Here is a 72,089-nt window from a genome sequence, read left to right as displayed (position 1 = left end):
TCATAAAGGATGTTTTTGGATCTTTTTGTAGGAGGGCAGCACCAATGGCTTCTTCTCCCACACTAGGGTTTACAAAGAATGTTTCTTCCCAACAAGGTTGGAGGATTACAGGGAGTGACCCTAACATTTTTTTAATCTCTCTAAAATGCCCATCACTTTCTTCACTCCAAACAAGCGTCTCTTGACGAGTCAGCTGTTGTAGAGGAAATATCACTTGGGAGAGTAAGTGTATGAATCTACTCAAATATCTTAGCTTTTGCAAGAAAGAGATTAATTGTTTGATGGAAGTTGGGGAAGGTAGATTTAGCAATGTTTCTATCTTTTCAGGATCTACCTCGATTCCATCAATGGACACTACATGCCCTAATAGTGTAACCTTGCTTTCCCCAATGTGACATTTGTCCTTGTTTAGTTGTCCACCCAGCTTAGCTAAACGAGTAAATCCTTCATCAATCTTGCCGAGATGCATACTTTTGGAGCTGTAAATACAAAAGTCATCTATGAAAACCCTTATGGACTTACCAAAGTAAGGTTGGAAGACCATGTTCATGAATCGTTGAAAGGTGGTTGGAGCGTTGGTGAGACCAAAAGGCATGACTCGAAATGCAAAACATCCCCATGGTGTGATGAAAGTAGTCTTTTTCTGGTCCTCCTCTGCAATGTGTATTTGAAAGTAGCCAGAGTAGCCATCACACACTGTGTATCTCTCATGGCCTGCTACTTCATTTAGAATCTCATCTTGAAATGGGAGAGGGAAGTGGTCCCTCTTTGTTGCAGCATTTAGTGGCTTGTAATCCACGCACACTCGCCATTTACCATTCTTCTTTGGCCTCACCACTACTGGGGAGACCCATTCTGAATCTTCTACTGGGTATATGAATCCTGCTTCTAAGAGTCTCTTCACCTCAGACAACAGTGCATTTTGTTGCACAAATCCTAATCTTCTTAGTTTTTGCACTACTGGCTTGCTCCCTTCTTTTAGATGGATATGATGCTTCACTGAAGTGACACCTGTAATGTGAGTGTAATCAGAAATAAACAATGATGCATGCTTCTTGAGAACATTTACATAACCCTCCTTTTCTTCTTCCTTTATATCCTTGGATAACATCCCCTCTAGGCTGGCATCCCACACATTCTCCATTTGGATCCTTGGGTTGTCTTCTGATGAGGTAGTTTCCTTTATGGTGACGCCCATGACTTCGAGAGTGCTATCACTCTCTTCACTTGAACTCTCTTCCTCGTCCATAGATGAGGAGCATCCACTTGAGCTCCACTCATCAGCTGACGTCTCTAGTTCAAGGTTCTCTTGTCGCCCATTCTTTAGGTTATAAACCACCTTCCGACTATGGCCACCCATGCGAGGCCTCAACTCCAAGTCTCCTGTTGCCCAATCTTGCCTAGCCCCTATACCCATGAGCCAAGGTCTTCCTAAAATAAGGGGGTATCCTTCTCCCTTTACTGGCATCACATAAGCATCAACCTCTGTAGTGATTCCAAAAACAGAAACTCTCAAAGCTTTCACTACACCCACACAAGTGACAGAGACATTATTGGCCATTTTTGCCCTAAAGTTTGATGATTCCATTACCTCTAAACCCAATTGATGCATTAGCTTTTCTGTCATGACACAAACCTCTGCTCCACTATCAATGTAAGTTTTTGGAATCCGTTGTCCCTTGATTTGAGCCTCCACCAAAGGCACTATATCTTTGAGACCATATGCTTTGATTACACTTACTAGCTTCCTTCGCTTTGCCCTCGTACTCACCATTTTTGACCATTGTCGTCGAAGCTTTGGGGAGATATGAAGTAGTTGTGGCCAAGTAATCTTTGGTCCTTGAGAACTCACATCAGCTGTCAAGTCATAAGGTTGTGTCCGAGATCCCATAGGGAAATCAGAAATGTCAATTTGAGACCTAGAACGGGTCTTTCTCTTCTTGGCTTCATCTTTAGTTGCCCGAGATGTACTTGCTTCATTGCTTGCATCCTTGCTTGTTTCTTTACCTACTTCTTCTTGGACACGCACACGTTTGATAGGCATTGTAGCCACTTCATCTATCTTCATCTTCCCTTTAGCTATTTCTTCCTGGTTGCTTCTGCCCTTGAGGACCTCCTCCATCCTTATGATGCTCACATTTGGTTGAGTAGCAGGGGCTTGAGCTTGAGCACGAGGTGGCTGCAAAATTTGAGGTTGCGGTTGCTCTTGTGCTTGAGCTCTAGCACGGGGTGGACTTACTTGTTGTCGAGGACCTCTGACAGGGTAGTCATATCTTCTGGGATGAGGGAAATTATACATGCCGTGGCCATTTTCCCCACAATTGTAACACAACATTTCCCTTGCTTCACGTCGCATTGGTGGCCGATTCCCACCATTTCCCTCAATAGGCCTTCTTGCACCCTGCACAAGATTTACTCTCAACCCCTCTAGCTGGTTTGTGAGATTGTTTATTTGTTGGAGCATATCTTCTTGTTGAACTCTATTGAGGTCTGGTGCATTAGGCACATTTGGAAGTATGTGAGAAGCTTCCATAGTTGTGATATTGCCTCCCAAATCTAGTCGGCCAGCTTGGGCTTGATAGAGAATCTTTCTATTCTTTTCCCTAGCAATTCTTAAGGCATCTTCAAAAGCATTTGGAAATTTGCTCTTTACCTTCTCCCTTAGCAAGGGGTACAAACCTGAGATAAATCGATCCTTTTGGAGGCAATTGGGAGCTCGCTCACCAGGGTTTAGTGAGTCTGACCATTGCCCCCAAAGTTTCAGAAAACCTTCCTCATAGGTTGCATAACCATGAGGGTCAACTTGATGAAGGGACAGAAGCCGTTGCCATAGTTCTTTTGCCGAATTGGCTCGTTGAAATCTTCGTAGGAAAGCCACCTTCAATCCCTCCCAATCAATTCTTTGGGTTGGATCTAGAGCCTGGAACCATACCCTAGCTTCTACTTTGAGCACCAAAGGAAAAGCTCTCAATTTCAATGCTTCGTCATCCCTCCCAGAGACAAGGAAAGCCATCTCCAAGTTATCCAAAAAATCCCCAGCATTTTCCCCACTACGCCCAAAAAAATTTGGGAAAGCCATCATAAAAGTGGGTTGCCTTCCTCTCAATACAACACAAAGATGAAAACGTCTAGGCCCAAATCATATCTTATTAAGGTTAGAATAAATGGATTGATAGATGCATTAATCTCAGCTAGACGACGAGGGCCTAGTAAGTCCCTTATGATGTTTTGGAACCTAAGATTTGTGCTAGCTATTATATGCACAGTTTGTCTAGCAAGAGGTTGGAAAGGTCCATATAAATCCCTATGATTCATGGAGTATGCTTAAAGCATGATGAAGATGTGAACATCAAAAGATACATTATACTCCAAAATAGGAAATATTATAGGGTCAGGGGACAACAATATCTCTCTCAACCTCTCAGCTCCAAAATAGAAGACCAATCTTTGTTGGAAAAAAATCTTTCTATCAATACGCACATTCACCCTAATATTCTGAACTGATTGAAAGTTGTAGAAAATGGGATTATTCATTGGTGCATTAAATACAAAATTCCATGAAGCACTTCATTGAAGTTGAGCTCTCTTGGATCCCACCATTTGAGAGATGCGAAGAATTTGCTCACCAGTGATTAGCCTAGCTTTGGTGTGACCATCTTCAGCTTTGTAGAGTTCATAGGGTTCGATGGCTACCCTCTCAACCACCTTGAGCCTTCTTGCTAGTAGTAGTTGGAGTGCATCACCATATGTAGCCTCTTGCCAATACCGCACCCCATTGATGTGTAGCTCCCCCTCCGAAAACTTGTTAATTCCCGAGTTTGAGAGTGCTTTCACCACCTGAAGTCGAGGCTTCAAAGGAAGTGTCTTCACACTAGCCACAAAGCACTCAACACAATTTTTTGACCTAGGGACTTGATGACTACAAGATTTTCCTTGAAGCAAAGAAGGGTGTGTGTAGTTAACTCTCTTTACCCGCATACGTGCCGTTTAACGATAAAGACGCTTCTTTTCTCGAGCTTCTTGGGGAGACCATAGTGGAAGTCTCGGAGAATTTGATGGATCTTCCTTTATAGAATTGATAGAGCGCTGCTTGAGAACTCCTCAGTGGGGGCACCAGTTTATGACGAAGGAAATTTGGAATGGCGGCCTCTACACCAAAACAAACTCCATTGCGCCACAAGGGAAATGAGATGAGGGCACCACCTAGTCTTGGAAGCGTGGACTAGGACCGCTACACAAAGAGAGAGAGAGAGAGAGAGAGAGAGAGAGAGAGAGAGAGAGAGAGAGAGAGAGAGAGAGAGAGATCACTATGAATGAAGCATTAACCGTAGTGTGTGTACAAGGAATGGATGACTTCAAACACTCCCCACACAAATAGCATATAGATTACCAAACAATCACTCAAGGATTAGCCAAGATCACATCAAGCACTCTCACACGCATATAAAACAATTCTCTTAATTAACATAAGTAAGAGGAGGAGAGGTTACTAGCATGAAACAATTTGCACTCTAGGATGTGCAAGAATAGAGTGAATGAATGAGCTTATGGGCTCATGGTGAGTGATACAAAGGCTCAATGGGGTTGAGGGAGGCTTGAAATTACAAAGGGGAAGGCCTCTTTATATAGGAAAGAGAGTGATTAGGAGTGAGGTTAAGATCCAAGTGTAATTTGTACAAATGAAGCTTGATTAGGGACATTCAACCAATGAAGAAGCTCCTTCCAAGTGATTTGTTGACCAATTAGCTCCATCATCACTTGTGTTGTCTTCACTCCTTCCTCCATAGCTTGAGTCCAAGAGCTTCCTTATTTTAAAATGTAAAGAATCTACATAAAATCAATACATATCTAGTAATAATAGAAAGGGGCTGAATGAGGACTTATGAATTACAACAAGATTAAGCATGACTTGAGAGGTGATTAGAAGAGGAATTTTGATGGGTTTTTGAGCTTGAGAAAGAGGAGGAAGGAGAGGAGGGTGAGAAGACTAATGGCTGATTTTTAGACAACGGTCTCAATGTGGAAAAGGAAGGGTGTGTGTGTGTAAAGGTAGAGGGGGTGGTCTCCACCACAGTTGAAAAAACTGGCGTCCACCATTTTGGCCATATCTCCTAGACCGTAGATACAAAAATTATAAAACAAATATGGCCAGAATCTGCAGCTCATCAGCTACAACTTTGATGAGACAACTTTTCTTGGATCGGAGTGGAAGTATTTTTTAAAAATTCAGCAAAATCATGTGTCTGGTTTCTTCCTTTACCAAGTCTTCCACTTGGGTCCCATTTGTTTGCATCATCATATGGCTCCAAATCCATGATGATATGAGCCACTCATGACTCTTGAATCATGGGTACATGGCTCCACAACCACATCATATCTTTTCTTTTCACATTTACATATTTTTCCTTCCCCTTACCACTAGGTTCTCCCTCCACCTTTCACCTCCGGTGAACTAGCCAAGAAAAAATTCCTATCAAATCTTTTTTTTTTAAATTTTTCCAAGAGGTTGTTCTCAGTCTTTCTTTTATTGTAAACCTCTAGAAGCAAGGAAAACCAAAAAAATATAATAAACAAAAATTTGTGATAAGCTCAGATCAATGGTAAAAGGTGAACCACTTGCTCAACCTAAAGCTTCAGTCAAACGTATAGAGCCACAAGGTCCATCACTTGTCCAACCTAATTCCCATCATAAGCATAGAGAGATGCAAGGTCCATAGTCTAATTTGCATATGTAAAATTAATATAAGGTCCACCACCTATCTAAGATAAGTCCTAGTGAGGCATACAAAACCACAAGGTTCACTACATGTCAAAGATAAGTTTCATCAAAGCAAAGAGAGCCACAAGGTCCACAATCTAAGCTACCCATGGGAAATTGATGTAAGGTCCACCGCTTGTCCAAGCTAAGCTTCATCAAAGCATATAGTGCCAGAATGTCCACAATTTAAGCTATGCATGGAAAATTGATGCAAGGTCCACCACTTAACCAAACTAGGCTCTATTGAAGCATTGCGAGCCACTCCATTGAAGAATAGATAGCCAAAATGTCCACCACTTGTTCAGAATAATCTCCATTGAAGCATAGAGGGACACAATCTCCACAATTTAAGGTAAGCGTAGAGAAATGATTTAGCATGCATCACTTGTTCAATCTTAAGCTTCATGCAAGCATAGAGAGCCTAAAGGTCCACCACTTTTCCAACCTAATCTCCATTGTAGCATAAATACCTACAAGGACCATAATCTAATCTAACCACACAGAACTGATGCAAGGTCCACAGATTTTCCAAGCTAAGACTCACTGAAGCATAGAGAACCACAGGGTCCACCACTTATCCAAGATAATCTCCATTGAATCATAGAGGGCCACAAAGTCCACAATTCAAGCTATGCATTTAGAATTGCTGCAAGGTCCACCACTTGTCGATGATAAGCTTCCTCCATTTAAGCATAGAGACCTACTATTGAAGAATAGAGAGCCAGAAGGTCCATCATTTGTCCAAGCTAAACTCAATTGAAGCATAGAGGGCCACAAAGTCCACATTATAAACTAATCATGGAGATGCAAGGTCTACCACTTGTTGAAACTTCATCTTCATTTCAGCATATAGAGCCACAAGGTCCACCACTTGTCTGATTTAATTTCCATTGTAGCATATAGAGATGCAAGGTCCATAGTCTAAGTTGCATATGGAAAATCAATGTAATGTCCACCACCTACCCAAGCTAAGGCCCGTTGAGCCATAGAGAACCACAAGGTCCACCACTTGTCCAAGCTAATTTTCATCAAATAAAAGAGAGTCACAAGGTCCACAGTCTATGCTACGCATGGGAAATTGATATAAGGTCCACCACTTGTCCAAGCTAAGCTTCATCAAAGAATATAGAGTGAGAATTTTCGTAATCTAGGCTATGCATGAAAAATTGATGCAAGGTCCACTAGTTCTCTAAGCTAAACTTCATTGAAGCATTGAGAGCCACTCCATTGAAGAATAGAGGCCTAGAATGCCCACTACTTGTTCAAGATAATCTCAATTGAAGCATAGAGGGACACAAGGTCCACAATTTAAGCTAAGAATGAAGAAATGATGGAAGGTCTATCACTTGTTTAAGCTTAAGCTTCATTCAAGCATAGATAGCCACAAGGTTCACCACTTGTCCAATCTAATCTCCATTGTAGAATAAATATCTACAAGGTCCATAATCTAATATATGCATGGAGAACCGATGCAAGGTCCACCACTTGTCCAACCCTAAGCTCTATTTAATCATAGAGATTCACAAGGGCCACCAATTTTCTAAGCTAAACTTGTTTCTAGCATAGTGGCCCACTCTATTGAAGAATTTAGAGCCAGAAGGTCAATCACGTGTTCAAGGTAGTCTCCACTGAAGCATAGAGAGCCACAAAGTCCACATTCTAAGCTAAGAATAGAGAAACAATGCAAGGTCCACCATTTGTTCAAACTTAAGCTTCATTCAAGCATATAGAGTCTCAAGGTCCACAACTCAAATTCCATTGTAGCATAGAGAGTCCACAATTTAATTTAGGTATGGAAATTTTATGCAAGACCCACCACTTATCCAAGTTAAGATCCATCAATGCATAGAGAGACACAAGGTCCAAAATCTACGCCGTGCATGGAAAATTGATGTAAGGTCCATGAATTATTCAAGCTAAGCTTAATCAAAGAATATAGAGCTAGAAGGTCCACAACCTAAGCTATGCACAAAAAATTGATGCAAGGTCCACCACTTCTCCAAGCTAAGCTCCATTGAAGCATTGACAAACACTCCATTGAAGAATAGAGAGCCATAATGACCACCACTTGTTCAAGATAATCTCCATTGAAGCATAGAGGGCCATAAGGTCCACGATTTAAGCTAAGCAAGGAGAAATGATGCAAGGTCCACCACGTGTTCAATCTTAAACTTCATTCAATCATAGAGAGGGTCCCACCCAAATCTCCATTGTAGCATAGAGATTACAAGGTCCACAATGTAAGCTATGCATAGAGAATTGATGCAAAGTCCACCAGTTGTTCAAACATAATCTCTATTGAAGCATAGAGATCCACAAGGTCTACCACTTGTCCAAGCCTAAGCTAGACTATTGAAGGATAGAGATCCACAAGGTCCACTACTTGTCCAAGTTAATCTTCATTACATCATATAGAGCCACAAGGTCCAACCAAAGCACACAGAGCTAGAATGTCCACAATAGAGTACCAACTATCAAGGAATTTCTAGTCATTCTAAAAGGTTTGTAGGAAGAGGAATGTGGTGCTCATTTTTCCTAAGAGCTAACTGTGAAGAAGATTTTTCTTGCGGGGTATGTTTGGCCAAGTTTGCATGTGGATGTGCAACATTGGTGTAGAAGTTGTCACAGCTATCAAGTAAATGGGAATAGAAGATTCGTACATGGTGCAAGTTAAACCGTGCTTGCAAATGGACCTTTTGAAAAGTGGAGCAAAGGTACATGGTCCAAGGCAAACCGTGCTCGCAAATGGACCTTTTCAAAAGTGGAGCATTGATGCTATGGCTCCTCTGCCTAGAACCAAAAATGGTAAACTCTACATTCAAGTGGCTGTAGATTACATGATTAGGTGGGTAGAGGCTTAAAGTGTGACAAGGGTATTTAAAATGGAAAAACAGTGAGCAGGTTTTTCTACACTAATATTTGTTACATATTTGGTACAGCTCTAGAGATTGTTTCTCATAATGTTTTAGGGTTCAAGAAGGGTTTTCTCACAAAATTTTGTGAAGAGGTTCACATTCTACATCATCATAGCACACCCTACTACCCACAATCAAATGATTTGGTGGAGAAGGCTAACGGTTTCATTGCAGGCATCATTAGAAATATGGTGCAAAACAAGACAAAGTTGTGGGATGACGTTTTGGATGGTTCCTTGTGAGCAAAGCCACAGAGTTCATGAAATTTCACTTGGTCTATGGTCAAGAGGCTTTGCAGCCTATCAAGCTCAACATTCCAAAAATGCGGCTCCACAGTAGAGGGATTGGACGAGATCAAGATGCATGGGTGGATCGACTTCTTACTTTAGCTGAGCTTCAGTGGAACAGATAAGTAGCATATGAGTGGAACAAGAGGAAGCTATGCAAGCAAAGGAAAAGATTCTTAAGAAGGTTATCAAGGAAGGTCTGTTGGTGTTAAGGTATGAGAAGCGACTTGACAATAGGTTTGATTCTAGATTCAACATGAGATGGCAAGGTTCTTATGTGGACAAAAAATCTTCTAATTCAAGTTACTATCAGTTCATGGATTTAGATGGCAAGGAGCATCCTAAGAAGGTGAATGGGTATCGACTAAAGCCCTACTTGAGTCACACTCTACCAAAGGATCTGCAAGAGAATCAAGAAGAAGCTATATCATCATGTAAGTCTTGTAGTTTGGCTTGTGTCAGTAGTTCAAGACAAAGTGAAGAAGAACTACAAAATCAAGACTTGTTTGAGGCACAACAAGTCGCAAATAGCTTGGAACCAGTCTCATTGGAAAAGATGCCTTTTGACAGTACATGAATGTACCATCACCTTGGGGAAGGGTTAATGATAACCATTTTTTGGTGAGCTACCTCACCCTATCAAAATCACTCAAACCTATGGCTATCTTCACCCTTTCATTGTACATAGGTGTGTGTGAGTTAGGGGACTTTTCCCATATCTCCTTAAAACCCTCAACTCACTAGTCATTGGGCCAGTTAAACCCAAAAAAAGAAAAAAAATATGTATGATGGCCCATTTGTGTGTGAATATTTCATAGTATACAGGGCCTAAATATAGGATTTTTTCAATAATGCATTCTAACTCACCAATAATGCACCCTAACTCACATGAAACTTACCATATCTTCCAAAATAGTATACCCCACCCCCCTTTCTCTCTCCTATCATGTCCCATGACCCAAATACCCCCCTCTCTCTCTAAAGGACGCCATGTATCTTGTCTTGTAGCTAAATAACCTCCCCCACACTCACACACACTCAGTTTCACTGAAAAAGGTGCCCACAGACCCATCCCCACCCGGTGGTTATCTGATTTTTCTTGTGTTCACACACATCTGCACACATATTCACCTCTGAACACACTCCCCTCTCTCCCCTCTTGTAATTATTTTATTCTCCATGTCACCTCTCACTTTTTTTCATCAACCCATCTCTCTCGCTTAGTCTCTCTCTCATGAGATTGCTGTTCTGGCACATATACACACAGCCAGACAAGTGGGGTCCACAGTCATATGGCCTATGTAGATAATGATTTCTTCATTTCTAAATTCTAGAATTTCTCCCCCCTCCTCCCCTATATAAAGAGGGGTCACCATCACACTAAACATACACACAACATCACCAAAGAGTACACTATGCACTGTGTGTGCCTAGTGCACACACGCACACCCACACCATCACCATCACCGCAATCACCATGCTCGTCTTGAGCATGTCTTTAAGCATCTCATGAAGCTAGAAGCTAGATCATGGTACAATGCACTTCCACAAGCAACCAAGGATGACTGGGAACCCTTAAAAACCACTTTAAAGAGGCGCTTTAGGGGAGGTACCACTTCAGAAAAGTTGTGGGACAAGTTGAAAGACTTGAACCAGGAGGGCCTTTTAGAATATCCCACCTATGAGTCCAAATTTGTGGATTTGTGGGAACGGTGGGTTGAGTCACTGGCAAGGGGAGAAGCTGCACCCGATTTCCTAAAAAAAGATCGGTTCACGTATGGCTTATGGCCGCTTCTCAAGGAGAAGGTGAAAGGTAGATTCCCGGCTACGTACGAGTTAGCCGTTGAGATTGCTCGCCTTAAGGACAAGAAGCTGCGAAGGAAAGCCAAAGAAACCAAGTCAACAGAAATAGCAACATCACGTCGACCAGCAACTACGACAACCACCATTCCACCACCACCACCGGCTCTTGGGGTAAGAGATGACCAACAAGATATGTTGGCCCATATTACTTACCAACTGCAGAATTTGTCTGTCCACTTAATACAGCAAGGGAGGAGTCAAGAAAGAGATCAAGACCCTGGAAGAGCGATGACAAAACAGGGAGTATCATTGCTACAACTGCGGAGAAGACGGTCACGGTATGTACTACTGTCCCAAACCACGACAAAAATATAATAGAGGAGGTAGGAGGAACCAATTGTCACCCCCTAGAGAAAGAACACCCCCACCCCGAGCACCAGCCCCACCAACACAAATTCTACGTCCACCCTAGACACCACTACAAGCATCCATCCCACCTCTTCCACAAGCCCCACCACCTGATCGCCCTGTAAACATCATAAGGCTAGAAGAGAAAGGAAAAGCCGTAGTAGTGGATCCACCCAGAGAAAAGGAAAGGGACAAGGGTAAGGAGAAGGTAACCTTTTTAGAACCACTTGAAGCCGTGACTGTGAAAAGAGCTAGGAGGGAGAAAGCTACACAATCAGATGATGAGAGAAGCATGAGAGGAGAAACTAGCAAGAGGCCATCCAGGCCACGACGGAAATTGGGCATCACCGACTTCCAGCTAGGGGAAAGTTCTAATCCCTATGATCTAACATTGGATGTGGCAGAGCAAGGACCGAATATTACATGGCCACAACTGCTACATCTTGTACCTAATGTAAGGCGACAATGGTCTAAAATGGTAAGCACAAGACGCTCCAAAAAAAAGGCAGCCGGAGCAATTTCGGGATGCAACGTGGATGACATCCTTCCAAATGTCGACGTAAAGATAAAAGGAAAGAGGGTTGGAAACACCTACATTGATGGAGGTGCACAAATCTGTGTAATGAGAGAAGCTATGATGCTTCGATTAGGGCTCGAGGTTGACAGGCCTTCTCCATGCAAGGCAAAGATGGCAAACAACGCAAAAGTAAAGTGTGTGGGTTGGTAACTGCCGTGAAAATAAAATCTTTCAACACTGAGGTAGAGGTAGATGTTTTTGTAATGCCTACTAAGGGAGAGGGCTATCCACTAATTTTGGGAAGTCCATGGTTGATGGCCATGAAGGCAAAACAGGACTGGGGTACTGGCCTTCTACGCATGACCGGTAAGAAAGGGGAGACAATCTACTATGACATGAGGATTGGCAAGCAGAAGCAAATGAATCTGGAAACATCGGCAGATGAAACCACTAGCAAATCTTCCAGTTCTAAGGAGGAGACCACATCCACAGAAGAAAGTGATAGTTCCATTGATGTGATGGGTATCATTATGTAGTATCCACAAAGGGTAAGCACAACTGGTGATCCATCACCAAAAGGGCAACCCAATGAAGAGGAGAGCAAATCACCTGGCCTAGGAGGAAGTAGGTTGAAGGGTATGTTGTCTATGGAATTAACACTTGAGGAGAAAGATAGTTTTTTGCAAATGTTGATGGGATTTCCTAACCTGTTCATTGAAAACTATGAAAGAATCACAGGCATTACAGTGGTGGAACATCATATTAAGCTGAAGGAAGGGGTAAAACCAGTTCTGCAAAGCTAGGACAACTGGGGGTCATACAAGAAAAGGCACTCTTGGCCGAGGTAAGGAAACTGCTGGAGGCGGGATTCATCTATCCTGTAGAAAACTCAGAATGGGTGTCACCCGTAGTGGTGATGCCTAAAAAGAATGGTAAGTGGAGGGTCTGTGTTGACTACAAACCACTAAATGCAGCTACAAAGAGAGACCACTTTCCTCTCCCTTTCTTGGATGAAATTCTGAATGAAGTAGCGGGTTTTGAATGCTATACCGTCTGTGATGGTTATTCTGGATACTTTCAAATACGCATAGCCTTGGAAGATCAGCTAAAAACCACTTTTATCACGCTATGGGGTTGTTTTGCATACAGGGTTATGCCATTTGGTCTCACAAATGCACCTACCACATTCCAAAGATATGTCACATATGTTTTTCAACCGTTCTTTGGAACATCCATAAGAGTGTTCATTGATGATTTTTGTATATATAGCTTCCGTATTTCACATATAGAAAAGGTAACTGAAGGTTTGGCCAGGTTGCAGAGCCTAGGCGGGCAATTAAATGTGGATAAATGCCACATTGGGGAGAGTAAAGTCATTCTACTAGGCCATGAAATTTCAGCAAAAGGTATCAACGCCGACCCAAGTAAGGTGTCCGCACTCATAGCCCTACCTTCACCAACGACCGCACGTCAGCTGGTCTCTTTTCTACAGAAGGTGAGGTACTTAAGTAGAATCATACATCTACTATCACAACTTGTTCTACCACTGCAACAACTCACTCAAAGATCAACTTTCACTTGGGACGAGGAAAGCGAACATCACTACAACAAGGTAAAGGAGGTCTTAGCCACTCTGCCAACTATCTCACCACCTAAGTGGGATGAACAATTCTATGTCACCTCAAGTGTTGGTGATGACTCATTGGGGGTTGTGCTACTCCAAAAGGATACGACGACATCTTTCATGAGGCCAATCTACTTCTCTATTCGAATGATGACAGCAGGAGAGAAAGGTTTCACCCATGTGGAACACTTAGTCCTAGATCTTAGATTTGCAACTACAAAGTTTAGGTCATATTTGCTGCCTAAGCAATTTTTGATTCTAACCACGGATGAAATATTTCCCTATGTTGTACAACACATGGATATGTCTGCTAGAATTACTAAATGGCTAGTTCGTCTGTAAGAGTTTGACTACACGGTACAAGTAGAAATCACGACAAGGGCAAGTTTGGGGGGACTCATGACCTACCAAGTCTTTGAAAGGAATGAGAAGCAATCTAAGGAAGGAGAAGTCCGATTACCTCCAGTACCACCGATGGTAGAAGGAGCATACTCTCTCTACTTTGATGGAGCCTACAAGCGAGCGTCCGACAAAGCAGCTGCAGGCATAGTGGTCTTTGATGACAAAGGGACAAAGGTATTTTCGTTGGGCCAATTGTTAGATTCACATTCTAACAATGAAGCTGAGTATGCAGCACTAACCAAGGGTCTACAATGGTGCGTCTCACAAGGTGGACAATGCCTTAATGTATTTGGGGATGCTCTACTTCTGGTAAGGCAAGTAAATGGAGCATGGACATGCAAGAATCCTAGTTTAAGGACTCACTTAAGTGGTGTAAAAACCTTGTTGGGTAAGTTTGAAGAGGTTCAAATACACCATATCCCAAGGGCTCAAAACCAAGAAGCAGATGCCCTAGCAAGTGAAAGACTACAGGAAGTGGTGGTTGGAGCAATAAAACTAAAGCTCCCTCTATTTCAAGGCAGTGACGCCTTGCCTGGCATCATGCATTTTTTGGAAACAGGGGAATGCCCATCAGATTTAACAAAGGGACAGAAGCAATGGCTGATGCGGTGAGTAGCGTTAAATGGTAACCTTGCATTTGAACTACATTTCTACTCAAATGTATATATTTTTTATCAAAGTTTTAACCTAGTGTTCATTCTCTCTTTCCGTAATAGCCTTTTTCCATACAAACACGTCCTTACCCTTCTTAGATCTTTATGCATTTACATCATATTTCTCTCTTCATGCTAAATGTAAATAGTAAACTTAATTCTACTCTCCTAGTTTTTCTACTGCATATTCTTTTAACTAATTACCTTTACTAATTTAAATAGCTATCTACATCCCATAATTTGTAAATAAATAATTTATGGGCACTTATCTTACCCATCTTCTCTCACAGGTAGGGTTAACCTTGTAGGCCTTCCCTTCCCCACCACTATGTAACCCAACTCTTGGATCATTTACTTGTGTTGGTCAACAAATATTAAATATAATGTATATCCCCAATAAATAAAACTTTATTGGAGCCTACCTCATTTGTTTAAGGTGGATTCTCTTTTGAAAAAAGCATGCTACACCTTGGATGCATCCTAAAGGGCCCCCTACAAGGAGACTTGGTTCAAAAGGTGTTTTGGATGCATCTTGAACGCCTTAGCTCGTGTGTATACTTGAGGAACACTCCAAAATCAGCTTAAACACTTTGAGAAGGTCAACTTTGCCTTTTACAGCACCCAATTCTGAGTTACAGGCTGAAAGTTATGGTGAAAACAAGGTGCTGCGGACACTGTTACTGCAGGTCAAAGTTACAATCAGGTAAACCACAAAGGTGAAACTTTTTCTTGACTTCTCCAACATTCTAAAATACCAATGGGGAGTTAAAAACCACTTGCATGTGGAGGGGTCGGCTCAAGATGCTTCCAGAGACACAACAAACAGGATGGGGACACTCTGCAGGAGCCACTAGAGGGACATCATGGTGGGGCCCACATACATTATCAACCCTTATGGAGCCTCCACGACTTAAAAGGCTATTTTTAATGAAAAAATAAGTCCCTTATTTGCATAATTGAAGGAATGGTCAAAAGGGAACCTAACTATGGTTAATTACCTACCCTAGTCAAGTTTAACCTAGCCCAAGGTCTTGTACAGCTATAAAAAGGCCCTTTGGCAAGAACAAAATTACACACACCTACTCCATTGCTGCAAATAAGCTCCTCTAAGGTTAGGGAAGCCCTAATCTCTCTCTTCTCTCGTCTCCCTATCCATTTCCTAAGCTCACTATCATAAGCGGCACCATAGAGAGAGCATCAATATGCTATTGCTACCATTCTCTTGCAAACATTTCTCTTATCATACTTATCCCTAAATAAGGATTTTAGATTCTATATGAGAGCAAGGATATCAAGTTCAATGATCTATCTCATGGTTTGATCAACAAATTGTTGCAATTGGGGTGTCGTCGTCACACTTTTGCTCTAAACGCATGTAAAATTGGTAAGCCTATCTTGGCAGCTTCTCATATTTTGTGCTCATTGGGTTTCTTGTTTGTTGAGAAAGTTTTTTGTGCACTATGGTGTCTATTTTCTTGGATTCTCTCCTTATGTTGTGTGTAAGTAAGTCTTGGGGCTGCATAGATGGAGAAGAGCTCTCTATGCATGCCGCCTTATGTGTGTAAGTAGTCTCTTCTTTTGGGAAAGGAAAGGAGTTGTCAAGTATTTGTGCATTATGGTGTTTTGAGTTTTGAGGTTTTGTGCTTGCTTTTCTTAGAAGTATATGAGAACTAATATTGTGAAGGTCAATCTTTGCGTGTGAGTTTGTGCAGTGTTCAAAGGGATTGCTTAAGGAGTGTGTGTTGAATGGTTGAAGGGCATTTTGTGTTGAAGCACATAAGGAAGGTGTGAGTGTGTGTATGTGTGTGTGTGTGTGTGTGTGTGTGTTGTATATGGTTTGTTTTGGTTTCCTTCTTTCTCCATAAAAGAGGGTGGTGCCCCTAAGAAATATGCGTGTGTAGGGTCTCATGGAGTGGTTGTCTGGTGGGAGCTTTGAGTTGAGCGCCATCTCAAAAAATCCGCTCTCAACGGAAGGCCACAAGGTATCGACTCATCAATGATGATTTGTATTGTAAGGGTAAGGAGCAAATACTCAGGAAGGTCCCTCTCTCTCAGGAAATCACGGGAGTAATTGCTAGCTGTCACGACGGGGTTTGTGGTGGTCACTTTGCCCTAGACATAACAAGTAGGAAAATCTTGCAGGCAGGCTTCATATGGCCTAGCCTCAACCATGATGTATACCACTGGTGCAAAACGTGTAAGTTGTGTCAAAAGGCCGGCACTAGGTCACATATGTTGTAGGTTTGGCACACCTTTAGAGATCATATCTGGTAGAGGGCCAAGTTTTAGAGCAGACTTGGTAGGAGAATTAATGCAGAAACTGGGCATTACAAGGAGGCACTCTTCACCATATTACCCTCAATCTAATGGCCTAGTTGAAAAGGTTAATGGAATGGTTTCTAAAATTATTACCAAGCAGGTAAAAAATCATCCCGGAGACTGGGATAAGTATCTACTACCAGCTTTATGGGCCTACAGAACTTCATTTCGTACATTGTCACATTGTCACATGAACCGACCTGGAGCTGCTTCTCCTTTTACACCCATAGCTCGACAATCTGTGCACATCATAATTGCTACAAAATTTAGATTTCAAGCAACCATTAGGAGAATGTTTGGACCCACTCGCCTTAATGAAATTAATGCCTCAATCAACCCTTTTATTTTGCCTATGATAAATTATGAACTAACACTTGATGTATATATTTTCATTTTGATGTGATCACTCATCGTAGTCAAAACTTTGTGGTACACAAACCTCATTGTATTGTAAAAATGTCAAGCACTTTTCCTACCTTTCATTCTAAAAATGGTGAGGATGCACAAGAATTTCTGGATAATTTGGAGATGGCACACCTCATCTTTGGGAGAGATCAAGAAGAGGTAAAGCTGCGTGCTTTTCCACTCGTTCTCAAAGGGGAGGCTAAGGCATGGTACGAGGCCTTGCAACCTCAAAACAAAACCAATTGGGAGAGGCTACGTGGAATTTTTCTTGCCAAATTTGGGCAAGGAGATACTCCAGAGGGTCTTTGGAATTGTCTACTTCAACATAAACAGGTATTCCTTGAAGACTACCCATCTTATGAGGCCGTTTTCCTTAACCTATGGGATAGATGGGAGGCTACCTTACAAAATCAAGGTGGTGCACCAAACTTTCTAAAAAAAGATAGGTTCATGGCTGGCTTGTATCCAATTTTGAAGACCAAGGCAGAGTTAAAATTCCCATCAACATTTGAGGAAGCACGTGAGGTGGCCATGGTCAATTCAAGAAGTTAAATTTTCAAGCACATAGAACAAGGGACCTAAATGAAGTCATTGAGAGGGATTCTTCACCAAGCATGGGAGCACAAGTTAGGGGCTCTCTTGCCCAAACTTCACAAATAGGGGAAGGATCGCAACAAGAGATCTTGCAAAGATTAACTCAACAACTAGAGAGTCTCACCTTGAATCTAGTGCAGGGCCTACCCCAACAACGACAACCAAGAGAAGGGAATCGCAATCAACGACGTCAAGAACAAGAGTTGAGATGCTGGAATTGCAACGAAGTTGGTCATGGCATGTATAATTGCCCTCACCCTCGAAGGCTTCCAGGGGACAAATACCCTCCTAGACCCCCTCCGCTCATGGTGCAGCAAGAGCATGCTCAAGCCCCGCAAATTCTTCGTCGACCACCACCACCTCCAGTAGCAAACATCCCTCCTGTCCCACCAGTGGAGGAAGAGAGGGGAGTAAATGTCATAAAGCTGGAAGAGGAGATAGAGGTGAGACCTATACATTTTGATGTTATGCCATCAAAAAAGCGCACAAGAGCACACAACAAGGATGAAGACACAAGGAATGAAGAGTCAGAACCTGCAAGGAAGGAGAGGAAGAAAAAGTCAAATAAGGAGGAAGGAGGCAAGAAGCAGAGGTCAAGGCGAAGGGATATCGGCATCAACGATTTTCCATTAGGAAAGAATATGGAACCCTACAATATCGTAGAAGATTTGGAAACTCAAAAGCCCAATATTTCTTGGCCTCAACTCCTACATCTATCACCCAAGGTGAGAAAGCACTGGTCCAAACTTGTAAGCACAAGACTCCCAAGAAAGAAAGAAAAGGTGACAGTAAAGGCATTGACTTCAAAGCCACAACAAGATGTGGAACCTATTGTAGATGCTTATGTAAGGGATAGGAAGGTATCCAATGTGTATGTTGATGGTGGAGCACAAATGTGTGTGATCACGGAAAGAGCCATGAATAGACTAGGGCTTGAAATCACTCAATCCTCTAATTGTCAAGCTAGGCTGGCCAACAATGCAAGTGTGAAGTGCCTAGGGATCATCGAGAATGTAAAAGTTTCTGTATGTAATATAAATGCACGTTGTGAGCGGGATGAAAACACACACAACGCCTCTATAACGACCCGACACACTCTTGGGAAGATACACACACACACTATGGGGCACCACTCGGCTTAGACAACACACCTGGCCGAGATAGGGAACACACCTCTGGAGTGAGAGGAGAGAGACTATCCACTTGCCCACTCCACACAGACACACACACACACACACACACCCAAAAAACTCAGCTCAAAAGAGGAGAATTTCTGATGTTTAGATACAATTGAGCTTGGGCCAACACCAATGGGGCAAACAACTCACACAATATGGGTAAAAGATACCAGATACAATCACAAACTGGAGCAGAAACTTTGCCCATAGGAGAAACTTACACAGAAAAACAGCAGGAAAAGAATGAGGAATTTGGCAAAATGGACAGCGCCATCGCGTCTAGAACGGCCCAAAACCCCAGTCTACAATGTCAAAGTGCTCAAATCCGACCTCGGATGAGCAGTTTACGACCAAAACAGGCTCCAAAAAAAAAAAAAAACCTGCGGCTGTTCCACTTCTCTTCTCCACGTTTTTTCTGGTCTTCTCTCTTTTTTTCAGTTCCCACACTTAGCTTTTTTAGTTGGGCACCCTTAGCCTTTTAGATGACCTCAAACGGACCCCGAACAGGCCAAAAACTGACCTCGCAGTGCACAGTTGTCACCTTTTTGCATCATTCGCACACCTGGCACTCAGCTTTTTTTCAATAATGCATCGCGCCACCACGTGAAGTGGCCCCAAAAAGTGGTCCTAATGATGACCTTTCTGCATAACTCTCACAAGAAAACACCCACGTTGTGTCCGTCCTCATCCGTGTGCAAATATTGACCTCGTTCGCCCTCCTGACGCCACTAGATGCCATCTGACGCACCTGCCGACCTCATGTCGTCGGCCCGCGGATAGCTTCCTCGAGAAGTTTTACGCGCTACCAACTCCTCCTTATTGTAGAAAAAACACACTAGTACTGATAATAGTGAAAATCACTGCACTATGTACATGATGTCCTACCTGTACACATGTGGGCCCCACGTAACCACCTGGCTCTGAAAAATGAGCAATTCTTTATTTCATGCACCATGCATGTATATGTACATATGCGCAATCCCTTGCTCCAAAAAACTCCTGGCATAATTTGCCCACCCCCTAGCTTGCTAGAGCATTCATGCTCAGCAGCAGCACTAGTAGATGCTCATTCCACCTGGATCAAAAGGCCAAAGGCATATCGCATGATTGACAAGAAGCATCATAACACCACACCTACATTTGTCAACAATCAACCAAAATGCACCATAGGCATATACAACTAACACATCCGCCCTGTCTGGAGTTCCAAAAGCATAAATATTGCCTGCCACATTCAACCCAACCGATAGAGACAACTTAAGTGACTCATCACCTGGCATCTAGGCTTCACCAGCCATAGCAACAACCTGCAAATCATGCACCCAAGTAGCTAAAAGAATTGTGTGAAGGTAAAGTTGTTGATATCCAAAGCACAAAAGTATCCCCACAGCACACATATCCCTAGCATAGGCATCCACATAGCTGAGATTGGACTTATATATGCCAAACCCCTTCTCATCATCATAAGCATACCCATCATCACACGTAACTTTATCCACATCATAATCATGGCTAGCACCACTATCTATAGCTTCTAGCATGGGTTCATCAGTCTCCAAGAATACAGATCCCTGCTCTAAACCACAATCATGCTCACAAATCGGTTCAATCACTGCACATCCATCAAAATATGGCTTCAAAACAGGCTCCACATCCCACAAATCCACAAAATGGATCTCAACCTTGCCCTCTTCCCTAATTCCCAAGGAACTAGTATCCAAAGATACGTGCTCATCATCAATAACCTCAACCTCACACTCACACCCAGAATCACAAGGTACACAAGTAGCCAATGCATCCTCTTCAAGAATTTTCAATCTTGTATCCAAAGCATTACTCACCTCTTTAGGCTCTTCCATAAACCTGTCAACCTGCAAGACCTGTTTACGCTTCACAATAGACCTTGGGAAGAAACGAGAAACATCATAGGATAGGCTACTTTTCACCTGCTTAGTCTTAACTTCATCTTCCATGTCAAATCCATTTTGCACATGCATACATGTACTGATACCATGTTCCTCAAGACGCTTAAACTTCCATTCCTTGTGCTTTGCAATGCATACTGCATCTTCAAAAGACGCGGGCATCTTCAACTCAACCTCGAACCGCAACCAAGGTGACAAACCATCAACAAAAGAACTTTTCTTCAATGAATAAGGGGGGGTCTCATCCTTAAGAGCAACACACAAACGAGTCCATAAATCTATAAAACTTTGTACATAGGCATCAACACCTTGACAAGAACCTTGCTTAAGAGCATTCAGTTCATTCCATACTGCATTTGCATCTTCCACAACCTGGAAATGCTCTAAAAAAGCTTCTATAAACTTGTCAAGACTCAAACCATAAGAAGAAGCCACTGCTTCTTTAGCTTCCAAATCCATGAACCAAACACGGGCCTCATCTTTCAAAAGCAATCCAAATAGCCTCAAAATCTTGTCCTCATCACACATTTTGTTGCTTATGCATGCCACCTCGACTTGCTCCAGAAAGTCTTCCGCATCTTCACCACTTCTTCCATGAAATTCCGGATAAGAGAAAGCCATGGATACCCAAGTTTCAATGCTTTGAGAACCTCTTTGAACACACGTGCAAGAACCCAAAACTTTTCACTACTCAATCCCCAGAAACTTCAATGGAGCTCAACTTTAGATAAGGACAAACACATGCACATCAAATGAGTTTTCATAGTTGATCATCGGAATTACAACAGGCAAAGGACATTCCAAGATCTCTCGTAATCTTCTTGGCCCAAACATAAAGACTATGCGCTGCTGGAAAAAAATCTGCCTGGACACATGAATATTTATCTGGATTCTTTGAGTTAAATGAAAAGGAGTGAATTGAGGGCCATTTTGATCATCCATTAAAGTCAACCATGCAGCTCCCAAGAAAGCACACTTGTCTTATCCTCTGATTTTGCCAAAATTTCGGCAGCATAACAGCATAAATGGCTCAAAAGACCAAAAAACCAGCCATCACAACTCGGAAAAATTTTGGCAGAGTTTCCCCAGAAGTAGAGCAGTGAGAACCCAAAATCTAGACCGTATATGTATGCATAAACTGCCAACAATACAACCCGAGCATCAAGTAGGACTCACTAGTACATAGACTATGGCGAGGTCACAAAAAGGGTGCTCCAGCTACCTGTATCACCGAAAGGATCTCCACATTTGAGAATCCCCCAGCTCAATAAAAACCTCACGCTATCGACCCTCACACGAAGGCTAATGCAAATCGCGTATAGTCAAGTCTCAGAAATGACTATCTTCCAGACAAAGTCTCAGAAATGGCTGGGACTGCCAAATACAACCAAGTATGGCTCCACAAATGCGTACAATGGCAGTTTCCACAAGTAACGTACAATCCACCAGACAATGCGCTCACACAGGCGCCAAATGATGCATACCCACAACAACTGCAAGTGACACCACTGCTATAGTATATCACTGTACTCCAGCTACATGTACCTGTGTGAATCACTTGTACCTGTACCTGTCACTGTAACTTGTAACCTGTAACATGTAATCTGCAACGTGCAACCTGTAATCCTGAATCTCGAAGCTCGAAGCTCGAAGCAGAAGGTACTCGAAGAAGATCCTCAGTGGGGGCGCCAAAAGAATGTGAGCGGGATGAAAACACACACAAAGCCTCTATAACAACCCAACACACACTCTTGGGAAGATACACACACACACACTATGGGGCACCACTCGGCTTAGACAACACACCTGGCCGAGACAGGGAACACACCTCTAGAGTGAGAGGAGAGAGACTATCCACTTGCCCACTCCACACACACACACACACACACACACACACACACACCCAAAAAACTCAGCTCAAAAGAGAAGAATTTCTGATGTTTAGATACAATTGAGCTTGTGCCAACACCAATGGGGCAAACAACTCACACAATATGGGTAAAAGATACCAGATACAATCACAAACTGGAGCAGAAACTTCGCCCATAGGAGAAACTTACACAGAAAAACAACAGGAAAAGAGTGGGGAATTTGGCAAAATGGACAGCGCCATCGCGTTCGGAACGGCCCAAAACCCCAGTCTACAATGTCAAAGTGCTCAAATCCGACCTCGGATGAGCAGTTTACGGCCAAAACAGGCTCCAAAAAAAAAAACAAAACCTGCGGCTGTTCCCCTTCTCTTCTCCACGTTTTTTCTGGTCTTCTCTCTTTTTTTCAGTTCCCACACTTAGCTTTCTTAGTTGGGCACCCTTAGCCTTTTAGATGACCTCAAACGGACCCTGAACAGGCCAAAAACTGACCTCGCAGTGCATAGTTGTCACCTTTTTGCATCATTCGCACACCTGGCACTCAGCTTTTTTCCAATAATGCATCGCGCCACCACGTGAAGTGGCCCCAAAAAGTGGTCCTAATGATGACCTTTCTGCATAACTCTCACAAGAAAACACCCACGTTGTGTCCGTCCTCATCCGTGTGCAAATATTGACCTCGTTCGCCCTCCTGACGCCACTAGATGCCATCTGACGCACCTCCTAACCTCATGTCGTCGGCCCGCGGATACATTCCTCAAGAAGGTTTACGCGCTACCAACTCCTCCTTATTGTAGAAAAAACACACTAGTACTGATAATAGTGAAAATCGCTGCACTATGTACATGATGTCCTACCTGTACACATGTGGGCCCCACGTAACCACCTCGCTCTGAAAAATGAGCAATTCTTTATTTCATGCACCATGCATGTATATGTACATATGCACAATCCCTTGCTCCAAAAAACTCCTGACAACGTGTGGACATGTATGTTATGCCAGCCAAGGGGGAGGGCTATCCCATCATCGTAGGGGGGCCTTGGCTCATTGCTGTGAATGCAAATCAAAATGGGGACGAGGACAATTGATTCTCAAAAAGGGGCAACATGTAGTATATGATTAGCATGAAGGAAAGCAGCTCAACATCAACTATGAGACCACAGCTGATGAAGAAAGTGAAGAGAGTTTTGGCTCAAGCGACGAGGAAGGTTCAACCACTACATCCAATAGCGAAGAAGAATCATCTTTGGAGGTAATGGGAATCATCTTCAACACATCAAAAACTCCATCAATAGAGGTTGACCCAACAAAGGAGCAAACAAAGGATGACAAAGGTGACCACAAGCACTTTGAAGACTTGGAGAGGATGCTTGCAAAAGATCTTACCCCTGAGGAGAAGCAGTCCTACATCGATATGCTCAAGAGTAGCCAAAGACTTCATTGCCAAAAAGTTGAGGAGGGGCTTAGGAGGCTTCATCAATTTGGGGGACAGCTTAACCCTGAGAAGTGTCACATTGCAAAGTCACAAGTGGTATTGCTAGGTCATGTGGTTTCTTTGCAAGGAATTCAAGTGGATCCATCAAAAGTAAATGCTCTCTTGTCACTACAACCACCAACGACTACCAAGGAGCTCATGACTTTCAACCACAAAGTAAGGTACATGTCTCGTTTCATTCACCTTCTAGCGGAAGCTATTGCACCTTTGCACAAGCTAGCAAACAAACCCACATTTGAATGGAGAGAGGAACACGAATTATGCTTTACTAAAGTAAAGGGTATTCTAAACTCTCTTCCAACAATAATGCCACCAAATCCAAAGGATACATATTACATCACGCCAAGTGTAGGAATGGAGGCCATCGGTGTAGTTCTCATGCAAAAAGACCCAAAAACATGCTACATGAGGCCAGTATACTTTGCAAGCAAAGTCATGACCGCTGCAGAGAAGGGCTACACCGATATGGAGAAGGTGGTATTCACAATTATGTTTGCGGTAAGAAAGTTCCGATCATATCTCTTACCTGCACCATTTGTCATTCTCACCATGGAAAACAATTTACCATATGTTGTGCAACACATGAGCCTCTCATCTAGGATAGCCAAATGGGTTCTAGAACTTCAAGAGTTTGAATACACTTTTCTTGTGGAAGATAGCACAAGGGCAGGTCTTGCATACATTCTCACATACAAAGTGAGAGAAAGGAAAGAGTCACCAAAGGCAGGAGACAAAGCTACACCACAAAATAATAAGGAGGAGATGGACAATGCACACATTTTGTGCTTTGATGGAGCTTACCGACGACAACACGATCAGGCAGCAGGGGGGGTTCTTATTCTAAGTCCACAAAGGGAAGTTCTTGTTAAGAAAGGTATCACCTTGGAAAATGTTCATTCTAATAATGAGGCTGAGTATGTCACCTTAAAGTTGGGGCTTGAAGAATGCAGAAAACTTGGCATCGAAAGACTTATAATAGAAGGTGATTCCTTACTAGTTATTAGGCAAATCCAAGGGATATGGAAGTGCAAGAACCCTACTTTATGGAGTGGCTTAGACAGGTGAAGGCTTTGATAAAGAACTTTGAAGCTACACAGGTACAGCATGTTGTGAGAACCCTCAACAAGGAAGCAGATTATCTCGCCAATGAGAAACTTCAGATCATGGTGGGAGGTGTGAAGCTCTACGAACCAAAGTACCAAGGCCAAGAGGAATTGAAGGACGTCATATTTTTCCTCCAAACTGGTGAGTGCCCTAAACACTTGGATAAAGTGCAAAGGCATAGGTTGGTAAAAAAGGCAACTCCTTACCAACTCATAGGAGATGATCTGTATCATAAAGGGAAAGATTTGGTGCTAAGAAGGGTGCCCTCTGTTCAAGAAATAGAGAGAATCCTCTTTACATGCCATGATGATGTCTGTGGGGGTCATTTTTCTCATGATATTACAAACAGGAAGATTTTGCAAGCAGGGTTTGTTTGGCCAAGTCTACACCGTGATGTCCAGCATTGGTGTAAGTCATGCAAAGGTTGTCAGATTGCTGGAGATCGACGACTCACTTACGAACCTCGAGTTCCAATAATTTCGTATGGTCCTTTTGAGAAGTGGGGTGTGGATGCAATAATCCCCTTACCTCGCACATCTACCGGGAAGGTCTTCATCATTGTGGGAGTAGATTACATGACACGATGGGCGGAGGCAGCAAGTACAACACGAATTACAGCCGAGGAGGTATCAAAATTTATCTTTGATCACATATGCAGTAGATTCGGCACACCATTAGAGATTTTGTCAGATCGTGGTCCAGGGTTTAGAGCAGAGCTCCTAGATAATCTTTTGGCAAAGTTAAAAGTCAAACATTTGCATTCTACACCTTACTACCCTCAGTGCAATGGGTTGGTTGAAAAGGTGAATGGAATGATATGTAAGATCATTTCTAAGTAGGTTGCAGATCGACCAAACGACTGGGATCATCATTTGACCGCAGCTCTATGGGCATACAGAACATCTTTCAAGGTATCCACTCAATTCACTCCTTTTCATTTGGTATATGGACAGGAGGCACTCCTTCCTATTGAGGTGGAGATTTCAAGCCTACGCATTCTCTCACGGGGAGCAAAGAGGCCAAAAGAAGCTTTGCAGGAAAGAATTTTAGATCTTCAACGACTTGAGCTTGATAGAGAAGAGTCCATCGACTATTACATTGCCCAAGCCACAAGCCAAAGGGACAAAATTAATAAGAAGCTCAAGGGGAAAGGATTGAAGGAAGGTATGTTGGTTCTTCGCTATGATAACCGACTTGATACTCGACTTGACAAAAATATTTTGCAAAGATGGGAGGGACCTTTCATGATAAAAACAAAGTTTGGGAATGGTAGTTACAGATTAGCAGATTTATCAGGAAAACTCCACAAGACCAGAGTCAATGGATGGAGATTAAAGCCCTACTTTCAACGTATCAATCCGTTGATAGGAAGTCATCTACCTACATCGTCTAAGCTCCAAATTGGCATGGCTCCTTTCGGCTTGGCAAATGCTCCACCTATTTTTAAAGCTTTGATGTGCAAAGAAGAACCAGCCTTGGAATCTCAACATACCCAAGGCAACCCTCCCATCTCCGATCTATGGGATTGAGGTAATGAAAAGCAAGTCTAATGGAGTCAAAGAGTGTATATCACTCCTCCTGTTTTTAGAAAAAAAAAAAAAGAAAAAAAAAAAAAAAAAAGGAAAAAACTCTTTTGTTTCATGTAGGAGCATGAATGATCCTACATGAAGGGGGAGGGCTAATATGAGTAGCGTTAAATGGTAACCTTGCATTTGAACTACATTTCTACTCAAATGTATATATTTTTTATCAAAGTTTTAACCTAGTGTTCATTCTCTCTTTCCGTAATAGCTTTTTTCCATACAAACACGTCCTTACCCTTCTTAGATCTTTATGCATTTACATCATATTTCTCTCTTCATGCTAAATGTAAATAGTAAACGTAATTCTACTCTCCTAGTTTTTTTACTGCATATTATTTTAACTAATTACCTTTACTAATTTAAATAGCTATCTACATCCCATAATTTGTAAATAAATAATTTATGGGCACTTATCTTACCCATCTTCTCTCACGGGTAGGGTTAAACTTGTAGGCATTCCCTTCCCCACCACTATGTGACCCAACTCTTGGATCATTTACTTGTGTTGGTCAACAAATCTTAAATATAATGTATATCCCCAATAAATCAAACTTTATTGGAGCCTACCTCATTTGTTTAAGGTGGATTCTCTTTTGAAAAAAACATGCTACACCTTGGATGCATGCTAAAGGGCCCCCTACAAGGAGACTTGGTTCAAAAGGTGTTTTGGATGCATCTTGAACGCCTTAGCTCGTGGGTATACTTGACGAACACTCCAAAATCAGCTTAAACACTTTGAGAAGGTCAACTTTGCCTTTTACAGCACCCAATTCTGAGTTACAGGCAGAAAGTTATGGTGAAAACAAGGTGCTGCGGACACTGTTACTGCAGGTCAAAGTTACAATCAGGTAAACCACAAAGGTGAAAATTTTTCTTGACTTCTCCAACATTCTAAAATACCAATGGGGAGTTAAAAACCACTTGCATGTGGAGGGGTCGGCTCAAGATGCTTCCAGAGACACAACAAACAGGATGGGGACACTCTGTAGGAGCCACTGGAGGGACATCATGGTGGGGCCCACATACATTATCAAACCTTATGGAGCCTCCACGACTTAAAAGGCTATTTTTAATGAAAAAATAAGTCCCTTATTTGCATAATTGAAGGAATGGTCAAAAGGGAACCTAACTATGGTTAATTACCTACCCTAGTCAAGTTTAACCTAACCCAAGGTCTTGTACAGCTATAAAAAGGCCCTTTGGCAAGCACAAAAATACACACACCTACTCCATTGCTGAAAATAAGCTCCTCTAAGGTTAGGGAAGCCCTAATCTCTCTCTCCTCTTGTCTCCCTATCCATTTCCTAAGCTCGCTATCATAAGCGGCACCATAGAGAGAGCATCAATATCCTATTGCTACCATTCTCTTGCAAACATTTCTCTTATCATACTCATCCCTAAATAAGGATTGTAGATTCTATATGAGAGCAAGGATATCAAGTTCAATGATCTATCTCATGGTTTGATCAACAAATTGTTGCAATTGGGATGTCGTCGTCACACTTTTGCTCTAAACGCATGTAAAATTGGTAAGCCTATCTTGGCAGCTTCTCATATTTTGTGCTCATTGGGTTGCTTGTTTGTTGAGAAAGTTTTTTGTGCACTATGGTGTCTATTTGCTTGGCTTCTCTCCTTATGTTGTGTGTAAGTAAGTCTTGGGGCTGCATAGATGGAGAAGAGCTCTCTATGCATGCCGCCTTATGTATGTAAGTAGTCTCTTCTTTTGGGAAAGGAAAGGAGTTGTCAAGTATTTGTGCATTATGGTGTTTTGAGTTTTGAGGTTTTGTGCTTGATTTTCTTAGAATTATATGAGCACTAATATGGTGAAGGTCAATCTTTGCATGTGAGTTTGTGCAGTGTTCAAAGGGATTGCTTAAGGAGTGTGTGTTGAATGGTTGAAGGGCATTTTGTGTTGAAGCACATAAGGAAGGTGTGAGTGTGTGTGTGTGTGTGTGTGTGTGTGTTGTATATGGTTTGTTTTGGTTTCCTTCTTTCTCCATAAAAGAGGGTGGTGCCCCTAAGAAATATGCGTGTGTAGGGTCTCATGGAGTGGTTGTCTGGTGGGAGCCTTGAGTTGAGCCCCATCTCAAAAAATCCGCTCTCAGCGGAAGGCCACAAGGTATCGACTCATCAATGATGATTTGTATTGTAAGGGTAAGGACCAAATACTCAGGAAGGTCCCTCTCTCTAAGGAAATCACGGGAGTAATTGCTAGCTGTCACGACGGGGTTTGTGATGGTCACTTTGCCCTAGACATAACAAGTAGGAAAATCTTGCAGGCAGGCTTCATATGGCCTAGCCTCAACCATGATGTATACCACTGGTGCAAAACGTGTAAGTTGTGTCAAAAGGCCGGCACTAGGTCACTTATGCCTGAACCACAGACACCTATTCTCTCATATGTCCCATTTAAAAAATGGGGTATCGATGCCATTGGGCCATTACCTAGGGCCAACTCAGGAAAATTCTACATTATCATGGGGGTCGACTACATGACTAGATGGGTAGAGGCTACAACCACCACTAGAATCACAGCAGTAGAGGTAGCTAAATTTATCTACGAGCACATATGTTGTAGGTTTGGCACACCTTTAGAGATCATATCTGATAGAGGGCCAGGTTTCAGAGCAGACTTGGTAGGAGAATTAATGCAGAAACTGGGCATTACAAGGAGGCACTCTTCACCATATTACCCTCAATCTAATGGCCTAGTTGAAAAGGTTAATGGAATGGTTTCTAAAATTATTACCAAGCAGGTAAACAATCATCCCGGAGACTGGGATAAGTATCTACTACCAGCTTTATGGGCCTACAGAACTTCATTTTGTACATCCTTGGGATTCACACCGTATCATCTAGTATTTGGTAAGGAAGCAATCTTGCCCATTGAAGTGCAACTACAAAGTCTCAGAGTAATGGCAAGCCAACTTCAACAACCCAACATGCATTTGATCGAGAGATCACATCATCAACTTGGAAAGACTGCAGCTGGACAGAGAAGAAGCAATAAATTATTATGCAGTACAAGCAGAGCATAGACGGCTTAGCTTTAATGAGCATCTCCAAAAAAAAGAATTGAAGAAAGGAATGTTGGTGCTCCGCTATGACAATCGCCTCGACACGCGCAAGGATAAGAAACTCCTGCTCCGATGGGAAGGCCCTTTCATCATCAAGAAAAAGTATGCCAATGGAAGCTACCAGCTTATCGAGGCTGATGGAAAACTTCATAAAACCAGGGTAAATGGTTGGCGACTTAAACCTTATTTTCTTCGATTTGATCAAGCTCCACCAATTGACATTCGAGATGAGGACACACCATCAGCCACTACCTCCGACGATAATGATCAAACAGATGAGCTAGAGACATGAATGCCTCTAGCCAAAAGGGGAGGGCTAATGATGGGGGCTTTTCACAAGCCAAGCTCCCATACCCCTCTTCTCTCGTCCCCACCCCATGAAAACCCCCTCTTAGGGAGGGAGTGATAAAAGGCATTGGAAAAAAGTAAGAAAAAAATAAAGTATGATTATGTAAATATATGAGAAACGTAAAATAGGCCACCTCATGCCCGCGGGGCAGCCCATCCCCACCTTGCCTCCTTTTTCTTCACTGTTGCCCCACCGTGTATCCCTTTTCCTCTCCTCCACTCAAAAGGTCAACCCCTCTCTCTTCCCCTTGTCCTTTCTCATTTCTCTCTCCCCTCAAGCTACCCCACCTCTCACCAATAATGCATTCTAACTCACCAATAACGCACCCTAACTCACATGCAACTTACCCTATCTTTCGAAATAGTATACCCCACCCCCCTTTCTCTCTCCTATCATATCCCATGACCCAAATACCCCCCTCTCTCTCTAAAGGGCGCCATGTCTCTTGTCTTGTAGCTAAATAACCTCCCCCACACTCACACACACTCAGTTTCACTGAAAAAGGTGCCCACAGACCCATCCCCACCCGGTGGTTACCTGATTTTTCTTGTGTTCACACACATCTGCACACAGATTCACCTCTGAACACACTCCCCTCTCTCCCCTCCTGTAATTACTTTATTCTCCATGTCACCTCTCACTTTTTTTCATCAACCCATCTCTCTCTTTTAGTCTCTCTCTCATGAGACTGCTGTTCTGGCACATATACACACAGCCAGACAAGTGGGGCCCACAGTCACATGGCCTATGTAGATAATGATTTCTTCATTTCTAAATTCTAGAACTTCTCCCCCTCCTCCCCTATATAAAGAGGGGTCACCATCACACTAAACATACACACAACATCACCAAAGAGTACACTATGCACTGTGTGTGCCTAGTGCACACACATACACCCACACCATCACCATCACCGCAATCACCATGCTCGTCTTGAGCATGACCTCTACACCCTTGGGCTATGGAAGATGAAGGGCAACTAAATGAAGGATGATGGCCATAACCCTCGTGCGAGTCTTCGCCATCAACTCCCACCTATCCGCCATGTGCTCTACCCCTCTCTCCCTTCTCATTCCCCTACGTCCCTATGCTCCCCATTTCATCGCCTTATTCTCTAAATAAAGCTTGAGGTTTTGTGAGTATGTTTTCTTGCAATGTTTTGCCCATGTGAGGTGTGCGGAATCGCCATCTAGTCTTGTGTTTGGAGTGAGCTTGTGTATGTGTGAAGGGTGTGCGATTCGCCATCCTTTTGTGGTGCCTAAGTACGAAGCCGCTATACCCCCTCCCACTCTCTCTCTCTCTCTCTCTCTCTCTCTCTCTCTCTCACATGATCTCATTCCCTTTCCTCTTCATCATTACTCCCAAGCATCCATCTCTCTTGGATGAAAACTTTGTTATGGTGGTGTGTTGTTTGCGTCCTAGCCGCTGAAGCTAGGTGGTGCCCCTTGTTTGCTTTACCATGACAGGCTCGAGGCACGCCATTCGGTCCCCGGTGTTTTAGAGGCCGTCGGGGTTCGGGGTTCTATTTTCTCCCATCAATGCCAAGCTTAATCGGATTGTTCCCAGTGCCTTTCGATCAAGGACAATCCATGCTTCATCTGCCCTCGTTGTGGGATTCTTTGCAAGACCGCCTAGGGGCAAATAGAGGTCTTTCTGGTAGAGATAGTTTTCAATCTGCATCTTCCAATGTTGGTAGTTTTTTCCGTTGAGCTTCTCAATCTTGAGCTTCCCTTCCGCTGCCATAACTCCCACTCAATTCAAGGAATTCTTTTACTTGAGATAATTTAGCTACGAACAAACCTTTCTCTAATACTAGTTGTTAGGAAATATGACGTAGCTAAGTAGATATTTGAGTAGACTACTTAATGTAGAGAGATATATTTCATACACAAGAGATTATAGAGTAGAGAGAGAGAGAGAGAGAGAGAGATTACACACAATATACGTTGTTCACCCAATGTGGGCTACGTCCACGGGAAAGCAACCACTCAATGGCTTTAGTACTTCAAAACAAGAAGTAGTTTACAAAGGGATTATACCGTTAATAGATCTCCCGCCTTGCTTCACTCTCACCAGCTCACACTCACCTTGTTACATCAACTTTACACTATGAAATGTGTGAAGAAATGTCCCTCTTTTATAGGCCAAAAGGGCTGCCCTCTTTCATGAGAGGTAGCCATGTGTAGCCGCCGTTGTAAGTCCAAATCAGACCCTCCAATTTGCCCATGTGTGGCCGCCCTTGAGAAGACAAGTCCACGGCCACCGGCCATTAGATTCGGCCACCGGACACTCGTTGTTGACTTCCGACCACCGGCCACCGGCCAACTGACCGATTGTTTTTCGACCACTTTCCGGCCGTCGTCCGGCTATAATATTCCGGCAAAAGAAAATTTAGTTTCCCCTAAATTTTGGTCGTGAAAATTTTGGTTTCCGTCAAGTGATTTTGATTTCCGGGGAGTGATTTTCCTTCACGCACGATGGCTTCTCCTCATAATGGGGGCCTTACAAATGTGCGTTTTTAACATAGAAAATTACAAGGGGTAAATCAGGCTCCATACTTAAGAATCTCCGTTTTGGAGACTGATCTCCAAAGCAAACCTGTGACTGCTTTCCATCCTGGTTGCGTGCTAGCAGTACACAAGTAAAGTGTACTGACCTTTTCTCCCTTGGCAATCACCAAAGATCCCTTTGAGATCTTCCACTGTTTGTTTCCGAATGCAATGTTGTGACCTTCATCGTCCAATTGTCCTGTAGAGATCAAATTTTTGCAAAGAGAAGGAACATGTCTAACATCTTTTAGCTTTCATTCATTTCCGTTAGTAGTTTTGACAGAAACTGTACCTTTGCCGACAATCTCACAAGCTTCATCATCTCCCAAGTATACGTACCCAAAATTACCTTTGGTGTAATCTTGGAAATGTTGCTTGTGTGGTGTCGCATGGAATGAAGCCCCAGAATCTACTCTCCAGGAATTAGACACATTCTCTATTGAGAGAATTAGAGCATCTTGCTCTACTTTACCTGCCAGATTGGCCTCCGATGTTGGCTTGTTGTCTTGAGAATCTGTCTCCTTCTTGTTCTTGGACCAGTAATCCTTCTTGACATGGCCCTTCTTGCCGCAATTCCAACATTCAAGAACTGACTTTGTGCGTGACTTGCTCCGCCTTGAGCAATCACGACCCTTTTGGTTTTTGAACCTCTCCTTAGGCCTTCCTCTTGTTTTCACTTATAGTGCAACACTTAATGATTCTCCCGTGCATCTCCTTCACATTTCCTTGCTTAGGAGAACACCCAAAACATCATCAAACTTAAGAGTATTTGTGCCAAAGATAGAATTACTTACAGCCATCACAAGGTTGTCCCAACTATCCGGTAGAGATGATAGTATAAGGAGAGCTAGCACTTTGTCATTGAAATTGATTTTCATCGATTGAAGTTGACTTATGTTTGTGTTAAATTCATCTAGGTGTTCTGTAACTGAACCATTCTCTAGCATCTTTAGATTGAACAAGCGCTTCATGAGAAATACCTTAATGGATGCCCATGGTTTCTCATAGAAGTCATCAAAATCAAGTCCTTCGTGGTCTTCATCTTCGAAACGTTGAACGCCACCGTTGACGCCAAGATTAATCGGATTGTTCCAAGTGCCTTTTAATCAAGTACAATCCATGCTTCATCTGCCATCGTTGCGGGCTTCTTTGCAAGACCGCCTAGTGGCAAATAGAGGTTCTGCTAGTAGAGATAGTTTTCAATCTGCATCTTCTAATGTTGGTAGTTTTTGCCGTTGAACTTCTCAATCTTGAGCTTCCCTTCCTCCGCCATAACTCCCACTCAATTCAAAGATTCCTTTCGTTGAGATAATTTAGCTACGACCAAACCTTGCTCTGATACCAGCTGTTAGGAAATATGACGTAGATAAGTAGATATTTGAGTAGACTACTTAATGGAGAGAGATGATTTCATACACAAGAGATTATAGAGTAGAGAGAGAGAGAGTACACACGATATACGTGGTTCACCCAATGTGGGTTACGTGCACGGGAAAGCAGCCACTCAATGGCTTTAATACTTCAAACAAGAAGTAGTTTACAAAGAGATTATACCCGTAATAGAGCTCCCACCTTGCTTCACTCTCACCACCTCACACTCACCTTGTTGCATCACTTTCACACTATGAAATTTGTGAAGAAATGGCCTCCTTTTATAGGCCAAAAGGGTTGCCCTCTCTCATGAGAGGCAGCCATGTGTAGCCGCCCTTGTGTAAAGTCCAAATCAGACCCTCCAATCCGCCCATGTGTGGCCGCCCTTGAGAAGACAAGTCCACTTTTGAATTCAGCCACCGGCCACCACTGGCTATTGACTTCCGACCATCAGCCACCGGCCATTGACTACCAGCCATCGGCCACCCGAGCGGTCGTTTTTGACCTCTTTCCGGCCGCCGTCAGGCCATAATATCTTGGCAAAAAGGAATATTCCGACGAAGGAAACTTTAGTTGCCCCTAAATTTTGGCCGTGAAAATTTTGGTTTCCGGCAAGTGATTTTTATTTCCAACGCGTGATTTTCCTTCATGCACAATGGCTTCTCCTCATAATGGGGGCCTTACAAATGTGTGTCTTTACCACAAAAAATTACAAGGGGTAAATTAGTCTCCATACTTAACATTTGGGTACTTTATCATATGGAATGCCAGAAACTACATATGCTTTGCGAAAGTATTCATAGTCAAAGTCTCTATACCCTCGGAGATCATTCAGAAGAAAATGATGGAAGACTGTGCAAGCATCTCTAAGGGGAAAATCTGAGAACAGAATGCCTCAAGATTATGAGTAGGTTATGGGATCATGGAGATATTAAAAGACTTAACGTAAATACATTCCAACAAAGAGAGAGAGAGAGAGAGAGAGAGAGAGAGAGAGAGAGTGATGGTGAGCTAAGGCATGGATTCATCATCGATCCTCAGCACACTAACGCACATGGGAGGAGACGTCTTTAAGTTAAATCCAAGTCCCACGTGATTGATAGCCTCTACCTAAGGTCCCCTCTTGGGGAACATAACATGTGTTTGAAGTCACCACAAGTGTGGTTTCAATTGTCCATATTTTGTGAGTGTGTTGTTGTGTTATTCTTCATTATAAATTTGTCTGCCTTTGTGTCATAGCTAATGAATTTTACTCAGAGTTTAAGCATGCTATAGTATATAAAATCTTTTTTGGGGGGTCTTGCCTATTCAAAATTTTGTTTTTCAAAGTGGAAGATAAACTAGCTCTGCTCTATGCACATATTGTTATATTGTGCAAACAAGTTGTTCACATTTTTCCATGGCAACCATCAAATTGCTGAAGGAAAAAATTCTTTCAAAATGCCCTATTTGGGTGGATTCTGTGGACCTTCCAAGCTTCCAAGGCATGTGTGGTGTGGCCGACTAATAAGAAGTTCCTAAAGACTCTTGAAATTGATCTGGACACTATTGGTAAACTGGTTATTTATCTTAAATGGAGGAAATTAGATGGTGCATGATTCCATTGTGGAAATTTGGGACACTTCACAAAAAATTTCCATATGATGATCAACAAAGATGTTGATATCACTCCATCATACCATGGGAGTAAGACACTAGCTCATAGGGAACAAATTTATGCTAAAGCCTCGAGTAAAGGGAAGCATGGAAAAAGGGGCAATGCCCAATCCAAGATTACCCCTTCCACACCCTCATGTATGCCAAAACTCCTGGTTCCCAAGCTCCTTGCAGTCCAAGATCCCTCTTTCAAGGTCAAAATGCATTTAACATTGGGTCCTCCACCTTTAATGCCCCCATAACTTAGGAGAAAGGGAAAAGGGTGGTAGACTCAGAAGATTTCATCATTTTCAAAAAATTATTCAAAGCTAAGGGGTTTTCATTAGGCTATTCTTCTGAGAACTTCTATAAGGTGCTTAAGGAGGATATACCTTCTCCTGAGACTTTGGGTTCAATAGATAATACAGCTGAAAATCATGACTTAGTAAGAAAATCATAACTCTAGTAAGAAATCCATAATGCATGAGGAGGATGGGGGTACCAATGGAATTCGCATTGAGGTACATATGCAGATGATTGAAAGTTATGGGGATACTCAGGTAGTTCCCAATACGCCTCAATGAAGATCTCCACTGTCAATGTCAAGGGGTTGAAGGACCCTACTAGGTTATACACTTTCAAAAAATGGTTGTTGTCTTCTAATGTTGATATTTGTCTTTTCCAAGAGCATTAAAAGGCATGATAGAGCAAGTAATATGTATCCCTATAGGGGTATGGAGTGCTTCTATGGGGGGGCTCAATTTGGTTACCTAGGGGCTCGGGGCGTCACCTAATATTTATGTGACTATCACCTGAGTGCATCAAAAAGGGTTATTAAATTTCATTTCTCACAGCTTCACATACAAAAGGGGACTATAAAAAGAAATGGGGAAAAAGATTTACAGATAGAATAGAAAAAGGGTACACGAACGTACACGATATACACAATTTATACATAGTGCCCCCTTCCCCCCCCCCCCCCCCCCCCCCCCCCCCACAGCTCACGGGCCCTTACTTTCATTGAGGCTTCTCTTAACCCCCAATGGGTACTAGACCGCCCTAGTAGTACATGCTCAGTGTTTTCCATTGACACTGATAGGGGACATAAGTATGTGGTTGATATTTATGCTAATAATAATCCCACCTTGAGGCAAGAGCTCTCACATTGGTTGTCTGATATTAATCTGTCTGCTATCTTAGTAAGAGGGGATTTCAATATGGTATGCCATTCTAGGGATACAACTTTAAATGGAACTGTCATATCTAAAACAGAATCCCAAGCTTGGGAGAATTTGATGGTAGGGAAATGTACAGACTTTTGGAGGCCTCTAGTGCAGCTACTCCTGGCTTTACCTTTTATTCCCAAGCTTATACCTCCTCTTGGTCTAGATTGGGAAGACTATACTTTATAGGTTCTACTTGGATTCCTACTTTATTTCAAATGAGTGTTGAAGTTCAATAATCTATTTTTTATCATTTCCCAGTTTCATTGTATTTAAACAACTTTGGTGTGAATGCCTTTAACATTGTTGTACAAGACCCTTAAAGGTAAATAATCCGGTGCTTCATCATGATGCAATCAATATTGATTTATTCTATGCTATGTCTTTCTTTGGACTTGATCAACCTATGCAAGACTGGTTGCATTTTTGTTCAGAGATGTAGACATGCATAAGACAGGTGGGAAAATCTCTTGCAAAGAAGAAAGAAAGGAAGATTACACAAGCTCTTGCATTCATTAAAATGGTAATTTCTTAGGATGTATCCAACATGGTTGACAAAGACATAGAGAATCTCAAGGCAACAATACAGATGCCAAGAAAATTTGAGCATGAGAATGCAACTAGAGCCAATATTTTATGTAGACAATATGAGTTAAAGGATGTACACTGATCGTCCAAGTTTCATCTAACAAGCTCAAGGCTAAGAATTATAGACACATTATTATAACAAAGTTGTTAAGCCTAATGGACAAGAGATATCGTGAGGAAATTGCAAAATATACCATGGAGCAATCTTGAATAAGGAGGTAGATGAATCTTCTAAGAGATAGACAACTATTGAATTACTCCTATCAGTTCTGGATCAATGCATTGAGGAGTGGAATTCAAAAATATTGGAATGCCCATTTGAAAAAAAGGAATTTCTATAGGCCCTTAAAAAACTAGGCAATGAGATAACACCAAGGGTTTGTGGTCTCACCAAAAAAAATTTAAGGCATTTTTTAAGAAATTGAGCCCTTTGATCTTATCAGTTATTAATTGCATATGGCATACTCATAGCATGGATCCCAAGCTAAAGCAAGGACTTATCAAATGGTTGGCCAAGAAAAAAATTCCTACCTCCTTTTCAGATTAGAGACCCATAACCATTGGCTACTCGCTAAAGCAATAGATATTAGAATCTCTCCCTTTCTCAGGGATCATCTTCATGAAGCTCAATTTGGATTCATAGGAGGAATATCCATACTTGATAACATTCTAACTGTAATTTTGGGCATAGAGGCTTGTTAGAAAACAAATCAGAAGGTGGTTATGGTGTAGCTAGATTTTGTCATGGAAATTGATTTTGTGGTGAAAATTCTTAGAGAAATGGTCTTTAGAGACAAAAATTTCATCATGAATTATGCTGCTAGGATAGGGGGCCACATCCAAGATTTTAATCAATGGAAGATTGTTTGAGGCTGTGCATATATATAGATCAGTTAAATATGGGTGTCCGTTGAGTCCTTTCTTGCTTGCTCTTGCTAAACACCCTCTATTTTTTTCATGTTGCACAAGTTAGTGGGGGGAGCATGAAAAATATGAGAACTGGGTTTGAGCAGGTAGTGGCTTTGGGATTTGTTGATGATACACTAACGTTTCTCCAAGGCAATAATGCTAAGAATGGGAAATGTATGAATTATCTGAATGTTTACTCACTTGCTGCTCGGCTTGAGATTAATTGAGGTAAACTAATCTCATAGATGTATCTATTGATAAATTTGAGGGCCTCGTATAGAGAGGAAGAAGAATCTACAAAGGTACATGTTTTAGACATTTGGAATATCCTATAGGAGTGGATGTCACATTGAGACAATTGGTTAAGTGGGTGGAAGAGAGGGTCTTCTCTAAATTGGCTACCTATAATTGTTATGAGTGGCCTTTTCATGTCAGGTTACGGCTTTTGAAAGCTATTCTAATCCCATAATATACTTCCTGGCTCTTTATTGGTCTAATACTACTGTGAATAGGATTGAATCTCGATACTTGAAATTTTTATGGGGCTCTACTCACAAGGCTTTGATTGCATAGGATTATGTTTTTTTTCCTATTCATATTGGAGGCCTGGGAATAGTGTACTTGAAACTTCACATGCTAGCTAGAAGGGTAACATTTCTCAAGCACATATTGATCTCTCATAAATTTTGGTCCAACTTGTTATGGTTTTAATGAATAAGGGTATTCTATACTACCATGGTACTTGGAATATATTGTATTGGGATAAGTTATTCTTTGTTGATCCCTTAAAGTCTTGTGCAAACATGGAAATAACTATGTTCCAAGTTGGTGTGGGCTGGCAGGGTTAGATACACTTGCAATTCTACTACTGTGTAATGATGCTTTTGGAGTTTTTTTTAAAAAAAACCCTATGCATTGCTATTAGGAAAGAAAGAATCATGCTTGTTCAAGAGAGGTGTTAGTGCCATTGAGCAAGTGGTGGACTCTAATAGCTAGGTTTGTGGATTTTCTAACAGCTATGAGAATCTTCAGGATGCGGGATGGATTCAGAGTGCCATGGGCCTTGTTATTTTGCTTCCGTATTCAACCTCCACATTCCATGTAATCAAGATTCAAAAGGTTCAGAGACTGACTTGGGGGCCGGGGGGGGGTGGGGGGGGGAAGGGGGTCACTTAATAATTATGTGAGTATCACGTGTGTGCAACAAAAGGGGTTATTTTTATTATTATTTTTCTCATGTTTCTACATATTAAAAGGTATCATAAAATGAAAATGGGAGAGAAAATTACCAATTGAATAGGAAAAGGGTGTATTTTATTTGGAAAACATTCATAGACAATGATTTCTAAAATAGTCCTGGAACCCCCCCCCCCCCCCCCCCCCCCCCCCCCCCCCCCGCCCCTTGAGGAGACTAGGAGCTTCCAAATACATTTGCTAATTGGTGTACATCCTCGACAAAGCTATTTTTTATTGGATGATTTTTCCAGGAAGTCAAATTTATGAGAGATGTAATAAGATATGGAATTTTCATTATTCTAACCAATGGTGGTTAAATAGAATTCAATTCAATTGGGGTGCTCATTATGCTTACAAGCACAAAACTTTTGTTTGGAGAATCTTAACAGGTGCCCTACTGATTGGTGAATTGTTAGCTAGGAAGAATGTAATGGAAGGTAACTGCATCAGATGTAATAAGCTAGAGTCAATGAACCACTCATTTCTTGATTGTATCCAAGTTAGTGGATGATGAAAAACTCTTTAGGAGTACTGTATGTTATGTTGGCATACTAAAATCACTAAGTATAGATTGATCTTTGGAATAATGAATTTTGAGGATAAGGGTCTTTTATTGATGTCACTTAGAGTTTGGATGATAACCTTCATATCAGGAAGCTAGAAATTCTTCTATCTTTGACAACCATTCTCAAGGTTTCTCACTACCATAGGGCCTCTTGAAAAATAGGCTTATGGAGGATTATTTGGATATGCCTAGATCTGTGCAAAATAAGATGCATAGATACATTGAAGAATTTTAGGCATGCATACAACAATGCAATATAGAAACATGTTGAACAACCATGGATGAGGGAGAAGAGAAGATGGACGCCACCAACATCTGCAAGCCCCAAAGTGTATAGACTCTACACATTGAGTGTGTATATTCAATGAGGACCCAACCTATATATAGCATGAGGGTGAGGTCTATAGATAGCTCAAACACCCCTGCCCAAATTGAGGTCCCTAACTTTGGATGATTTGTTAACTGAGCCGATGTCAATTAACAGAAGTTGCTAAAGACCAAAGGCGTACGGATTCACATCGAAGATCAAAATGAAGAAGCAGTAAAGATTGGAGTTACACATTTTCCACATTTTCCCAAAATGGTTACGTATTGTAAATTCCCAACTTATTTCAAGCCATTGTAATATTTTAATGTGTTACAGGCTCAATGGGAGTTTTAAGTTGTAAATACAGGTCAGTTACTGCACCTAGGTTGCAGATACAATAAGTGTGGAGTCTCAAAGGTCTTGGGCGTCGGCCCGGACATTACACATTTTAGACCTTGGCTAAGGTATAAAATCCAACTTTGTAAAGTTTTGATTAAGTTTTCAATAAGAAATACACAGCGTGAGCTAACGGCGCTCACTTCTCTCCTTCTCGCGCTTCCTACTCCCTCTCTGGTTGTCACATTGGGATTGCGTTTGTTGCATTGCAACCGCAAGTAAGAGCTCTACGCATTGATGTAAGCCATTCACAGTAGTTTGTAGCTTTTGGCACCTTCGACCAACGCCCTAATTTTATCATAACTAGGAATTTACACTTTTAAATCGAAAACTAAGCATAGGCAGGGTATTGGGGCATCATTGCTAAGCATTTAGATGCATTCTGGGTCAAAAACGGCTAGGTCAAAAATCCATTAATGTTAATAATCGCGATTTTGTAACTTGACCTAAAGTGGGGTTTTGAGGCCATAGGCATGTGTGTTTAGTCTAATATACTTGTCCTAGAAGTTTTGTTACGTTTGGATGTCATTTGATGCTGTAACGGATGTGAATTGTTTGCCGATGAGCGATTGGCTTTTGGTGATTTTACTCACTTGAGTGTAGCTTGAGTTAGATGCGATTTGTTAGTTGTTTTTTGAGAGATTGACAACTTATTGTAGCCTCTATGTACTAGTCGAGTTAGCTTCGTCTCATGGTTTGACAAATTAATCGTGGTTCTCGCTAATACTGCAATAAGATAGGATGGTGAGGTTAGACATGGGTCCCACATTTGGCGCCGCTACCGGGGACGAATAGACCTAAACTAGCGAAAACACGAGCGTCTTGTGTAGTTTTCCATTAACTTCCTCTAGGTTCACCTAGAGTAAAACTTTATTTTTAGAAACCGCATAGCTTAATATTGTCGTCTTTTCTGTGTAGAGGTAGCTTGGAAGTAATCGTACTTGCTAAGTGCCTTTAGGATTGTAGGATTGTAGAATTAGATTAGGATTTGGAGAATTATTGAAAGGTGGGACAATTCTTAAGATCAAGGCTCTGAAAACCGTAAAAAACAAGAAAACGAGTGTTTGTCATGATTGGAACAAAAACTTGCAAAAATTTAGCAGAAGTAAATAATGGCAATTATTTACATCTGGTCCAAAAATTCACAATCTTGCATATTTGGGCATACCATAGGGTCAAGCACATCAAGTAGACCTCACAAATCCATTTTGGTGAATTTGGATCACAAAAGTGAGACTTAAGCCAGATTCTTGGAATCAGATTCTACAGACACTAAACAGTTCATAACTTCGACAAATCTTGATCAAACTCAACCAAACTTGTCGAGAGACCACAACAAGGTAAGTACTTAGCAAAACAAGCCTAAAAAGTGTAAAAACTGAGAAAAGTAAATAATCAAGATTATTTACTTTTGAGCCCCAGAAACAAGATTTTGGACTTTTGAGCCTGTATAGTGCTAGACAACATAATACAAGGCCATTGGTCAATTTTGGGTTCCATCGGATCCATATTGGTACCTGTTAACTCAATTTCAAGTCGCAGATTAGTCCTTTAGCTCCTTGAAAGGATAGAATTTGGAAATCTCATTTGCTAACTCACTTAGCTCATATTGAAGAACCAAATTGCAGGTAAAGAATTGGGACCTTGACAAGAGCTGAATTCAAGTCAAGTGGAAAAAACGGATAACAATCTAATATGCAGGTTAGGTTATTCAAGGCCTAGATTTTCATCATTTCAAAGGCTGCAATCAATTCTGACACTTTTGAGCTAGAGTTAACCAACTCTTGTAAGTTTAAGAGAAATCAAAGTTCCAATAGTACTTTAGCAAAAGCAATATTATCAAACCCGAGCAGGAAATTTTTTTGCTAATCAATACCAAAATCTGTTGTAAGGAGACAGTTTTTCCAGAACCAGTCGACATAGACTCATCTCGAGTTGAGAGTTCAAGTACAGCAGAGCAAGCCTGTAGCAGTGGTAACACAGGTACAAGTGTAACAGAGCAGATTTTACAACTTTATGGCTACAATGGAGATAAAGTCTTGTTTACAGATTCAGAAGGTCATAGGTATCTTATGAGCTGTAAAAGCAACACATGAGCCAAGATCTTATTGATCACAGTAAAGACAGATTTAGAGAGCTCCCAGATGTTCACAGACTTCAGTGGAGCCAGATATTGCAAGCTTAAAGATGAAGTGCAAATAGAAGTTCAGATAGTCAACCCAAGTGTTTATCCATAAATTTGCACAAGCGAACAAAACATACAGCTAGTGCATATGCAATTAGGGTCATTGTACATAGATTACAATGGTCAGATCTAGAGTCAAGAGCCAGAGTTGCAAGATCCATCAGATTAACCAATAAAAGCCAGTCTAATTGGATAACCAAGCCAAAGATGGTACAAAGGTCAAGATGGAGCAGTCTACAACTTGATGCTCAATGTTCTACAAGAAACTACAGAAAACTTGGCAAGATTAGAAGCACAAACATCTCAACTAGAGCTTGACATGATAGAGCCGGTTGAAATACCACCAGTCATGGCGTATTGCTGAAATTGTGGACATAAAGGTGGACATTTCATTGAAAATTGTCCAAGAAATCCAGACAACAGGGACATATCAACTGCCAAGCAAGGTACAGAGAAAATTGGAAATGCAAATCTCGATGTAAGTGCATCAGACCCGTCACTTATAATGCAATCGCATGATTTTGCATTACCATTCGAAGCACCAGTAAAAGCACTGCAAGTTGAAAATCAGCATAAAGATGCATAGGCACCTGAAAAGCTTAAAATTGATCCTTTGAACAACAAATTCTTGCATGAATTTAGTCAAGTTGTCGAGATATCACCAAAGGGTAAAAAGACTGTTAGGATTGCAAATGATTTTGCATCCACTACCACAAGTATGCAATCATTCACGAGTCTAAGGGACACATCAGACAGAATGATGTTAGCTTTGTATGGTATACATAATTCATATGCACACTATGTAGACCAACAAGGGCAACTATACAAAAAGGATCAACCAGTGTTTGAACGACCGACATACCAACTCATAGAAGTACGCCCAATGATAGATCAGAAAGGATGGTTCATTTCAAAGAAAAGAATCTGTTATAGCCCATCCTCTCTAGAGCTGAAGAATATTGCCCGAGTGAACCCAGAAATCTGTTCAGAGCCAAATTCTCCTCCATCAAACATAAAGCTTCGATGTTGTGACCAAACAAACATATACTTTGACCAAAATAGTCATAGATATAGACGAGAGTCTAACATCTATGATGCCTTGGGTCCTGAAACCACAGAAGCTCATATCATAGGATACCCATGGGATAGTCAATATCAGGGCAAAGATAATGCTATCTACAGCTTGACTTGGGGAATAATTTTTCATGTTTCATGGAGATACATAGGAAACTATGCAAAAGGTTTACAGATGCTAAACATCAATAGTGCTACCCAAAGTGTACCTTCACAATCCCAAAAGGTGAGACTCCACCAGAGCCAAACAGTTTTGAGCTCTCACAATGAAGCAGGCTATAGTGATCACCGCCTAGGAAGGGGAGAGCTGCAAATTCATCAAGCTCAACTCTAGTACCAGAAAATGTTACAACAGTTACAAGCCCAAGAACTTATAGCCAACAAACCTCTTTAAGGCAGAAACCATTGAAAGATCATATGGTTGTTGGAAGTTTTTCATTGACCCAGAAACCATCAAAAAATCTGCAAAAAAATTCTTCTTCGAAGATCATCGGAGACAAAAGTTTCAGTTGATCTCCACAAGCAAAAGTCAAAAGCTGATAAATCCCATAGTGCTCAAGCAATTGCATGAGACCAAGCTTGCATATGCATATCGAGATGCAAATGGAAATGATTCTCAGCAGGTTCATGACCTTGTACAAGCCCCTAGGGATGCTAAACCTGAAGTCAAGGACTATCTGAAGATGATGCAAACCCTCAAGTTGCCAGAACAGGTGACAAAAAAATCAAGATCAATGAAAGCTAAAGTCCAGAAAGATACACAAAGGTCACCACCAAAATCTCCTCTGAACAAACAGATTTTGCCAGACAATACAATGGATCTTTTAAGGTCAAAGGTTACTCAAATGCAGGAGAACAATGCTCAACAATTGCAAGAAAAATTGCAAGAATTACAGTGGTATTACAACAAAATGAGCCAACATCATTTGAAGCAGGTGATCAAAGCAAAGAAGATGCAAATAAAGCTCAACCAAAGGACACTGCCACAAAAAAAGCAGACAATAAAGAAAGAAATTCTGAGAAGATCAACTGCAGCATTGTGGAGAGAATGAAGAAAAGCTGTCAAAAGAAGTAAATCTAGATTTTCAGCTAGATAAGAACCTCATGTCCTTTCGCACTTGGAAAAGATGTGGTCAACCACAACTAGAAGATGCTCCTGGATTTGTGAGCATATCAGGAAACAAACGATCAGAATGCTGGGGAATCATCTCCACTACCATTGAAGTAGGCTCACAGATCATCATAGCTCAATTCCACGTGATCACAATAAAGGGTATGCCAGATGGCATCATAACGGGAATGCCAATGGCCCAAAAGATGTTAGAGATACAGAATGAAAACAGGATGCACTCATCAAAGACAACAAAGAATGAAGACCAAGACTGGTCACCCGCGGACGACAGCACAAGATCCTCAAGAACATTTAAAATGGAGACTTGTATCAAAGCAAATCTTATTGAAGATGATTCATCTCCATCAATCAGAACTTCAAAAGAGCTTAAAGAAAATCAGACAATAGTAAGTGCAGATCAAACAAAGCAAGAAGCAACCACAAAAGATATTGAGCAAAGAATGCCACCGAGGCCGGAAGTTAAGAAGAACAAAGTTACAGACAAACAGGAGGAAACAGAAAGCCCAAAGAATCAGACATTGCCAACTAAATCAGTAGATGTAAGTCACATTGGAAAACAGAGTCTCAAGCCACCCTCCATAGAGACACACCTAGATCAAGATGATACCATGGGATAATCAAGACAAAGATCTTCAATAAAACCAAAAATGCCAGATTCAAAGTTGCAAAAGTCAAAAGAATCAGAGACAAATCGTGCAGACAAAGGTAAAGCTAAAGTGGAACTTCCACCAACTAGCAAAGAAGGTGTGACAATATATGCCTCTACATAAAAGAACCCTCATGGATCGGATTCTTCAAGCAAGTCAAAATTTCAAAATTTCAAGTCAATTGCTGACCCAACTAAAACCTCTAAGGAGACACCCAAAAAAGCAAAGATATTTCAGCCAAAATACTCAAGAAAGCAAATGATAGTCAACCAAGTGTTTGTTTTGAGAAGTTTGGTCAAAGTCAATGATCCAGTTTGGATTAAAGACAGGAATTCGACACAAAAATACAAACACATGGGATGGATAGCATCACAATGGAGCTTAAAGGAACAGGAGTACTATAGAGTTAACAGACAGATAGGGGTAAGGGCATTTGAAGTAATGTCAAGTCCCTCCCAAGAAAGAAGGACCACAAGGTATCAACCTCGATAATATCCTAGGATACCTAAGAAGTAGGTATACAATAGAACAACATCGAAAGAGGTGAAAGTCTACCACACTCACAAGAGGATATAGAACAAAGATGAATCTCAAAGAATGTTCTTCTTGGACAAGGATTCTACACAGGGTATACAAAGATTTGGCTACGATTCAACCACAAGACAAGTGCAACTACACCAGACTTGCATGAAGATCTCAGCAGGACCTAAATATCAACAAAATCAACAAAGGAGTTACAAAGGTCATCAAGAGGTTTGGATTCCTAAGTCTTCCAATGCTCCTAGTCAAAAGCCAGAGGCCAAAAGTGAACAAAGGCCTCTAACAACATCAAAGACTTCTATCAACATGCCTAATTGGAGAATCAAACAACCAATGGAGTCTTCACAGTCAAAGAAGGACAACCTGACCAACGCGAATGCAGATTCAAAGATGATAAAATAGGTACGGCAAAAGAAACCTTCAATTCCAACTTGGTCCTTCACTAATCCTCTTTTTGAGGATTCAAGCTTACTTTTACTTGAAGAAATGTTTGTAGTAAGCTCAAGAATGTGAAAAATCAAGTCACTAGGGTGCAAAAAACACTCTTTGGCATAGTTGCAGTCGAGCTGCTGAGCCATGAAATGAGCAAAGCATTAGTCCCAAAGCTTCAAGTCATATTAAACTTTGTGCTAAGAGTCGTAGTTATTAGACTTACGCTCAAGCTAGAAGAGTTGAGAATATCTAAAGTCATGTTGCTCATGCTGAATGAGATGAGTATAAGAGTCAAAGTCTATTAACTTACAATTCGTGATGTCGTAGATTCCAACACTCACGCACAGTGCACAGTAAGATGAGAGCACATATCTTCATCAACGAAAACCATTCTTAAAGGGGTGCCAGCTTGCAAAGCCATGTCATATGCTTTTATAGATACACCATCTTTTTGAAGAACCCCTCAAAATATTTCTTGCACAACATATTGTTCCCATGCATTTCTGTGTATGCATAATTAGGATGTCCCATCATTGGACATATGCATTAGACACTCTTTTTGCTTCCACCTATGCACCTTGAGTGGACTACAACAGGAAACAAACCAATATCATGCTAACCAACAAAGCCATTCAATGGGGTCACTACTGGGCGAATAGGAAGCTTAGGGATGGCCCAACGCTCCCTATTTCTTGGTGCTGACCTTGGTGTAACCGACAAAGAAAACCATGGTGATGTAATTACAAAAATATAGTTGAGTCACTGCTGAGCGAATAGCAGGCTTGGTGATTGCCCAACGCTCCCCATCACTTTGTGCTGACCTTGCGAATTGGCATCGGCCCAATACACTTCCATGGCTATAGTTGAGTCACTGTCGAGCGAATAGCAAGCTTGGTGATTGCCCAACGCTCTCCATCGCTTTGTGCTGACCTTGCGAATTGGCATCGGCCCAATACACTTCCATGGATATCATATTTTTTTCATTCCATATCTATCAATGAATAATCCCTTCACTACTTTATTAATATTTTCCATGCTAATAAGTACTAAAATAATGTGCTTATCCCAAAGGCACTTTATTTCCACTGGGTGTTTTCCCTTTGGTCATCCAGGTATTAGACTCTAATTTAGAACCTCATCATTCTACTTTCCTTGTACATACTTTTCATAAATAAACAGCAAACTCATCATGATGTTATTACAACGGATAAATGCAACATCATCTCTCACATCAGACATATTCGAACCAATGAAGATGGTGCAGCATATTGAACCTCATCAAGAAATTCAAAGACAAATGCAAATAATCAGCTCATCAACAACCAATCAGACTTAACCTTGCACAACCTCCACAGACACTTTTCAACAATGCCGGAGGACGGCACTAAAATGGGAAGGGGAGAATGTTAACTGAGCCGACGTTAGTTAATTGAAGCTGCTAAAGACCAAAGATGTACGGATACACATCGAAGATCAAACTTGTGAAGAAGCAGTAACGATTGAGTTACACATTTTTCACATTTTCCCAAAATGGTCACGTATTGTAAATTTCTAATTTATTTCAAAACATTGTAATATTTTAATGTGTTATGGGCTCGACGGGAGTTTCAAGTTGTAAAGAACAGGTTAGTTATTGTGCCTAGGTTGCAGATACAATAAGTGTGGAGTCTCAAAGGTCTTGAGCGCCTAACATTACACATTTTAGACCTTGGCTAAGGTGTAAAAGCTAACTTTGTAAAGTTTTGATTATGTTTTGGATAAGAAATACACAGCATGAGCTAACGGTGCTCACTTCTCTCCATTTCGCGCTTCCTACTCCCTCTTCGGTTGTCACATTGCGATTGCGTTTGTTGCATTGCAACCGCAGGTAAGAGCTCTACACATTGACATAAGCCATTAACAGTATTTCGTAGCTTTTGGCGTCGCCTACCCGCGACTTAATTTCATCATAATTAGGAATTTACACTTTTAAATAAAAAACTAAGCATAGGCGAGGTATTGGGGCATCATTGCTAAGCATTTAGATGCATTCTGGGTCGAAAACGACTAAGTCAAAAATCCACTGCTGTAAATAATCGTGATTTTGGAAATTGACTTAAAGTAGGATTTTGAAGCCATAAGCATGTGTGCTTAGGTCTTATAAACTTGTCCTATAAGTTTTGTTACGTTTGGATGTCATTTGATGCTAATAACGGATGTGAATTGTTTGTCAATGAGCGATTGGCTTTTGGTGAGTTCAGTCACCTGAGTGTAGCTTGAGTTAGATGCGAGTTGTTAGTTGTTTTTGGAGAGATTGACAACCTCTTGTAGCCTCTATGCACTAGTCAAGTCAGCTTCGTCCCATGGTTTGACAAATTAATCGTGGTTCTCGCTAATACTACAATAAGATAGGATGGTGAGCTTAGACATGCATCCCACATGAATAAACCCTTGGGGGTACAAGGGAAAAACCCGCAACACTAAATAGATACACTGTTGTATTAATAAATTTAAAAATTTACAAAATATGTTTTTGAGGATCTACATCACTCCATAATATACGACAATGGCCAGGAAGGCTCACAGAAATTCCAACGGACACAAATTTAAAGTTTTAATTGTAGGAGCTACATCACTCATGTTCCCTTGCAAGGATCTTTGGAAATTGAATAATCATATACAATTAACCTAATGAAAATGCTTTGATAGAGCATATTTAGCATCTTTGATCCCTCATATATATACTACTCTATGTGATTTTCATCATGTAATCAATACCAACTCAAGAAACATATCGAAATGTGAAGGTTAGAAATAATCACATCAGATTGTCCTTAGAGATGTTTTTGATGCCACTCTAGAGATGACAAAGAAACAAACATAGTGTCAATGCAATTACATCTACATATATATAACATAATGCAAAATATGTGCACACATAAACACAAGACCGGCACAAAAATATGGCCATTGATGTGAATGACTAAATATGGCTATTGATGTAAACCAATATGATGAAGAGACGATGGAATTTTAGCCTAGCCATAACATAAGGTATTTCAAAATATTGAGATGTAGAGAGAAAGAGAGAGAGACGAGACAAGAGACACACCATATACGCTCCCAAAGACTGATTCATATTGAGGACAAGATACAAATATATAAGTGAGACCAAGTTCAGTAGAGTGAGCCATATATAGCTCCAACAAGAATGAGGTGGATGGTTGAAGTAAGATGGTTTAAAGAAGTGAGTGAATCCTTGTGATGGTGAAGCTTTGAAGAATTTTTTAACTTACTTGTGTAGGTTCTCAAAAATGACTATCGATCCTCTTCTTCTTGTTCTCTTCTTACATCGTCGCCACAAAGGTTGAACACCATGATGATTAATGCCGATTTTAATTGATGAGAATCCCCAATCTACAAAGTTTAAGCATAGTTTTACATTATGAATTTTATATATATAGAGAAGAGGTAAAAGGAATTGTTCTTTAGAGGTAATAGAGAGGCATAGAGATAGTGTATGTACATGTAGAATTCATATGAGAGCTATGGAAGTGAGAGGGGAGGTTAATGGTGAAGAAAGTGAGAGAAATCATGGAAGGTGCAGGTTTGAGTGAGGGATGGAGAGGAATGAGTATGTGTGTGTGTAAGTTAATTGAGGTAAGAGAAGACTAGGGTGACTTGTGAGAAAAAGTGGGTAGATTGGGGTCCACTAAAAAACCATATCTCACCAATGGAAGCTCTAAAATCTTTGAAACATTTTTAGATGATTATTCAGTTTGTGAGATAAATTTTCAATTTTGGTTACTTTTTCAAATTCGGAGTGGAGATGGACGCCAAAAATCTCACCAAAATGCCTATTTTTGCTCCGACAAAAGTTTTTAGTGGCCCCCCTTTTGTTGAATTTACATAATCGATCCTCTAGGAGTGAGCCCCTCCTTGCATGAGAGCATGACCTAATAAATTCTTGAGGGTTTGAAAATATGCATGGATTACGATTATTCACAAATATGATAAGAAAAAAACAGGTTAGTATATAAACAATCTATGGAATTTAAAATAGTGTCAGTTGTATATAAATATAAAATGGAAAAAAGAAATATATCAAAATATAGCGAATCAAATGAGAGGGTCCTCATTTTCTTTTATTGATTTAGGACTATTTATAAAAAGTAAGGAAGAATGCATGTAGAAAAATGGTAATTAAGTCAAGAGGAATGAGTGAGTGAAAGATATTTTTTTGATTTTTTCTCCGCGTAGGTTCACACCAAGATTTAGAGAGGCTTGCATTAAAGTATTTATTTATATAATAAAGATTATTCACACTAGTAAGAAAAATTTTGGTAATGGTGAGTCAATGTACATAGCTTACTAAGGGAAATAACGCCCACCTAGGTAAAAGTATTTAAATAAATACCAAAATAACACGGCGGAGCAACAGTGAAGAAAAAGGAGGCAAGGTGGGGATGGGCTGCCCCGCTGGCATGAGGTGGCCTATTTTACCTTTCTCATATATCTACATAATCATACTTTATTTTTTTCTTACTTTTTTCCAATGCCTTTTATCACTCCCTCCCTAAGAGGGGGTTTTCATGGGGTGGGGACGAGAGAAGAGGGGTATGGGAGCTTGGCTTATGAAAAGCCCCCATCAGCATCAATGATGGCCTTCAACATTTCGGAGATGAAGACCATTGAGGGCTTAATGAAGTCACTTGATGACTTCTACGAGAAACCATCATCATCCAATAGGGTATTTCTCATGAAGCGCTTGTTCAACCTAAAGATGGTAGAGAATGGTTCCGTTGCAAAACACCTAAATGAATTTAACACAAACATAAGTTAACTTTGATTGTGAAAATCAATTTTCAATGTCGAGTGCAAGCTCTCCTTATACTATCATCTCTACCGGATAGTTGGAACAGCCTTGTAATGGCTGTAAGTAATTCTTTCTCTGGCACAAATACTCTTAAGTTTGATGATGTTGTGGGTGTTCTCCTAAGCGAGGAAATGTGAAGGAGAAGCATAGGAGAATCATCAAGTGTTTCACTATTAGTGGAAACAAGAGGAAGGCATAAGAAGAGGTTCAAAAACCAAAAGGGTCGTGATTGCTCAAGGCGGAGCAAGTCACACACAAAGTCCGTTCTTGAATGTTGGAACTACAGTAAGAAGGGCCACGTCAAGAATGATTGCTGGTCCAAGAAGAAGAAGGAGACAAAGTCTCAAGAGGACAAGCCAACATCGGAGGCCAATGTGGCAGGTAAAGTAGAGCAAGATGCTCTAATTCTCTCATTAGAGAATTTGTCTAATTCCTAGATAGTAGATTTCGAAGCTTCATTCCATACGACACCACACAAGCAACATTTCCAAGATTACACCAAAGGTAATTTTGGGTATGTATACTTGGGAGATGATGAAGCTTGTGAGATTGTCGGCAAAGGTACAGTCTCGATCAAAACTGCTAATGGAAATGAATGGAAGCTTAAAGATGTTAGACATGTTCCTTCTCTTCGCAAAAATTTGATCTCTAGAGGACAATTGGACGATGAAGGTCACAAAATTGCATTTGGAAACAAACGGTAAGGGCATAAAACAGTGAGAGATCCACAAATTTAACCCGTACTGGGCACTTTGTGAGCATTTCATCTTTAATTAATTTAATTGGTTGACAGAGAATAATGCGAACCACCTACCCACATAAAATCACAATAGGCACAGAGGGAAGATCCATTTTGTCCTCATATTTGAAGAATAGAACTTAGAATAGTCAAGAACTAGAGTAGAATATCTTATCTACCACTGGGAATTTAAATCCAGCGCCAATTTTAGTAGCTATGAATCCTACAGCAAGTAGTTTCCCATTGAAAAATCACACAACAACACATTCACAAAATGCTAAAAGTTGAGACCAAGCGAAAGAAGATTGTAGATACACTCTTAGTTCCCCCTTAATTTTCGGTTCATCGATGAGGGAATCCTTCAAAATGTTAGCGATAACAGTAGGGTCAAAGTTTTCAAACCCTTACCTAGCGCAACATAAGTGGAAACCGTGCAACGGTCAAGCTGGAAAGCAATGGGAAGGTCCATAGTGTATGACAACAAGAAGGGACCTTATGGGTGTAGATCAGAGTCGTCGAGCGATGAGGAATCACTTTGCAGCCTTGTGTAGAGAAGGGTCAACCTCAAACTTAGCTGCATGCTTGAACCTACTCAAGGAAGTGGACGATTTGCAGAAACCCCAGCTTACCCACTCCATCTCTTCCCCCCCTCCTTCTCTCTCTCTCTCTCTCTCTCTCTCTCTCTCTCTCTCTCTCTCTCTCTCTCTCTCGCCCCCGCCCCCCCCTTCCCTCCCTCCCCCCAAAGCATTCTTTATGTCTCTATGTTTTTATTTATTCATCTCTTGCATTGCTTGTGGGACATGTACCTAAAATATATGTCACATGGGTTCAATAGAAGAATGTTTCTAATACCAAGACAATTTACATTCTTATTTTTATAGGAGCATTTTGCATGTAGGAGACTGCCAAAATGCTCTACATCGTTAAGTGCAAAGAATGTGTTAAAATCATGAAGAGTTCATAGATTGATTTCTTGATAATACCCTTATAAAGAAAGGAATATAATAATTTCTATTAGAGTGAATAACCTCACCGTGTGCTCCAACCCTCCTAGACCCCTAGCTATGATTGGCGCGAAGAGGTTCTTGACCCAAAGGGAAATTTAATTGATCCTAGACCATTCCTTTGGACCCATTGTCTACGCTACAAACGGAGGTGCAGTGGCCTGACAAGAATACCCAAAATAGCACAATGCAAGCCACAAACGAACAAATCTGCATACCTGATGACTCGCACAAATCCATGATCAAGCTAAACACGAACACAGAGAGACGGAGAGCGAGTTAGACTGAGAGAGCACATGTAGGCCCACTTCCTAGAGTGGACTGCTATGCCGGTACGGTGAGAGAGGAGAGAGGAGAGGAGAGAAAAAAAACACAAACATTGGGTGCAATCTCCCCCCGTGCAAGAATGAGCATTTCCCTCTTGCACATATTTACTTATAGATTTCTTGAATACTCAAAATGAGTACAAACTGGCTCGCTGGACATAAATGGCCAAAGCTCATAAAGAGCACTTGAACAATCAAATATACATAAAATATAATATCCTTTTGCATAACCCTTAATCTTTTTTGGTTTTCACCTGCACTAGATAATAAAATATCAATTCCATTACAGTCTAACCCGAATCCCAAACTTTCGACTGACAAAAGAAAAAAACCAGTTGACAACTAGGGTTTTTTGCCTACCATGAATACATACACTTAAAATAAAGAAGAATGGAACCTCAAGCTACTCCTCACACGACTACTATGAGGTACTCATTACTATCTCATGAGCCATTGGCTACCATTGACATTGTTATTGAGGCACACCACTTAGCAGCATCTTCCACAATGGACCCTGCTATTTAATTTGAAGTCAGCATGAATGATGTGGATAGTGATGGGAACACATAAATTATTCACAATACCCCCCAATGAAGGTAGCTACTTTGGATTAACGATCCCTTTAGGTTGCACACATCTACTTGCTGGCTACTTAAAAAATACTTAGACATCTGCTTTGTGCAAGAACACAAGATGCATCCCATAGCAGGACAAACATTTCATTTGAAAGGATATCAATTCTATTATGGTGGACAAAAGGGATCTATTCCAAGGCACTCTCACCCTCAGTAAGAACCACTTTCAGCCCTCTTAGATTCCTTTGGTATAATACTCCCACTTTTTGGTTACAAGCCAATAGGACCAACTCACTTCATGTAGTTGTTATATTGACAACGACCCTAAATTTTAATCACACTTATGGTAATGGTTGAAACCTTTACCCTTGACTCAGAGGGGGGAGGGGGGGGGGGGGGGGGGGGGAGAGCTTCAATATGGTGTGCAGATAAGATGATACTATCACCCCTAATTTAATGATTCCTAAGCTTTTCAAGAAGTTAGTTTGGTATTAGAAAGAGATTCCAACACCTCTCTTACACACCCACCGTTCTTTCACACATGGTATGCACCTATTTGTCAAAATGTTGATCACATCCATAATCTCATGGCAAATAAAGAGACCCTCCTAGACTCCTAGCTCTTCCTAATGGGATTGATCTGGACCTAAACTTGGAGAAACCTAATCTAATTGACATTTTTGTAGAGGACTTTGAAAATTTGATTTCAGAACAGAAAAGAATCTAAGACACCCAGGGTCCCCTCTAGGGGTATATGTAACCAAAATGACCAAGGCTGATCATGAGTGGATATTGAAAAAAGTTTAGAGGAAATGTTTTGCATCTTGGTAGTACCAGAAATGGCCAGTTTATGTGAGGCTTAGAATTATACAAGTCATTCTCTTCCTACATTCTTTACTTTCTACCATTGCTGGATTGGTCTAGAAAGACTTTAGAAAAACATTATTCTGCTTTACTAAAAAAATTTGGGGTAATAAGCCTACATGTATTTATTTATTTGTTATTACTATCCCTTACTCTTAAGGGGAGGCTTGCTATACTTAAACATGAGCATCCATATGCATGCAAGAAGGGAAACCTTGATTAAACATATGCTTGCAAAAGAGCTCATCTCGGATAGAGTTTTGTGGAAACTGTTGGATTATGTAGTGGTTTATTTTCACGGGCAATGGTAGATTCTTGCCTCACATAAGCATCTTTTCTTACACCTATCAAACTCCTCTCTGTCATCGCTCAATTTTTAACGTGCATTTTCTTAGCTTATTTGGAAGGATAGGGAAAGATATACGTGATGATCACTTGGGAAAGATATACATGAGAGTCACTTGGGAAAGAGAGCATCTTTTGGAGCTATTTCTTTCTAATGGGGAAGTCACGTAGATAAGGGGATTAACACAATAGATCAAACTATGGACTCTAATACCAATTATGTTGCCTTTTTGGTGGCAAAGAGGCAATTGAGACTCTGAAATGGACTAAAGAACCCATGGAATTTCTATGTGCGCATGTACACAAGATACCTCTTCCTCTTAGCAAAAATAGTGCTGATAGATTCAGAGATTAAAACTTGCCTGACTCAACGACTAGCTGGTGAACAAGAAATACAAGTAAGAATGTGTGCAAGATCAAGTGTACCCAATTTTATAGTTATGTAGCATTAGACTACAATAACACAAGTTTTTATACAAATGTTATGGCATGTCACCCTAGCTATAACTCAACAAAGCCTTATTTTTTGAGATTTATGAAACCTTATGGATTATGGTTAAAACATCATTTGTAATTAGTAGATAGTTTAGTTGTAGAAGCCGAGGTGCAATGGCACTTCTATATTGTAAATACCAAACCATTTGACCCCTCTAACTCTATTTTTGGTTAACGTAAGGTAGCATTAGTATATAAAGTGCGTAGGTCACTTTTGTAAATACACTTAGTCATAATTGAAGTTTAACGCTGCAGTCTATTGTATGTGAGAGAAAGAGAGTAAGTGTGAGCTTCATGCTCAAGCTACTCCCGGCTAGCTCATCACATTGAAGATTCGTCTTCACCATTGTTGTAGGCTTGAGGAGAGCTACACAACAACATCAACCATTCCACGCGAGTCGAAGCACATGCATCGATGCACTTACGAGCTATTTGTGGTCGTAAGTGTATCTAATGATGTTTGTTTTATGCGTGCAAGTAGTCATTAGAATCATGGCGACATAAGCTACACATAGATACTCAGATTTTAGTTTTGGGTACTTCAAAAATTTGGCTCTATCTTCATACGCGTGTTTTCCAGATAGATCTAGAGTGAGGGTTTTCAGTGTAGAGGCTTTGGGACAGGTATATTCTAGTGAGAGGATGGTGTTCCTTAAGTTTTGTACAATTCTGGCATCATTTGGTGAGTTTCCTTCCGTTTGTGTGTATGTGGGTTAGGTGGTGTAGTTGAGAGCAGTGAGACTCTAGATTGTGGTTTAGTTGGCCTTCTAGAGTGTTGTATGTGTAGGATGGTCTCAATCTGACATGCTAAATAGATTTCCTTTGTGTGCCTATCGTGTCATCTGTGTCCTCAATTGTGTCCTCAATTGACATTATGTTGATCTAGGTTGTGTTGCATGCACTTTATTGGTGGTGTGATTCGCTCCCACAACATTGGCGCCGTTGCCTAGGATACAACGACTTATGTAGGTATTCCTACTAATACTCATGTGATGGTTTCTTGCTTTAGTTTTGGCTAAAGAAATCATTTTGCTTAAGTGGATCTAGAAGAGGCTATTCCGAGATCAAGTGGACAACCAAGAAGCGTGTGTCTCATGGGAGCTATAGAGGATGGTGAAGCCTTGCAGCCATGGCATTAGAGAGGGAATGGGGCACACACACAAATATGCCTTCTATAGCTCAAGGCGTACACAACAACCGTGCCCACTCAAAAACCACCTCCGAACAACACAATCACCAAGACCACATGTGCACAAAGCGCTCACACAGACTCACCCGAGCCCACCTAGATCATAGCACAATCCACACCCATGGAAAATGCACCAATGATCACTGCCCTTCGCACACAACACTACACGCATTCTCTTCGTCTTTACACACACACTATCGGCGGGGGGGGGGGGGGGGGCAACACTACCAACACACACCCGAACCCACTGGCAACTGAACAGAGAAGAAGGGGGGAGGGAAACCCGACATGAAACGACAGCGCGCTTCAGAATGGGGGGACTTGCTTCATTCAACAACAAAAAACCAATACAATGATCGTCGTAGATCGGTGCATATAAAGAAAAAGCGAGAGGGCAAGCTCTCTCCAGCTCCCTGCATCATGCTTTCCATGGCCGCTTTGTCCACACCAAGCTCCCTCTCTCTCTCCCTTTGCTCGACGTGCTAGAGCTGTAAAAACCTTTTGTTCGCTTCACCCTTCACCAAGCCGAAGAAGCAGACCTGCTTTTTTCCTCCTTGCCCTTGGCCCTCGCTCGCCAAAAAAACCCCACCTTCCTTTTTCTCTTCTTCCTTTTTCTTTCTTTTTCTTCCTTTCCTTCTTCCTTTTCATTTCTTCCTCTTCGACAGCGCCCTCGTCCTTCCCCTTTTTCTTTTTTTTTTTTCCACTAAGTCCTTCTCATGCCTTGTGCCTTCGTTGCCTCTTTCATTTTCTTCAATCTACTCAACTTTTTTTTTCCCCACACACAAGTCCTTATGTTTCTAAATGGGTCCACAGAGTCCCTTCCCATGTACAACAAGTTTCACCTCGTCTACCCCAAGCCGCACAATCTTACTTGCCGACTCAATACTTGACCTTGTCTTGCATAAATATCACCACCATCTAGCTTTTCTGCATCTGCCCATCGAGACTACCGAAACAGTAAAAAAACATCAAACCTCCTTGGACTGGCAATGGTCGCCAATTTCAATTGCATATACCTTCCCGGTCCGAATTCCATTTGACAAGCGGTAAACTCTTGTGGTGTTCACTTGCCCCATGTTGCACATAAAAAACTTGGCGAGGTTCAAAAACCCTTAGATGGCACGCTCCCCTATACGACCAGGCGGGCAAACAAGTGGCCCGTGATGAATTTTTGAATGGCATAACTTTCCCCTCGAAGCTTCGATTGATGATCCAAGAAGACCGGCATGCTCCACAACTTGGACTTCACACGCTTGCTTGCGCATCCCATCTCGGGCCACTTGTCCCCATTTGCTCTATCTGTCGAGGATATGCAAAACCTTCCAACTTTGGACTGGCATAACTCCTACAAATGGGATCGTGGAAGGCCCTGCAAATACTGCAAGATATAAAACAGATTAATCAACATACCTGGCAATCCCATAAGTACATAATCACGTGATACACAAACAAAGAGAGACGGGGAGCAAGATAGAGTAAGAAAGCGTGTGTAGATGCACCTCCTAGAGTGGAGTGCTACACCGGCACTGTGAGAGACAAGACAGGAGAGGGGAGAAGAATAGACACAAGCACTGGGTGTAAACTCCCTCCGTGCAAGAGTAACCATTTCTCTCTTGCACGTATTTGATTTACAAATTTCTTGAATGGTCAAATTGAGTACAAACTAGCCTGCCGAACATAAATGGCCAAAGCTCATAAAAGAATACTTGAATAATAAAATGTACATAAAATATGATACCCTTTTGCAATAGCCTGGCTCGGTCAAGCCTTTTCCACCCATCATCTGCAAAAATAGTAAAATATCAATTCCATAACATAACTCTCCGTTGGAAAGCAACTGTCCTCAGTTGTGAAGATAAACATCTGCAAACAATACTTGTCAAAATGTTTAAAAATCTGTATCAAAACTATCACATAGTAAAAGAAAAATTCATAAAATTAGACAACATTGCTTATGCCTATCGTCATCCACATACTACCTATTTTAGTATCCCATACCACTAGAATAAGCAATATATGTCATACCCTGATGAATCAGAATATCATTGGTCACACTCATCATTCAATAATCAATTCTCATCAATTCCAAATCCAATTCCATAAATATTGTCGTGAGACAGAAAAGCAGCAATTCCAAATCCAATTCCAAACCCAAATCCAAATATCCTTCATATTGTATAAAAAAAATCATACCAGTTGCAATGGTGGCCAGCCATTGCACCATGATTTTGTTATCGGTGTTGCCTAAACCAGCGAATCTATACCTGACATACTGCCTAAATTGGCAAATTTGCACTAATGCTGCCTAAATTGACGAATCTACATTTGGTATTGTTTAAAAATCATGAATCTGTAATTTTCAATGTGCTGTCTAAATCGACGGATCTACACCAAGATGAGTATCTACACACTCTCCAAACTGGAGAATCTCTATGTTGGTGATCAATGGACTAGGCTAGACATAAAAAATATAAAAAATGAACTACCTCTATGGCACCACATTGAAGTATAGTTGAGTAGCAGAGTACTTACAAATTATTGTTCACTAACTCAAAGCACCGCAACTCATATGAGTAGTTGCATAGCTTAGGGCAAAATCCTCTCAATAGAAAGTACATGCAGTGCAAACACAACCCAGAACTTTAGGGATGCTTTATGCCATAAGAAAATACAAAAGTGTAAAAGATCTTATTGCTTTCAAATTGTCCAATGGTATTATCCCTATTGCAAACTACTTGACTTTGTGTCCTTAAAATATATGCACAACAAAATAAACTTCCAAGCAAGTAGAGAAAGTGAGTAATATTGTAGGAGTATATTAAGGGATGTCATTGCAGTATAGGCAGATGGGATATGTTGCATAATTGATGAGATCTTAAGAAATATGATAGCCATATATATATATAGAGGAATGGATTCATTAAGGAGAATTAAAATATCATTACGTACCTGGAGGTGGTTTGAAGAAGTGACTAGTATCCAAATCATCAAATGCTAAACAATATCTTGAAAATAAAGGTCAACAACAAAATTCATCATTTGAGTAATGTTATACAAGTTCGAACAAACCAAAGTACAGATGCCATAAAGTTCAAGTCGTACAGATGGGTGTCAGATATCGGTGAGGTGGACTGTATATGTGAGTAAGTTTTTAAACCATTGATTGTTGTAGCAAGAAAATGAGAAGCTAGTAAAATTTCACTAGTGTTATTGAAACTAGCTAAAATAGCTAAACATCAACTAGATTCCATGCTTTCCTTCAAGTACATTGGCAAAGTTTGTCAAGTTTTAGTGTGAATACTTGAAAATCTTCCAAAAGAGCTTTAGGTGTGCCCTGTTAGGAAAATTGTTTTTGGCAAGCCCTAACTCAATCAACAAACATTGCTATGATTACTTTGATCCAAAGTTTGATTTATACCATTACTCTCTCAAAGAGAATTTCACGTGAATTTTTTTTGTAGGAACTACTTTCGATGGTCATTGTTGAATGGATACAACAAACACTGAAATACCAAGAGACATAGTAGCGCTTATCTCCACCTTAAATATAGACACACAAATCTCACACCATGTAGCCATGAAAATTAACTCCAAGCCATGAAATACCATATAGAAGACTTACAGTATGTGTGTGTGTGTGTGTGTGTGTGTGTGTGTGTGTGTGTGTGTGTGTTTTTATAAGAGTGTGTATACGTATATGATCGGAATTGACGAGTGAGTGTGTGAGGAGGGCAAAGAGGTCATCGACTTGCGAGGTTGGGGACAATCGAATACAAAGGTAGGGTCCGCAGCATGGTTGCAGTATTGATATCGATCATGGTCCAAAAGGGAAGGGGAAGAGGGGGGAAGAGAGATAGAAATGTAATGAAATGTTATATTAACTGTCTTCAAAATGCCATGAGACCAAAGTAATACAATTGTTGCGGATCTAAACCAATGCTTGGGTACAAAAATAAAATTAAGTAAACCGAAATACTAAAAGTAAAAGTCTAAAATTGTCGGAGTAAACTATTACCGTCATCGCCACTGCGTAAGAATGCTCGGCAACGGACATATGTCGGATAACATATGGCATTGAAGAGCATCTCAATGTCCACCTCTATAGGTAGGTATATTGGGAGGGGAACGAAGAAGAGAAATGAATTTAACTATTATATGACCCCTTTTCCAAAAAGGGCTACGGGACCAAACATATACAATCTAGGTACAAAAATAAAATGAAGCAAAGTGAAAAGAATAAATTGAAAGCCTAAAAACACATCAATATTATCGTCATCATCAATGCCCGAGGATTCAGCCTAGTCGGAGAAAATATTGCGGCCATCTCGCTGAAGAGCTTTGACACTGTCTGCCTCTGTAATTAGCCTTACTGAGAGGGGGGGAAAGGGAGGAAAAGAGATTAAATGAAATGAAATGTTACAAAAAGAGAAAGAAACCCGTCATTACCAGCATAAGCAGGCACTGTTGAGCTTCGGTCCATATCAGATGAAGAGAGAGCGCTACTGGCTAAGGGGGTTAAGTTGCAGGTTATGAAGGAGCCAATGCTACAGAGGAGCTCTCCTCTGACAGGAGGTTGACGGTTTTCCTGAGAGTTGGATGGTCGCCAGCGGTGGCTGAGAAGGGGTGGGGAGGAACTCTGGAGAGCACTGTAGTGGGTGCGGTGCCGCCTTAAGGTGAGTAGGGCCATGATGGTAGAAGCAAGATTTTTCTTAAAACTTGAATCATGCTACTTCCGCTGCCAAAGGCAATGGATGCAACTAGCATAGAATACCCGGGATCAGCTTATGCCTGTGTGTGTGTGTGGGACCCACAAGGAAAAGCATGTCGGCGATGACGGTCCACCCAAGAGAGCCCGGAGGCAGCTTCCAACCGGGCGGTAGAGGTCGTTCATCCACAGTGAGCCAGTTTAGCTCGACATTCTCTGTCTGCATGTGAACGACCAGCCATCCGTAGGGCGTCATAAAGTGAAGTTGAAAGGAGCCGAACGGGCTATATCCATGCAATCAACTGAATTTGAGAGCAGCGCTATGCCATGGGGTAGGCAATTGGAGCCGAAGGGGAGGTGGTGGAAAGGGGAGGTGGTGGAAAGGGGAGCTAGAAAGTCGTAGTTGCTAGTGCCTAAAAGAGAAAATGGCGGCTGGGAGATCTAAAGCCCTGCATGGCTGCTAGTGTCCTGTGAGGATGAGGGTCGATGCCTTGGTGGTTGGGCTGAAGTTTGATGACAGAGAGAGACAAAAAGAAAGGTCACGCAGCTGTAAACTGCGGGGAATTTCAAACTCCGAGCGACCCTTTCCGAGCAATCATAAAAACAAACAAAACCCATCAAGACTCCATATAGAACTTAAATTATAATAGGACACATTTAGCATCAAATTACATATTATCTATCTATCATTTTCCCTAAACACCTCAAGCATTCCACATTAAAAACTTCAATTATCCACCCTTATATTAACTCCTTAATAGGAAACATTTAGCATCAAAATACATATTATCTATCTACCATTGTCTCTAAACACCTCAAGCATTCCTCATAGAAGCTTCAATCATCCACTCTTCTATTAACTCCTTGATTATTCAAGATTATGCTCCCTCCTCAAAAGCACTGCTCATGGTCATAGATAGTCAGGCCATGGTAAATGCTTAGACGTATGTGTGTGTGTGTGTATGTGTGTGCACGCGTGCATGTGCACATGCGCACGCTTTTTGTTGTGGAATGAAGAGAGGGGTTTCTCAATACATAATATTATGGAAAGTGCTTGTAGGGAGAGAGACTTGTTTATTTTTAAATATTGTCAAGAAATGCTTAGTTTATGGAAGTTATAGAGGAAGTAGATTTGGTAGAGTTTATTGGTAGGTTGGAGTTAATATGAACAATGTGTATTTGCAATCTTCTAGATTGTATCTTATTAAAATTGGAGATTAATCATTTTCGAAGAGTGGCTTTATTTTGTCTAGCTCCCAAAAAAGATGTTTCAGCTAGCTTACGATCATGACACTTGAGAAACCAAGAGGAAAATAAAAATATCCTCCACATGATACTTGAAAAGAATAGTGTGAAAGCATTAAAGAAGTCCTTAAATTTTAAGTCTTTTATAAATTTCATTGAAAGGAACTTTGTATCTTTAAGAAAGTTTTTTTTGTTGAACACTTAGTTGTAGTCAAGCTCTTTTGAATAGATGCAATAGTAGCCAAAAGGCATATAGACTTCTGCAAATAATCTCACAAATCTAAGTACACATAGGTAAAGTGATTGTTTCCTATATAGATGAAATAGAATGTAATAATCATCTCTCTGCCCCACTCTCTAACTCAATCATGCTTTGATTAATTAAAAATAAAATATCCTAATGTAAGGTGACTGTTATATCATTCCATCTGCCAATGCACGTAGTCGTCAATGGCTAAGACTAGAGAAATGGAAGAGCGTCACATTTATTCTGAATACCACATGAAGGTTTTGATATACTACAAAAGTGAACGAAGAGGATCTCCTTCAGCAGTAACACCAGCGCATATGCAGTGCATGCGATCAAGAGTTTCAAAGAGCTAGATGCAGGAGCATCCATGGTAATTTGACTCACCATCGTCAGTATCTCTACCTTCTCAATCGTATGATAATCTACCTTGCACAGAGGGCTTCAAAATATTCCTCTCCCTTCTTGTGAGACTCTTATAAGATTGCGACCCACAGTGTATGCAACAACTTTGCTCCACTCCTGTAGGTTTCTTTTGACATGTCCATTGTGTAGTCATGCTTGAGCCTCTCCACTACCTTGTGGAGTTGTCCCACCCCTATTAGGTGGTCCTCTATTTTGCAGAATCTAAACAAAGTGAAATCCCAATGCGCATCTATATGAGAATTTTCAGAGGACTGAGGAATCTTTTAGAGTCCTCTTTTTGAGTTTTCAAGGCAAGCTACAAAAGAGGAGACTCTTATTAAGGAGGATTTCATGGGCAAGGGCGGAGGAGGTGATGAAGATCATGGAGGAACTACCGACATGAAGGGTAAATATGGGGTTTGTCTTCCACAATTTCATGCTCACATCCGGCAATCCATCCCCCTTCTGCTCTTGCTTATGGGATGGAGCATAGTCGACTCTTTTACTGAGAAAGAGCAACGAGTGATGCATTTTAGGTCCCCGCTTTGCCTTGATATGGAGTGGAAGGTGTAGGAATAACAAGCAAGGGAGTTGTCTTGGTATTAGGTAATGTAGAGGGTTTTTCACACTCTGATGCCCTTGTTCACCTAGCAACCTCTTCACCTCCACAACATCCAAAGACTCAGCGTCTCTCTCAAAGTCTAAGGTGGCGTCGTTCAGTGAGTTACTCAAGCCAATCAATGGCTAGATGTGTATTAAAAACCACAATGGCATAATCATGTTGACCTTTTGTGTTTCCCTAGTGCCGTTTCCTCACGCTACCTTCTATTGGCACAAAGCATACTATCTACTCGCTCCTACTTATTTATAATCAATTTATCTCTCAGATTCCTTCTGATTTCCTTCCTTACATCTTAAGGGAGTCATGGAGATTTCAATATTATCCTTATATCATAAAAGGAAGATATGAGAGAATTTGAACTCACACCAAGGGAGTAGCATTGACTTTTAGTGGCCTCATCTAACCACCCGAGCAATCGTCATCAGCTGCCCTCCACTGCAACCCATTAACTTAAAAAAAAGGTTGCATTGGTTCATCTCTTGCCAGTGTATGCAACCGACAGTCTCTATGCCCACCCTTTTGCTTTGAATGGTGCCTTCTTGACGCTCGAGTTTCACCACCTCCCTCATTGTCCTCTACCCGTCGTCTTGCCATGGACTCCCAAAAGATGATGCCCTTGACAAGAAGCTCCTCAAGCACTTTCTGTGCTTTTTGATGTCGACCAAGGCAGTGCCAAGCACAACGTATTTTGTCAATTACTCTCTCTCTCTCTCTCTCTCTCTCTCTCTCTCTCTCTCTCTCTCTCTCTCTCTCTCTCTCTCTCTCTCTCTCTCTCTCTCTCTCTCTCTCTCTCTCTCTCTCTCTCTCTCTCTCTCTCTCTCTCTCCACTGTAATTAGGACCTCCACGGCCACAGTCTTTTCCTCATCTGCCAAGATTCGCACTCGTTTTCTTTTTCAAATTCCTATTGTCTCTCGTTTTAAAAAATTCAATAGTTGTAATCAAAGTTCCCCCCCAAACCCCAAACTTTGAAAATTCCACCTCTGCTAATTATCGAAGTGCTGCCCTGATCGCCTGTGTTCTCAACCCGATAGCTGCCTCCCTAATTACCTATTCCACCACCCCACATCTACAGTGCTTCCTTTGCCCACTCTGTTTCCACATCGTATCATTGCGGCTCTTCCCTACAGGCAATCATCGACAACCATTTTGTGCAACAACTGCCAACTGCCTCCTCCCCATCTTCCCTGTCGCACCTCCTTTAAGGAAGAACCAGCGGCCATCTGTACAATAGCCCTCCACGTAAATCCACAAGGTTTAAGGCCCTCTCATGTCAACCCACAGGCGCAGGCCCCTCACAGAGTAAAATGAAGCCACTGATAGCCCAAGCGTAGGTACCCTGCGCACATTTATATATATATATATATATATATATATATATATATATATATATATATATATATATATATATATATATATATATATATATATATATATATATATAGAGAGAGAGAGAGAGAGAGAGAGAGAGAGAGAGAGAGAGGTCTACACATCCCTATAGCGATAGCTACATGCTCTCAACCACCCTATGGGAACAAAATTGTGATGCTTACAGGATATTTATTCATCAAGTGTACCTGCCACTGCCGGTTCATGTAAAGAGTTGAAGACCTGCTCCACATGTAGCTCGTTCTCCATTGTACGTTGCATGTCGCTTGATTCTGATCCTTTTCCTTTCCCACTCGCTTGCTTCCAAGATCACCAATGCTATTGCACCTGTAGAAAATGCCATCAACATGACAAGTGCATTATTTTTCTTTTGCTTGTTGTCCCTTCTCTGCAGATGGTGCTCTCTATGCTGCTTGTTGTCCACTGGCTCCAACTGCTGGTTGCTTATCGGCAGCTCTCCGCCACCCTCCTAAAGAGAGAAAACGGATTTTTTTATTATTATGATGAGGGTAGCAGCTTTCCGCCACCCTTCTAAAGCGCTATGAGTGGGATGGAAACACACATAACGCCTCTATAATGACCCAACACACACTCTTGGGATGATACAGGCACACACTATGGGGCACCACTTGACTTACACAACCCACCTGGCCGAGACAGGAAACACACCTATGGAGTGAGAGGAGAGAGACTACCCACTTACCCACTCCACACAGAGAGACACACACACACAACCAAAAAACTCAGCTCAAAAGAGGAGAATTTTTTATGTTTAGATACAACTGAGCTTGGGCCAACACCAATGGTGCAAATAGCTCACACAATATGGGTAAAATATGCCAGATACAATCACAAATTGGAGCAGAAGCTTCATTCATAAAAGAAACTTACACAACCAAAACATAAAAAAAATAGTGAGGAATTTGAAAAAATGGACAGTTCCATCGCGTCCAAAACAGCCCAAAACCCTAGTCTACAATGTCAAAGTGCTCAAATCCGACCTCGGATGAGCAGTTTACGGCCAAAACAGGCTCCAAAATGAGCAAAAACACATTTACAGCTATTCCTCCTCTTCTCTCCATGTTTTTTCTGGTCTTCTCTCTGTTTTTTCAGTTCCCACACTTAGCTTTTTTACTTGGGCACCCTTGGCGTTTTAGATGACCTCAAACGGATCCTGAATAGGCCCAAAACTGACCTCGTAGTGCATAGTTGTCACCTTTTTGCATCCATCCGCACACCTAGCACTCAGCTTTTTCCAATAATGCATCCCGCCACCACGTGGAGGGCTCCAAAATATGGTCCTCATGATGACCTTTCTGCATAATTATCACAAGAAAACATCCACGTTGTGCCCGTACTTCTCCACGTGCAAGTATTGACCCCATTCGACCTCCTGACGCCAGTAGATGCCATCTGACGCACCTGGCTACCTCATGTCGTCTGTCCGCGGATCTGTCCGCGGATAGCTTCCTTAAGAATTTTTACACGCTATCAACTCCTCATTATTATAGGAAAATCACACTTGTACTGGTAATAGTTAAAATCGATGCACTATGTACATGTTGTCCTACCTGTACACATGTGGGCCCCACGTAACCACTTGGCTCTAGAAAATGGGAAATTGTTTATTCGATGCACCATGCATGGGTATGTACATATGCACAATCCCTTGCTCCAAAAAACTCTCGACATAATTTGCCTTTCCCCTAGCGTGCTAGATCATTCATGATCAGCAGCAGCAAAAAGAGATATGAGACTCGCCGCGTCGCAGGTCTCTTCATCCCTCACCAACATTACTTGTTCTGCAGACATCTCTTCTTGTTCCACCATCATCAATCTAGCATGATACAATTTAAGACGCAATCCATTTACCCTTGACTTATGTAAAATCCCATCCAGGTTAGCCAACTGATATGTGCCATTCGGAAAACACTCCACTACCTTGAAAGGGCCTTCCCACTTAATTTGAAACTTCTTTTGGAAGGTGTTGTCCAGCTTACTGTTGTACCGCAAAACCAAATCATGCTTCTTGATACCCTTACTTTTGACCTTTTCATTTATCTTTGCCAAAGTCCTATCTTGCATCTTCCCATAATGTTCCAATGCACTCATCCTATCCAGCTGAACCTCTTGTAACTGCAAAAGCCTCTCTTTGAATGCATCACCAGGCGGCCCAAGCAACTTTTCTAACATCATTACTACGGGAAACTCTACCTCCACAGGCAATAATTCTTTCTTTCCATATACCAAATGAAATGGAGTAAACCATGTACCTGTTTTCATCGAAGTATGGTAAGCCCATAATGCACTAGGCAATTCCAAAATCCCAATTCTTTCCTTGGTGCTCTGTCACTTTCGAAAGAATTTGTACCAACTCACCATTGAATATTTCATTTAAGCCATTACACTGCGGGTAATAAGGAGTGCTATGATGGTGCCTAATCTTCATCTTCGCACATAAGAAGTCTAGCAGTTTAGATTTAAATCCTGGCCCCTTATCTGAAAGTAGCTCTAATGGCACCCCAAACTTGCAACATATTTCATCGTACACAAATTTTGCCACATCCTTTGCAGTGATTTGTTTTACTGCTATAGCCTCTGCCCATCTAGAGAGATAGTCCACTGTAGTTAAAACATAGCTTTTGCCCCTGCTTGTGATAGGTAACAGGCCGATTGCATCAATCCCCCACTCTTCAAACACATCGAATGCCATAATGGTTTTTCGTAGCTCTAGCTTCAACACTCTCTTCCCAAATGCTTGGCACCTATTGCAAGACCTACACCAATGGTGAACATCCTTGTGTAAACTAGGCCATACATACCCCTCTTGCAAGATCTTATGCAAGGTGATCTTTAGAGCAAAATGGCCGCCACATGCGCCTTCATGATTCTCTTCCAACACTCTATAAAGCTCCTCCCGCCAAGGTACACGCCTCAACACGAGATTAGCCCTTTTCATGTATAGGACATCACCAATCAATTTGTACATATATGCTCTACGCACAAAACCATACTTCTTAGACTTCTGAATGTCCTTTGGAATGATTCCTGTTAGCAAAAAATCCTCTTTTTGAGCCAAACTTTCCCGGCCATGATAAAGAGGTAAAGTGGTCCTCAACACAAACAACTCCCCAATCATCCTTTGAGCTGCTTCATGTGCCTCTCCATTTAGAGCACGTTCAATGTGTCTGATGCTCCATGCTTCGAACTTTTTTAGCATGCCTTTAATTTTGAAACACATTTCCTTCAATGAGGTGTTCTTGCTCTTCCACACACCCAGCACTTGCTTGACAACTAACAAGGCATCACCTTTTATGCTCAACCTTCTAACCCCATGCTTCAAACAAATGTGTAATCCGGCTTCCAAAGTAGCATATTCAGCCTCATTGTTACTGTGCGCATCCAATTTGAACCCTCTCTTGCATACTAGCTTCCCCTCTGGATCATAAAGTGCTATGCCCCCTGAAGCCGCTGTCAGGAGTTTTCTGGAGCAAGGGATTGCGCATATGTACATACCCATGCATGGTGCATCGAATAAAGGATTGCCCATTTTCCAGAGCCAGGTGGTTACGTGGGGCCCACATGTGTACAGGTAGGACAGCATGTACATAGTACATCGATTTTCACTATTACCAGTACCAGTGTGTTTTTTCTATAATAAGGAGGAGTTGGTAGCACGTAAAAATTCTCGAGGAAGCTATCCGCGGGCCGACGACATGAGGTAAGCGGGTGCGTCAGATGGCATCTAGTGGCGTTAGGAGGGCGAATGGGGTCAATACTTGCACGCGGAGAAGTACGGACACAACGTGGGTGTTTGCTTGTGAGAATTATGCAAAAATTTCATCATGACGACCACTTTTTGGGGCCACTTCACGTGGTGGCGAGATGCATTATTGGAAAAAAGCTGAGTGCGAGGTGTGCGAATGATGCAAAAAGGTGACAACTATGCACTGCGAGGTCAGTTTTTGGCCTGTTCGGGGTCCGTTTGAGGTCATCTAAAAGGCCAAGGGTGCCCAACTAATAAATCTAAGTGTGCGAACTGAAAAAAGAGAGAGAAGACCAGAAAAAACGTGGAGAAGAGAGGAAGAACAGCCACAGGTGTGTTTTTGCTCATTTTGGAGCCTGTTTTGGCCGTAAACTGCTCATCCGAGGTCGGATTTGAGCACTTTGACATTGTAGACTGGGGTTTTGGGACGTTCCGGACGCAATGGCGCTGTCCATTTTGCCAAATTTCTCACTCTTTTTTTGCTGTTTTTCTGTGTAATCTTCTCCGGTGAGTGAAGCTTCTTCTCCAATTTGTGATTGTATCTGGTATCTTTTACCCATATTGTGTGAGCTGTTTGCCCCATTGGTGTTGGCCCAAGCTCATTTGTATCTAAACATCAGAAGTTCTCCTCTTTTGAGCTGAGTTTTTGTGCGTGTGTGTGTGTGTGTGTGTCTCTGTGTGGAGTGGGCAAGTGGATAGTCTCTCTCCTCTCACTCCAGAGGTGTGTTCCCTGTCTCGGCCAGGTGTGTTGTGTAAGCCAAGTGGTGCCCCCTAGTGTGTGTGTGTGTGTATCTTCCCAAGAGTGTGTGTCGGGTCCTTATAGAGGCGCTGTGTGTGTTTTCATCCCGCTCACATTCTTTTGGCGCCCCCACGGAGGATCTTCTTCGAGTACCTTCTGCTTCGAGCCTCGAGCTTCGAGCTTCGGGATTACAGGTTGCAGGTTGCAGATTATAGGTTACAAGTTAAAGGGACTAGTACAGGTACAGGTGATTTACACAGGTACAGGTAGCTGGAGTACAGTGATATACTAGCAGTGGTGTCACTTGCAGTTGTTGTGGGTATGCATCACTTTGCGCCTGTTTGAGCGCATTGTCTACTGGATTGTACGCTACTTGTGGAAACTGCCATTGTACGCATTTGTGGAGCCATACTTGGTTGTATTTGGCGGTCCCAGCCATTTCTGAGACTTGGTCTGGAAGATAGTCATTTCTGAGACTTGACTATATGCGATTTGCATTAGCCTTCGTGTGAGGGTCGATAGCGTGAGGTTTTTATTGAGCTGGGGGATTCTCAAATGTGGAGATCCTTTCGTTGATACAGGTAGCTGGAGCACCCTTTTCGTGACCTCGCCATAGGCTATGTACTAGTGAGTCCTACTTGATGCTCGGGTTCTATTGTTGACAGTTTATGCATACATAGACAGTCTATATTTTGGGTTCCTACTGCTCTACTTCTGGGGAAACTCTGTCGAAATTTTCCCAAGTGATGATGGCTGGTTTTTTGGTATTTTGAGCCATTTATGTTGTTATGCTGCTGAAATTTTGGCAAAATCAGAGGTTGAGTCAGGTGTGCCTTCTTGGGAGCTTCATGGTTGGCTTTAATGGATGATCAAAATGGCCCTCAGTTCACTCCTTTTCATTTAACTCAAAGAATTCAGATTAATGTTCATGTGTCCAGGAAGATCTTTTTTCAGCAGCGCATGGTCTTTATGTTTGGGCCAAGAAGATTGAGAGAGATCCTGGAATGTCCTTTGCCTGTTGTCATTCCGATGATCAACTATGAAAACTCATTTGATGTGCATGTGTTTGTTCTCATCTAAAGCTGAGCTCCATTGAAGTTTCTGGGGATTGGGTAGTGAAAAGTTTTGGGTTCTTGCACGTGTGTTTGAAGGGGTCCTCTAGCCATGGCTTTCTCTTATCCGGAGTTTCATGGAAGAAGCGATGAAGATGTGGAAGAATTTTTGGAAAAGATGGAGGTTGCCTGCATTACCAACCAGATTCATGACCCTGCGCAGATGTTACGTCTTCTCCAAATTTGTTTGAAGAGTGATGCACGAGCTTGGTCTAAAGCATTTGAAGAGGAGTTGCGTGTGGCTGATCCACCAGTATGGTTGATTTGGGACAATCTACGACATGGGTTGGAAGTGGAGTTTGTGAAGATAGAAGATCCTAACAAAGTGTGGCAAGAAGTACAGGCTTTGGTGCAAAAGGAAGGTGAGCCAGTAGATGCGTACATACGTAAGTTTTCATTGGCATGGGAGCGAATG

Source organism: Adiantum capillus-veneris, chromosome 17, assembly GCF_014529385.1.
Source record: "Adiantum capillus-veneris isolate H3 chromosome 17, ASM1452938v2, whole genome shotgun sequence".
Lineage (NCBI taxonomy): Eukaryota > Viridiplantae > Streptophyta > Polypodiopsida > Polypodiales > Pteridaceae > Adiantum > Adiantum capillus-veneris.
Note: the sequence above shows the minus strand (reverse complement) of the source record.